Source organism: Ruditapes philippinarum, unplaced genomic scaffold (assembly GCF_026571515.1).
Source record: "Ruditapes philippinarum isolate M1 unplaced genomic scaffold, ASM2657151v2 ctg5495_1_1_1_1, whole genome shotgun sequence".
NCBI classification, from domain to species: Eukaryota; Metazoa; Mollusca; class Bivalvia; order Venerida; family Veneridae; genus Ruditapes; species Ruditapes philippinarum.
In genome coordinates this window covers 1-58,442 of record NW_026855602.1, presented here as the reverse complement: position 1 = coordinate 58,442, position 58,442 = coordinate 1, and the positions used below count along the sequence as shown (strand labels likewise).

At 33.5% G+C, this 58,442-nt stretch overlaps 3 protein-coding genes across 3 annotated transcripts; all 3 read left to right on the top strand.

Annotated features, from left to right (window-relative positions):
• Positions 1 to 13,253: 13,253 nt before the first annotated feature.
• On the top strand, positions 13,254 to 25,919 carry LOC132743842 (uncharacterized). The gene is made up of 4 exons (XM_060732415.1): positions 13,254 to 13,840; positions 14,599 to 14,664; positions 24,653 to 24,703; positions 25,451 to 25,919. Exons 1-4 carry the CDS (start codon positions 13,264 to 13,266, stop codon positions 25,591 to 25,593), a joined length of 837 nt encoding a protein of 278 aa, XP_060588398.1. The 5' UTR covers positions 13,254 to 13,263; the 3' UTR covers positions 25,594 to 25,919.
• Positions 25,920 to 26,019: 100 nt separating this feature from the next.
• Positions 26,020 to 50,556, top strand: LOC132743841 (uncharacterized). Its single transcript, XM_060732414.1, has 10 exons — positions 26,020 to 26,068; positions 26,364 to 26,444; positions 33,160 to 33,225; positions 33,650 to 33,709; positions 44,067 to 44,129; positions 45,446 to 45,508; positions 46,108 to 46,692; positions 47,003 to 47,215; positions 47,920 to 47,978; positions 48,389 to 50,556. Exons 1-9 carry the CDS (start codon positions 26,038 to 26,040, stop codon positions 47,958 to 47,960), a joined length of 1,203 nt encoding a protein of 400 aa, XP_060588397.1. The 5' UTR covers positions 26,020 to 26,037; the 3' UTR covers positions 47,961 to 47,978; positions 48,389 to 50,556.
• Positions 50,557 to 52,503: 1,947 nt separating this feature from the next.
• Positions 52,504 to 55,054, top strand: LOC132743843 (uncharacterized). The gene is made up of 2 exons (XM_060732416.1): positions 52,504 to 52,603; positions 54,471 to 55,054. Exons 1-2 carry the CDS (start codon positions 52,549 to 52,551, stop codon positions 55,052 to 55,054), a joined length of 639 nt encoding a protein of 212 aa, XP_060588399.1. The 5' UTR covers positions 52,504 to 52,548.
• Positions 55,055 to 58,442: the final 3,388 nt, after the last annotated feature.

The following is a 58,442-nucleotide window of genomic DNA, read 5'->3' as shown; positions in this document are numbered from 1 at the left end:
GAACGGGAAAACCAGGAATTTAAAAACTAAAGGCTATTTTGTTGAAAAAAGAAAAAGTATAAATAACATTTATAACAAAAAAAAGAAAAGAACTTTAAATGTAAATTTTAATTTGCCATTGAAAATAGGTTAAAAATATAAACTACTACAATCCTTTTTGCAAAGTTTTTTACTATGGATTTCAATAGAATAAGAATAAGTTTGGCAATCAAAAATTGCTTGAAGTTTAAGTCTGCAACCAAAATGTGCTTGAACAAGATTTTTTTTGTGTATTGAACGTCATACTTCGGACTTGCGAACTAAACAATTATGAACTGCATTTGACAGAAAAGAAGAACATATATTGTTATTGTTAAATGCAGTTCTAAACTTACAAATTCGAATAAATAAGGAGAAAAACCGACGAGAACAGTCACGTTGTCAAATTTCAAAAAATAATCTAACTTTAAATCAGTTCTATATCTTCAAATAACCTTCGTCAAAACAGAATCGTATGGATGCTGAAACCTTTAAACGAGTTGTGGTATATATATTGCATTATGGAATAGACATACTAATGAACATCAAATAACAAAGAAACCCCCACTTTTGCCTGCGCAAAAATTCGTCTCACCCGCTTTTAAAAAAATCACGGCGGTGTTTGCCATTTTGTCAAAAGTTTTGCAACCAATTTCGCTCGCATTGAACCAAGTGTTGCAACCACTTCACGTCCTTGCCCCCTTGGTTTATGTTTCCGGACAAAAGAAAGCAATTTGGAAAAAGTAACAAAGGGCAATAACTCTGTAATTAGTCCTCAAGATGGAGTTATGGTTATTTGTGCATGCATTCCCCTTCCTTTATTGTGCTTGGCCATTGTATTGAAGGTTGTTTTGGGGAATTCCCAAAAACCCCAGTAGTTTTAAAGTCCATGCCTCTGGACAAGGGGAAAAAAAACAAAGGGCCAGTAATCTGTAATAAGTCAAAATGGAGTTATGGTTCTTGTGCACTGCACTTCCTCTCAATGTGCTGGCACCATTGTATGAAGTTTATAATGAATTGCAACAATTAGTTTTTCAAGTTATTGGTCTGGACAAAAGAAAGCAATGGAAAAGTAATAAAGGGCAATAACTCTGTAATTACTTTAGATAGAGTTATGGTTCTTATGCACTGCACTTCCTCTCAATGTGCTTGACCATTGATATGTAGTATATATTGAATTCCAACCATTAGTTTTCAAGTTATGGTCCGCGGACAAAAAAAAAGAAGGCAATGGAAAAACAACAAAGGGCAATAACTCTGTAATTACTTTAGATAGAGTTATGGTTCTTGTGCACTGCACTTCCCCTTATTGTGTTTGACAATTGTATTGAAGTTGTTTTGAATTCCAACCAGTAGTTTTCAAGTTATGCCACAGACAAGGAAAAGTAACAAAGGGCAATAACTCTGTAATTAGTCAAGATAGAGTTATATGTTTCTTACGCACTGCACTTCCTCTCCAATGTGCCTTGACCAATTGTATGTAGTTATATTGAATTCCAATCATTAGTCTTCAAAGTTATGGTCCGGACAAGGAAAATGTAACGGACAAAAAAAAAGCAAATGGAAAAAAGCAAACAAAGGGCAAATAACTCTGTAATTACTTTAGATAGAGTTATGGTTCTTGCTGCATCTGCACTTCCCCTTATTGTGTTTGACAATTGTATTTGAAGTTTGTTTTGAATTCCAACCAGTAGTTTTCAAGTTATGCCCCGGACAAGGAAAAGGTAAACAAAGGGCAATAACTCTGTAATTAGTCAAGATAGAGTTTTATGGTTCTTGTGCACTGCACTTTCCTCTCAAATGTGCTTGACCATTGTATGTAGTTATATTGAAAATTCCAACCCATTAGTTTTCAAGTTATGCTCCGGACAAGGAAAAATGCAAACAGACGTCTGGGCGGACCGACCGACCGCCCGACCAACGAACCGACCGAACCAAACCGGGTTGATTCCTATATTTACCCCCCCAAAAAAACTTCGTTTTTTGGGGTATAACTAGCTATGGCCCGTTAGATCTCAAAGTTATGGTTTAAAATGGCATGTGTGCCAAAACACCAACATGGCACTTAATCGAAGTCCCACAAAGTGTTTCTCAAGTTTCTCAATATCTTAACTGGATTCTTTTAATTTACTTTTTTCTTTCACCTTCACCACTTGAAGGCATTGCACTTGGGGCATTTGACTTTCAAAAGCAAGTCCATTTTCATCTTTTTTTCAGCCTCCTGAGCAGATTATCAGCCTCTTTCACAAGAACAAACCATAAAATAGCTCAGGAGCAATGGATGCTTTAAACTCCTTTTAGCTTCTTTCTTAATAAGGGTTAGTTACTTGTTTAAGACAAAAATAGGCAGAAGCATAATCATTTTTATTAAGAGTAAAGAATATGAAAAAAAAACAGAAGCTTCATAATTTCAAAAATAAACAAAGATAACCCAAATAATTTGGGAAGAAACTGCCTTAGCTTTTACTTGATTTTGCCTTTTTGCTGTTTGACAAAAAAAAAAATTTCTAACAAAATTCCCTGACTTTTGCAATGATTTTTCAAATTTCCCTGACCAATTTCAAAATTTCCCTGACTTTCCCCTGACCGTTTTGGGAACCCCTGAATTAAGAGTGGGCAATTACATAAAAACTGGAAATCAAACTATGACTTAGTCTTGATAATTATTCTTGCAGGACAATCAAGTTTTTGCTTGTTACCTCACCTGTCCACCCGTCTGTCCATAAACTTTTTAACTTTAAACAACATCTCCTCTTAAACCTCTAAAGCCAATTCCATCTAAACTTTTCACAGGAATGTTCCTTTGGTAGTCAACTTTAAAAATTGTTCAAAGAATTTTAATTATAAGCAGAAACTCTGGTTGTCATGGCACCAAGGAACCCCAAGAGCCACCAGCAGGCGGGGGCAACGCTCGACTTTAATTTTTTACCCTTTCTCAAAGAAATGTTTGAACAAAATCCTTTTATATATACTATAATTATATAATATATATATAAACAGAAACACGCAATTCTGATAAATAGAAACACGCACATACGTGGTGTTGACACGTGGAGTATGTGACATGTGGTATCACATTCTCACGTGGTTGGGCGGTACATGTGAAGTCGATGGTGGTGACATGGTGTGTCATGCTGTGGTGGACACGTGGGTGTGGTCATGTTTGGTTGTCACATGGTTGGTGTCATGTTTGTGATGAACATGTGGAGTCACGTTGGGTTCCGTGTCACATTGTGGTGTTCATGTTGTGGGTGACATGTGGAGTCACTGGTGGAGTCACGTGGTGAGTCATGTGGTGGTGACATGTGGTGGAGTCAAGCGTGGTGGTGACATGTGGTGAAAAGTCATTGTGCTTGGTTTGGTGTCAAAGTGCTGGGTGGTGTCACATTTGGTGGTTACATGTGGTTTGGTGACAAAGTCTTGTCCTTAAGTATGTTTTGTTATAATATGAAGTTGATCCCTTCAATAATAGCCAAAGTTACAGCCAGTTACAGCAAAAAAAACAATGAAAAATGGTCAAGGTCATTAATGAGGGAAGGTTCAAGGTCTGTCTGGTTATTTTTAAGCGTTATCCTAGAAGATTATTATGTTCAAGTTTGAAGACAATCCAATCAAAAATAACAAAGTTACAGCCAATAATAGCCAAAAAAAATAAAATTCAATAATTTGACCTTCAAAGTCAAGGTCATTTATGAGTGAAGGTCAAGGTCTGTCAAATTATTTTTAAGGGATTATCCTTGAAGATTATTATGTTTCAAGTTTGAAGACAATCCCATTCAGAAATAACAAAGTTACAGTCAATAACAGCATGAACAAGCAAAATTTGGGACTTTTAACCTTGAAGGTCAAAGTCATTTATGGGATGAAGGTCAAAGGTTCAGTGTGGTCTACTGCAAGGTCTTGTCCCAAGGGTTTTTGTGGCCAAGTATGAAGACAATACACCAAGAAATAAGACTATAGCAATACCCTTCTACTTTTTTTTTCAAAAAAAAAAAAAAAAGTCAAGATAAAAACTGCTCTTTTAAAAATTGAATTTAGATATAGATATGTTTTGTTTTTTTTTTAATTATTTTTGCTATGGCAATTAAAATTCACCATTATTTTTTTAAGTATTTAAACATGTTAGTCATGATTATATATTTTCAAATGTAATGGCAATATTTTTACTCCTGATAAAGTTTTAGTCAAATTAAAAAGTAACTCACCGGTTAATTACACTTCCTATGTTGTCATCTGTCACAAAAATCCACAAGTGACTGCCTTTCCTGCCGTTTTCCTCACAACACTTCCACAGTCTATACAATTATCAGTCATTTTCAATAACCAACAAATAACTTAAGGACCGATTTGATACTAGTTTTTGGGGGCCAATTTGACTAGTTTTGAGCCGATTTGAACTAGTTTTGGGGCCGATTTGACTTTTAAAATTGTTTTGTGTTGCATATTTGACTAATTTTGCAGGCCGATTTGACTGATTTTGGAGCCGATTTGACTTGGGGCTGATCTGACTTTGGGTCGATTTAACTAGTTGCATGAGATAGATACAATGTAGTATAGTTACTGCCCCGCGGGTACCGCGGCGTGCTTGCCCATTTTCCGATCGTAATCAGGAAAAAAATTTGTTTTCCTTTACACATTGGGAATGCCACCAAATACTGTTGCCACCCATTTTTAAAGTGAAAGTGGGGAAGTGCTGCTTTATGTGAATTGGATTTGAATTTTTTTCCCTTTCAAATTAAAAACTGTCATTGTAAAGGAAAAACCAAAGCTGCCGGGGTTTTTAAAACTTTTTTTTTACCCCCTATTTAAAAGTTAAACTTATTTAAAATTTTATGTTCCCCACAAGTGAAGGGGCGTCTGCTGAAAAATGTAGTGAAAATTTTATTCTGTTACAAAAATTTTTACTGAATTAAAAAAAGGGCCCTCAATTAACATACCTTGGGGACCATAATTTTCTCTCCGTTTAAGCTCCCCTTCAAAAAATGGGCTGATGACCCTAGATGTTTTTAATTTAAAAATTTTTGGGGTTATTTTTTTATCCCAAGACAGTGTATTTTAATTCAAAAATGCGACAACCCCAAAAACCCAAATTTAAAAAAAGTTAAAAAACAAGTTCCCTTTTTTTTTTGCACAAAATTTTCTGGAAAAAAATTAAAAAATTTTGGGACCAAAAGGGGACCATCCTATGTACAATAATATAATAGTATACCTGATCTGCAGATATCTCTTATTTTCATTTAAAATACATTAGATCACAGGAAACCTGAAATTATGTCCAAAACAAAAAAATAACGATTTAAAAAAAATCCCATATATATACTATAAAAATTATAGTAGATCTATATATATGGGACTTTTTTTAAATCGTTATTTTTTTGTTTTGGATATAATTTCAGGTTCCTGTGATTAGATGGTCTTGATAACATGCAAGTAATCAGAACAAAAGTAATGTTTTTTGGTTTTTTTTAAGTTGGCCGAGTTGACCCGTGCCGAGCTGGTATACAGGCATAGGGCCGAGTTGTCTCAACCCTGTAGATCTAGTCAAGAGGGGGCTCTGTAGGCTACGTCAACCCATTTATATCAAATAAGAAAAAAACGATCTTTTTAAAAGAATAAAATGGGGAGAAACTGTCTGCAAAATATCGCACAAATACAGACAGTCTCTACAGTGCCAGTGGGGACACAGGCACTAGACACAATAATTATTATTTTACACATATACGCTCATTATACTATATATAAAGAATATTCTTTATATATAGTATTATGAGTGTATATGGGTAAAATAATGTATTCTTTATATATTATATAGTATAATGAGCGTATATGTGTAAAATAATTGTGTCTAGTGCCTGTGAGTGGGGAGGTCATGAGGGGTACCTGTGTGTCCAGTAAGGCTCCCACGTTTACAATTTTTTGTAACGTTTACACGATTGCTAAGAACCGAAACGATGCCGTTTAAACCGTGGTACCTCTATGTACTATACACACCATGTATTATTTAAGTCGCTAAATGATGTCTTTCTTTCTATTTTTTATACAAATAAAGAATGTGCAGGGCTCATCACTATATAGTCAGCACACATTTTTTGCATTGTAACCCCATGTTTTACCAAAAATGTATTATGTCACGAGCAATTTTGCACCGTAATGCTGTATGGAGGGTTGTAAACACATATTTTCCGTTTGTTTACTTAGGAATAAACCACTAGAATTGATAAAATCCATGATTAGTAGTTGATTACAGGCAATGATTAAGAAATTTTGTAAGACAATATGGTCATTTCGATTAAACGGTAAACAATATCGTAAACGTTTATGAATGAAAATCGAAACGAACCCGTTTAAACGTGTAATCGTGGGGGCCTTAGTGTCCAGTAACACTTTCCGCGTATTTGTTCCGTTCGCTTTTCAGTATAATTTCTAACAAAATTGACAATAATAGAATGAAACATACAGGGTATCTTAAGCTTATTTACGGGTCTTTACTTACACGAAAAGAGAGTTGGTTTGTTTCTCGTGTTGAAAGATGATGTCTCCCAATCTTTGAAGGGAGTTTGAACCAGAAAAATGGTATTTTTTCTGGACAATTTCCCGCGCCTCCGTTTTGGAAGCCTCCATCTTGTTTTTCTGTGATGTCATAAGCATGTGACTTCGAAACTCCGCCTCCTCCAGGAAAGGGATGTCATAAAGTGTTTACCATCGATGTTGCGCAGTGTACTGTTTACCAGCCCGCATAGCTCAATCGGTAAGAGCGCGAGACTTGTAATCTCGACATTGTGGGTTCGATTCCCGGGCTGGCCAACTAAAATTACTAATCAGTCTTTCGGATGAGACTTTAAATCGAGGTCCCGTGTATGGGTGCTTAAACACTTGGCACGCTAAAGAACCAGGAGAAGCTTCTGGAATTGGGGCATCTTTCTGTATCTGCACTATCCTCCAAAAATCTAAAATGACTAATACTCTTCTGGGGGACTCGCCCATATGGGCAACCGGTGGCGAGTATAAATAAACGCAAATACACACACACACACACACACAGTGTACTGTCACTCCTCAAAGCTTGATATAAATAACAAATACGTGTCTTAAACAAACTATTCCCTTTCTATTGATTACTTTCGTTACGTTACGCTAACGTCATTTTGCGGTGCAGGGGTATTTCGACGTTTCATTTGAAACAGCAATGATTTTTTTAATGTTGTCTTACTGAATCTGAATCTGAATCTGAATGTGTACACTGCAGAACCTTCCGGTATGTACGCAGCGGGAGAGAGGAGCTAAGTATTTTAGTAGCATTGTTGGAGAGCTGTTTTAAAGCTCTGTACTGTCTCTGCGCACACAACGCACTGTCTAAGTTATTCCAATCACTAATAGTCTTAGGAAAGAATGAATGTTCAAATTGGTCACTTTTTGAGATAATAGGTTTATAGCACTTATGATGGTTCTATAGCTTGTTTTTTCTACAATGTTTTTTTAGTTATGTAATTGTCTAGTTTCTTAGGTTTAATTAGGCGTTTTACCACGAATAGGGGTCAGATAGGTATCGGTGGGCATGGCTGCGCACCAGCCCCTCAGCCACCTTGAAGAAGAATGTCAATCGTGCCATTTTCCTTTCTGTCTTGTAATGGAGATAGCTCAAGTTGCCTCAACATCCTGGTAACGCAGCCTTGATCTCTTGATTTGTAATCCCCAGAAATAAATCTAGCAGCCTTCCGTTGGATCGACTCAAGCTTGTCTATATCTTTTCTGTAGGAATGGGTCCCATACAATTGAGCTGTATTCAAGAGTGGATCTAACAAGGGATAAGTAGGCTGTTTTCCTGCAGAGCAGTGGGCAGTGTTTGAGGAATCCGAGTGTAGAGCTGGCTTTGTTGGTAATCTTCGTGATGTTTGGGGGTTTCCAAATTTTAGATTGTCTGTAAAAGTGACACCCAAGGTATTGATTTTCATCAACTTGTTGTAGGATATGATTGTCTAGTTGGTAAAAAGTTAGTGGATCTGTTGTTGATACTATAACATAACATTTTTTGGCATTGAATTTCATACCCCAAGTAGATGCCCAAGTTTCCAGTGATTTCAGGTCTGTTTGTAGTTTGAGATGTTCTTTTCTGGTTTTAATTTGCCGGTAAAGGAGACAGTCATCGGCGAAGAGACGGACAGTTGATTTAACGCAGTCTGGTATTCTTACTCGGTAGGGGAAGGGTAATAAATTAATATTTGACCACTAGAGTATTAACGAACAACAGTGGACGGACGACAGACTTTGCCTTGTATTGAATCCCTTTTAAATTTTAGTTTTATTTTCCTTTTTTTGGTGTGCATTTTACGAGTTAGTGATTGTTGAAAAAGTTTAATTGGGCTATTCCATAAAGGTTTTGGATTTCGTTAAAGCTAAATAAAAATATTTCCCTGTAATCGTATAATTTTTATGTGTTCGATAAAAATTATGCCCTTGTCCATCCATTCACAGAAAACAAATGGCTTATTATTTTGTTTTATATTTGTATTGTTCCATATTATTTCTTTACCAACAACAGTTATTTTTTATTGAAGTTTGTATACGACCAAGCACTGAGTACGTCTTTAAAAAAATTAGATCTAATATCAAAATTTTCTTTTATGTTTAGATTTCATTTTAAAATATAAATTGTTTCCCATATCTATTTTACATATTTTCATATACATAAACTTTAACCCAGATATAGTCACTGCAATTTAATGTGTTTAACCCAAGCATTTAAAGTTTCAATGTCTAACATTTTAAGCCCCCCCCCCCTTCCCCCATGACGGTTATCTTAAATAATCTTATCTCTTGATATATTGTCTTGTTTGTTGTCCCACAGGAAGTTAAACATAAGTTTTGTTTTATTTATTTATGATATCTATGTCTGGATTATGTAAAAAAAAAAGAAGATAAATAAGTTTGGGCACGGCATAACACAATGCTAATACAATATTTCTTAAAACCCTGGCTAGCTATTATATTATCATAAATTTTAACAGTTTAGTGTACTAGTTTGTAAAATGACCATTATCATCGGACATAAAATAGTTTGAAAAATCGCTTCCTCTTTAGAAGATTGACTCCGACCATATAGACCCATCTGTTGAAAATCATTGTCTTAAACTTTCGTTAATCAGTTCCCACTCCAACATACTGATTTTCTTTCCAAAGCAGTTCGAATGGCCCAGGATTTGTCACATTATGCTTATGAAATCATTTCTATGACGCTTGTTAGAGATTCTGTTATTCTAACCGTTTCTACAAAGTTTAACAGACCTTTAATTAAATTTAACTAACCGTTAAAAATGACCCTTATTTGATCAAAATTTAACGATTGATCATTTCTCAACGACTTTTTGGTCAAAAGCTAAAGTTGAATTGCTGGCAGGCACAATTCTCAACGTTGAAAAATGACAAAGGATCAGTTCTCAATATTGACAAATGACCCATATGGGGTAAATTTTTAACGGAGGACAAAATGTTATATTACACCGGAATAATTACTGTCCTGGTATGATTATTTAGACTTAACGGTATATAGTGTTCTAAATATATCAACACCCTTAAAGGGATTGTTTGATAACACAAACCCAAAGAATAAGAATAGAAGAAGGGTTTTCATAAAATGAAATATGAGAATTCTATTGGCAATTCTAAAATAAAATGTAAAGGATAGATCTTGTTATTCCAAGATACATACATGTAGTTCTAAACTAAAATGTAAAGGATAGTTTTTTTTTTGCCATCATAAAAAAAGGTAAAGGCAAAGGTTATTTTCAAAATACAATGTAAAGGATAGGTATTTAAAACTTTAAGTTAACTTGCTCAGTTATTTACAATATTTCCTCTCACAAAACATTTGTACTGCGTTCAGAAATCATTACATTTTCTAGTGAGCAGTTTACTTATTATGCTGCTGACCGTTCCAAGGCGGCACCCTCTGCGTTCCTCAGATGGATGTCTATGTTGTTTCATACTGTTTTGGTGACATTTTTTCTTGTGTCCTTTGTGTTTTCTTGTCTACGGTAAATATCTTCCACTTTGCCCCTAGTTTTTATTTCTTTGATTAACCCCCCACCCATTCCTCCGGTCTCCTGTCCCCTTCCCCTGTGCCTTTTGACTTTGTGGGTCTATTTTTCAATCATTTATTTGTTTTCTTTGAATTCCTTATCATTTGCAAATTATTTATCATTTCAGTGATTAACCTGTCCGTGCCCTGTTTTGTGCCCTGTCCTGTTTGAGTTTGGGGTCCGCCTGGGCTCCCTGCCACTGGTTCTTGTTTCTGGGTCGTATGGGGATTGCGTTCATTGAACGCCGCCTTTCCTTAATGATCTTGTTTATCATATTTTACGCAAAAAATTACTGAGTTTATTTAACACAAGATCTGATTTTTACATTTTGTCCAAAATAACGAGAAAAATGTCAGTCTTTATCTGGTACTTTATGATATTCAATAAGTGTCTCATATATAATGATAATTGGATGTGTTCAATTGATATAATGTTTATAATTTTCATATATTTTATGCATGTAAATTCAAGTATTCCCTATCGACTGCGTAGATAACATTGTCAGAAATTTAGTTCACTTACCAAAACAAGACAGGTTTGTTTAGAAACACATACATCTTAAAGTGTTCCATTTTTCAAGATCAATAACCCTACAAAAAATTTTATGTCATTATTTTGCAAGCTATGCTAACATTTCTATATGACTTTGCATGGAAAACTTAGAATTAGCATATTATGCTAGTTAACCAGTTTTTCTTCCGTCGATTATCTTTTTTAAACGGTGTTTCTTGTTATTTTATCAAACTATTACAAACATACTAAGATACGAAATGTTGATATTTGAATATTTGAACCAATATACAACACATGCATATAAGCCTGTGTACAGAAGTCTATTTCATGCAATTTTAAGTATTTGAAACAAAACCGGTCAAAGGTGAAAAAGAGATATTAAACACTCAAATGTAATAATACCTAATCGTGATTCGAACATGTAAATGAATAAATACAACACTGACATGGACGCCTTCTGCGGTATCACGGCACATGACAATATGCTTGTTTAGGCTGAAAACAAAGGCTCAATTTATCATCCTAGGGCGGTACATGTACCATAAAAAAGAGCATAATGTAGAATGTTTATATTTCAAACGGCAGAAATACATTACGTCTCTTGAGCTATCAAAGTTTCTAGTGTAAATCTCTTGCATATCTTAAGAAAATTTCTTAAAATAATTTTACACGATTAATTTAGTTTTGCAATATTTATGAATCTTAATTAACAGCTGATTATGAAGTTGGTTGGCAGAAAAGAGTATTCAATATCCAATGCCGCCTATGAACATGGTCAATCAAATCAAGTTCTCACTATAATTTTAGTAGCATAATTATTATACGTTTAAGGTCTCTTCTTTTTATACGTACGAAGACCTTCGGGACATATTGTATGTCGTTGTTTGTTAGTCCGTCAGTTTGTCCGTTTGTCCATAGATTATTGGTTTTTATTTTATATTTGTCATGTACGTTTATCAAAACTTAAAGTTCCATTTTCACTGCAAGCAACTCACACTTAATTGAGTTATGTCTCTCTTTAAGCATCTTTTAAGTGCAATTATTGGTTTTAACAGAATTGATGTTTGATTTTTATTGCAATGAACTTGTTACTTGATGAGTTATGACCCTTTTTACAACAAATGTTCTGTGAATTTTTTGTTTTCTACACAATAACTTTAATAAAAGGATTTCAACGAATGTGTTTATATTTGGCATGCAACCTTGATTTAATTGAATTATCTTTATCAAAATGAAATCAGGTCAAAATATTCAATTATCTTCTATTACTAATATGTTAACTTGTTACTAGAAAGCATGGACTGTATAATTTTTTCAAGTACTGCCACTTTCCGTTCGGCCAACACATTTTTCGACAATAACTAACAGAGAAGTTATCAAATTAATTTTTCTCTTACAATTCTGCTTTTATCATCATTTCAGCTTGTATATGTAACAGCTTTTTGAAATTTTACCGGAATCATTATTATGTATCATTGACTCATTTTTCTGTTGTGCAACGTTTCAATCGGTTAACAATATATAACCTGTAACACATATAATACGTCACACAATGGTAATGGTATTTTGGAGAAATTTGGAATAATTCAACTTCAAATAAATAGTAATAAACAATTTTAACCTTTTTATATGGCCATTTTTGAATTTTGATATCTATTTCCAGTAGTAAAGCTGTCACAATCGGGGCATAGATGTTCATCTCAATTTGCATAACAGAAAAAAAATATTTCTTGTGAAACTTTTAGGCCCTAAGGGTCTGCATGATCCACTGCTAGTGACAGCTTACTGAACAATTATCAGAGAGAATGTTATTCTGTGGTTACGTTACTGTAACTTTACTGACTTATTAAGTTTCAATTAATAATTGCACAGTAAAAAGGCAATGTTTTTGTAGCCCAGTTTACAATGTAAATTATTTTTTCATGATAGTGAACAGTGGCCAAACATAATATCCATTTCTGCAGACTGAAAAAAATCTGATTCTGTATAGCAAATTTTTGCGATTTGTAGCTGGGAAATTAAGGAGAAGTGGAAAACGTAAATTTTACATATTTTGAACTAAAGCCCGTCTCAAACAGAGCACGGTTGGGCACACGGTACATGTTGTCAAGGTAAACACTAGATGTGTTAACAGTTCGGTAATATGACAAATAAGGTTAAAAGTAAAGAATTGCTATAATGGATGATTGAAAAGTGGTTGTGATTGAAAACTGGCAGTTTTAGTTATCTTTCTATTTGGTACATTCTTATCCATGTCCATAATGCGTCCTTGTAAATTTGTCATAAGGTGTATTTTGCCTCGTCTCAGCGGTGCTCTTGTTTCATTTATTGCTCAATTCTTTTTCAAGTCACTAGATCGGGCAAATTTACATAGGTATATAATGATAAATTATAGTTTTAAAAATGGTATGATTCGATATTTGCTTGTTTCTTTTATCAAAACTGTCTTATAAGGAAATTGTATAGTTCGTTATAATTTACACTTAAGTATTTTCGGTATGTAATAACTCTAGGTCAAAATCAGGATTAAGATAGGCATTGTGTAATAGACAAAAAGAACGGTATACTGAAAGAAAGTTTTAATTGATATCCTTCTCTTAACTTGTTTAATTTACTAATAACACTAAAAGTATCTGTCCACAGGTAATGGTCACAAATGGCAACTGAAGATAACGTCAGATTTGTAAGATATCTATTTGAATTGGGCGTTGGCGGGAGACAGGCACTTAGAGAAATCATTATCAGAGAAGTCAGCAGCCGAAGTCAGCCATTAGAAAATCTCCTTTCAGAAAATAGACACCGATTTAAGTCTGATGAGCTCCTTACACAGTTGTTTCAAGCAGATGGTAAAATAAACACCAACATTGAACAATGGGATATACGACTACTTTACAATGTTATAAAATCGTTGTTTTGGTCGTCTATTTCGTCAAGAGAAAGAGGTGCGATAAAAACATTGAATTCTCATAGAAAGGATGTACAAAGAAATCCCGATGGCACAAGTGTGATGGAAGTAGAGTACAGAACCATCCGTGATGATTTAAGGACAGCAATTTTTGATATTGCCGAAGCCATGGACGGAACAAGAAGACAACAATTGCGTGCCATTGTCAGTAGATCTGGAGCAGCAGACCTTGACATACAGTTTGCTTTAAGACAAATTTGCGAGCTTAACGAGTTTGCTGATGACTTATTGCAATCTTTGGAACAAAGGTTTCGAGAGACAAATAGAGGTAAGATGAAAAATAAAGCTATAACTGGAACAATTATCTCAAAGACAATGAAAAATTAATCTACATTTTGTTAGTATATGTAAATGAAAAGTAAGAAAGTTATATAAACACCCTTGGCAAATTGTTAGTAAATGGTTATCTAACCACTTTTCATTGTTGATTATGACGCTTTGAAAGATTTACGACATTAAGAAGACCGACGAAGGATAGGAATATATTTAGCTGAAAAAAAAACTATAAAATTGTATTAGCCACTCCGCATATGCTATGATTCATCAATGTAAAAGCGATGAGAAAGTTTTTATACTCCTAGAATCAAACTCAGTCCGTTTTTAAAGGGAAAGCGCATAATTCTTAGTAATTAATTTATATATATATAACGGATTTCATTTAAACGAAAGAAATGAAACATGTATAACCAGATTTCTCGGATGACAAAGGTTCGATCATATCTTGTCACTTCTTTTGTTAAAACCAGAAATAAGTAGTATTTTGATACGTTCGCTACACGGGAATAAAAAAACTATTGCAAATTCCAGGTTAATTTCATGAACATGTTTCTGCAGATATTTGCCAACTTTATCAGTAAAACGCATAGCTTGACAAAACGTTGCTATATAAGGGTATTGGATTCCAAGTTTTCAAGAGGTTCACTTTGATGTAGGTCTAGACCAACACCGTTTTCAAAATTGATCACTCCGTTTTTTTCAGGAATAATTGTACTACTTGTGAAAATTATTTTCATTTTCTTTTACTAGGAGTCGATCGGCGTAGAGTAAATACATCTTTCCGAGCAGTGGGAGCAATTTCGAAGAATGTTGAAGGTAATTAGAAATAAGTCTAAATTATTGTAAAGTGGCACCGGCTTAATATTTAAACATGAAATGGAAAAATTTTGAATTTAGAAACATCCACAGATGTGTTCATACGGCGGTTATCACGTAACCTTCAATTGACACTACCGTGCCATTCAATAATCAAAGTGCTGAAGGCACTGCAGTTGTGACGTACTTAAAGGATCAAAATTACTTTTTTTTTACTATTTCGGGGACAGATAATTCGATAAGTGAAGGGTGTTGCCGGTTGATAAATGTAAAGTGCACAATTCAGTAAATGAACAGTAGTTGATACAATTATTCTATGACACACTGTTCAAATATAATATTTAGGTTACATGTATGTGTAGGTCCATCACAAAGCGTTATTGGCCCTTTTTGACAAGGGCAACAAGTGAAATAAGACACCGAAAGTGTTGTTTTTTAGTAAGGATGAAGCATTTGTAAGACATAGAAATTAAATACAGTATTACCTCCTTCAAAAAGTAATCCTCCTTTATAACTGAAGAACCATAATAGATATACAGTTGCTGTTTTCAAAGCACCACCATCAAGTTGTTATCTTGTAAGTAAAAATGCTACGACGGATGGACGGAAAGACGCCAGGGGTATAACATAATATAAGCACATTTTTTATGGCATATAATTAATGTATTCAATATAAGTGATCATCCTATGAAGTTTGACAGTTGTAAAACTGTATACAATATTAAGGTCATTTAATATTGACCTTTGATCTTGTGACCCCAATATAGATATGGATCTTTTATTCTATATACAGGGCTGGGAATCAAAACTGCGTCGTATCCTACAAAATGTAAACAAACGCCGCCATCTTGGAACGAAAAACGTATGTTTTTGTTTATAACTCTTTTTGTTGGAAATGACTGAAAACAAGATATATGTATTAACACGCTACACTACTTTCCGCATCGTTCGGTATATGTTGCTTGCACAACAATTTTGACAAATATCTTGTTTTCAGTCATTTCCAACAAAAAGAGTTATAAACAAAAACATACATTTTTCGCTCCAAGATGGCGGCGTTTGTTTACATTTTGTAGGATACGACGCAGTTTTGATTCCCAGCCCTGATATAGGCAATCATCCATTCAAGTTTGAACACTGTCCTGATATAGGCAATCATCCATTCAAGTTTGAACACTGTAAGCCTAAAGGAACATTAGCTATAGGTTGATTAACACTTAAATTATTGAGCGGAAACTGTTTTCAGTTTTAAGGTAATATTTACCTCGACCTTTGACCTTCTGACCCTAAAATCAATAGAGCTCTTCTACCCAATATGGACAATCATCCTATGAAGTTTGAATAGTGTGGTCCATATGGAACTAAAGTTATGCTCCGGAAAACTGTTTCCAGTTTAAAGGTGATAGTAACCTTGATCTTTGACCTTGTGACCCCAATATGGACAATCATCCTATGAAGTTTGAATACTGTGGGCCAAATGGAACTTAAGTTATGCTCCGGAAACCATTTTTAGTTTTAAGGTAACAGTGACCTTGACCTTTGACCTTATGACCAAAAACTCAATTGGGGTCTTCTACCCAATATGGACAATCATCCTATGAAGTTTGAATAATGATGGGCCAAATGGAACTTAAGTTATGCTCCGGAAACCATTTTAAGTTTTAGGGTTATGGTGACCTTGACCTTTGATCTTATGACTCCAAAATCCATAGGGGAGTTTTCTACCCAATATTGACAATCATCCTATGAAGTTTGAATACTGTGGGCCAAATGGAACTTAAGTTCTGCTCCGGAAACCATTTTCAGTTTTAGGGTAAAAGTGACCTTGACCTTTGATCTTGTAACCCCAAAATCAATAGGGGTATTTTACCCAATATGGACAATCATCCTACGAAGTTTGAATACTGTGGGCCAAATGGAACTTAAGTTATGCTCCGGAAACCATTTTTAGTTTTAAGGTAACAGTGACCTTGACCTTTGACCTTATGACCAAAAACTCAATTGGGGTCTTCTACCCAATATGGACAATCATCCTATGAAGTTTGAATAATGATGGGCCAAATGGAACTTAAGTTATGCTCCGGAAACCATTTTAAGTTTTAGGGTTATGGTGACCTTGACCTTTGATCTTATGACTCCAAAATCCATAGGGGAGTTTTCTACCCAATATTGACAATCATCCTATGAAGTTTGAATACTGTGGGCCAAATGGAACTTAAGTTCTGCTCCGGAAACCATTTTCAGTTTTAGGGTAAAAGTGACCTTGACCTTTGATCTTGTAACCCCAAAATCAATAGGGGTATTTTACCCAATATGGAAAATCATGAAGTTTGAATACTGTGGGCCGAATGGAACTAAAGTCATGCTCCGGAAACCTAATTGCTAACGGACTTACGGACGCCAGGGGGTATAAAATAATATGCCCGAAATTCTTTGGGGCATATAATTAAGGGAGATAAAGCTATGAAAAAATGATCAATTGTGATATAAATATATTAAATTTTCTGTATCAGTATCAAGAAAACACTCAAATGGTCAATATTTTTGCATCACATTATATGAATGTGGCCATGTCATTAGAACTTATGATGGCTTTTGTTCACTGCACTTCTCATGCTACTCTCTTTCACTGTATGAAGTTTCAATCAAATTCCTTCAATAATTTAATCCTCTCTCTGAACAAGTATCATGAAAAAACATAAACGGAGATAACTCAAAAATTAAGCAATGTAGAATTTTGGTTACTATTTGACACAGCACTTCTGCTCACTAGTCTCTACAACTGTATTTAGTTTGAGTGAGATATCATTGAAAAGATTTACTCCAGACAACCAACATTTTAAATGTTTATGTATTATAAAAGATGATTATTGTAAAATTAAGCTAGGATTTAAAAATACACTTCCTTTCACTTGAATGTTTTCGCTGTGTAAAATTTAAATCAAATTCCATCATTTCTTTTCCAGTATTTCTCTGGACAAGCATAATTAAGCACATGTATTATAAAGGGAGATAATTAAAAAATAGGAATGCAGTTATGGTTCTTTGACACATTGGCAAATTCGAGTCCGTACAACTGGGTGTAGTTTAAGTGATAGTTTGGAATAAGCATTTTAAACTTATGGGAGATAATTAAAACATGAAGCAAGGTAGAGTTATCTTTCTTAAACACTGCACTTCCTCTCAAAAGTCTATCACTTTGTAAAGTTTACATAAAATCCCTTCAATACGTATTTAGTTATATTCATATTCTGGACAAGAGTGTGAAGGACGGATGTCTTCCTAAGTTCACAATGTGGGTTTTTTCTTTCATCATCTAAAATCTCAAAAACACCATAAGAATCATATTTTCCTCCCATGAGCAACATTGTCCCCACAAGTACAAGTCTGTATGGAATGAACGCGAATATTTATCCATAATATTACTTGAGTCCATACAGACAGAGGGTTAAGACCGCAACTGTATTCTCTCCCTTTTCGGAGCATAAATTATAGTAAGATGCTAAATGGCTCTATATCAGATACCAGTATGATGAACCATGCTTTTGTACCTTTTGAGTAATATAAGAATTCAGATTTCATTGACATACAGAAAGGGGTCAGCATTTAGTCCCCTCTTGGTGAAAACAGAAGAGAACTCATACATGTAACAACAATTAATTATAGTTTCAATTCTTAGGTCTTTTACTTTTCATTAAACCAGGCAAGCTAAGATACATATTGTTATAACTTATGTACAATTAGATGAAGTGCAATAATTTGCAAAAAAAATGCATGCTTATCTTATTTGTCTCTTCTTACATTTATAATGCAGAGCACTAGATTTGTGTGTCTGTCATACAAAATGACTTTCAATAACACTATTTGAATATATTTGATATACAATTACTCATTAGTTTACAATTACAATACTCATAGTAATACTAAATTCCTTTTTTGTGATAATTATTCTATCACATATGTTCAGACAGTATACAATTTATTTGTTTAGACCACATACAATTTAAAGGTATAATTATTTATTTGCTTCAAATAAATGTAAATAATGGTAAGTTTAATAACCAATATGAATGTTTCAAAGATTATCCCTTCAAACTTTAAAACAGCCTGTCAATTAAACATATCTTTGCAATTGAGGCACACTAAGCAGAAAAAAGGTCAATCAAAGGGTAGGGAAACATTTATATCATTTGGTGGAGAAACAATTACTTCACAGCTGGGCTGTAAAAAGTCTCCCCATACATTTAATCAATGATGTTATATTTTCGATCCTTGAAGATCGTTCAGCACGACATTATTGTTGTGCTTGTGGTATTTTTAGTTTCAACTTTTCGGCATTTTCTAGTTGGGTGGTTCCAATATTCCTACTTGAATAATTTGAATCACCCTTAGGATATGTTGCCTGCTTTTTAATTTTGTATTTTGACGTCTTATCTGTGATACGCAGGCTTCATAACCTCTGAGCCCCTTTCAAAATTCCATTTTATTTAGTTCCGCCCATTGTTTTCTCGTTTAGGGCACACGCTTTTTATTACTTGGGGACCATACGCCGCTTTTCATGGAATGGCACGGAAGTGTCACATTGAAGGTTCCATGATAACCGCCGTATGAACACATCTGCGGTTGTTTCTAAATTCAAAATTTTACTATTTCATGTTTAAATGTTGAATTCTGCTTAAGCCGGTGCTAGGGGGCGTGGACGGTAACTTGCACTTTCCAGTACCGTCCATGAACAGGCTCAATCAAACCGAGCCTGCAACATTTTCAATTTTGCCGTGTTGGGCTTTCTTTAGGGATTCTGATTTCATCTATTTTTTGCTATTGAATATTTTCATTTGTTTCAATCTTGAATGATCAAAATGTAAACAATGTTCATAAGGATGAACTGTATTTTAAATTTTGCATACATATTGGGGTCTTGTTCAAGGCAATAAAACTGTATTGTAAATTTTGCAGTTCCTTGTAATGTCCTATAGGATTGATTTGTACCACCTTAAAGCACCATACTATGATATTTCATGTGAGTGATCATTTTCAGTATTCTTTATGCCAATTGACAGAAATATTTAAAGTATGTTCTTAACTAACACTATAATAAACTGTGAGCATGCACTGACACTCTTTTTTGTTTTAGGCGGTACTATATATGAACAAGTCTTTGACTATTTCAGTATGAAGATTTGAAATGCAAACTAAACAAATTCAGTTAGACATTTTGGGAAAATTTCCTAGCACAGGTTCGGAAATTTTGCATCCAAAATATTCAGTACCATGTACAAAGTTGTTAATCGTTCAAAGAATGAAAAATACATAAAAACATCATCTGTCTGGTACCATACTGGATTGAAATGGAATGAAGAAAAATTGTCAGCTTTGATAACGGGAATTTGACTCGATTATGATTTTGTTCTAAACTTGGAAAAAATAAGCATATTTGGCATTATTTGCCACTGGGAATGGGTTTTGTAATCTGGCCCGTGGTGACTCTAGTAAAAAGGCATATGATTTCATGAATAACTTTTGGAAAACAGTTTGATTTGTGAAATATACATCAAATATTATACCTGTTGTTTGTGATAATCTTCCTGTCTTTCTTTAATCTTATATTTTTTCTAGCTTCATGTACCAGCCTTTCCAAGTGATTATTGGGATAAATACTCTTTTATTTCCCTGAAAATATCAATTTAGAGATTTCAACTTCAAAATTATTTAATACTACTCTCTTAGTGTGTGTATATACAATGCATAATATATATGGTTACACCATAATATGATTGTGTACAGCATGAAAGGACATAAAATTTGAAAATTTATGATAATAATATTTCTTCATATTACTCCACAATATTACCACTTAAAATAGAAAATGTTCTTATCATTTTATTATGCCCCCGCCATGTAATGGCCGGGGCATATAGTGTTACCCTGTTCCGTCCTTCCGTCCTTCCGTCATTCCGTCCTTCCGTCATTCCGTCATTCCGTCATTCTGTCATTCCGTCATCATCAGTTTCCGTTCATTATCTTAGTAACGGTTGCACATATTCAACTCAAATTTGACATATAGATATGTCATGAGAAAATACAGGTCAAGTTCGAATTTGGTCATGGTTCGATGATTTTTGGCAGAGTTATGCCCCTTTTACTTTGAAAATAATATGAAATTTTCAGTTTCCGTTCATTATCTCCCCAACGGTACAACACATTCAACTCAAATTTGACATATGGATATGTCATGAGAAAATACAGGTCAAGTTCGAATTTGGTCATGGTTCGACGATTTTTGGCAGAGTTATGCCCCTTTTACTTTGAAAATAATATGAAATTTTCAGTTTCCGTTCATTATCTCCCCAACGGTACAACACATTCAACTCAAATTTGACATATGGATATGTCATGAGAAAATACAGGTCAAGTTGGAATTTGGTCATGGTTCGATGATTTTTGGCAGAGTTATGCCCCTTTTACTTTGAAAATAATATGAAATTTTCAGTTTCCGTTCATTATCTCCCCAACGGTACAACACATTCAACTCAAATTTGACATATGGATATGTCATGAGAAAATACAGGTCAAGTTTGAATTTGGTCATGGTTCGATGATTTTTAGCAGAGTTATGCTCCTTTTACTTTGAAAATAATATGAAATTTTCAGTTTCCGTTCATTATCTCCCCAACCGTACAACACATTCAACTCAAATTTGACATATGGATATGTCATGAGAAAATACAGGGCAAGTTCGAATTTGGTCATGATTCGATGATTTTTGGCAGAGTTATGCCCCTTTTACTTTGAAAATAATACGAAATTTTCAGTTTCCGTTCATTATCTTCCCAACGGTACAACACATTCAACTCAAATTTGACATATGGATATGTCATGAGAAAATACAGGTCAAGTTTGAATTTGGTCATGGTTCGATGATTTTTGGCAGAGTTATGCTCCTTTTACTTTGAAAATAATATGAAATTTTCAGTTTCTGTTTATTATCTCCCCAACGGTACAACACATTCAACTCAAATTTGACATATGGATATTTTTTTGGAATGCCAAGGTCAAGTTCGAATTTGGTCATGGTTCAATAATTTTTGGCAGAGTAATGCCCTTTTCACTTTGAAAAAAATATGAAATTTACAGTTTCTGTTCATTATCTACCCAACAGTGTTACATATTCAACTCAAATTTGACATATGGATATGTCAAAGGAATTGGCAGGTCAAGTTGGAATTTGGTCATGGTTCGATGATTTTTGGCAGAGTTATGTCCCTTTCACTTTGAAAATAATATAGATACATCTTAGGAATAGGCAGTTTAAGTTTGAATTTGGTCGTGGTTCAATGATTGTGGACAAACTTATCTTTCTTGAATATTGGAAAAAAATTTGAACTTTCAGTTTCAGCACTCATACTTTTGTGGAAATGTATGTAGCCATTATTTTGGCTACAAATATGAAATATGCTATTTTCAAAAGGTTAAGACTGAATAATTTCAGTGCCTTGAACATTGTATGGAAATGGTTTGTGTTAACATTGAAAAGTTTTAAGGGCTTTGAACTTTAAATGAAAACAATAATTTGTGCAAACAAATTTGGAACTAAATATTATAACATCTGAAATTTTGGCTGCATGCGGGGGCATCCGTGGCATGATGACACATTTCTAGTTATGATATTTATTTGCTACATGTAGATTTGTGAATAAAATGTGAATCTCAGTATTATAAAAAAAATGTTAAATGTCTAATTAACACTGATTAAATTACTTAACCATGTAGTGAGAACAGGTATAGATCATTTCCAACAGCCTTGCTGTTGTGTTGACTTTTTCGCAACATGGTCTTGTGTCTGCCTTATAATCAAGAGGTCTGGGGTTCAAATCGCTTTCAGTGCCTGAAGATTTTTCAGGTTAACAATTATCATGGTGGCAGTGATTTTTTTTCAATTTTCAAAACAACCTGTGGCTTTCTGAAAAGGCAAATATAGCTTGATAAATCAGAAAAGGGGAAAATCAAATTCCAACCACTGAGAATGGAATTTACCCATACATTTGCAAAAATCAATTCTAATTCAATTTAAAGGGATTCCACTGAGGTATTTTGACATGATGGGACTGAAAATATTTTTTGCAGATAAATGTACCATTCAAGATGTAAGTTTAGACCACTAATCTTTGTTTTCACTCAAATTGGGCTAAAAAGCATAAAATACATTCAATTTATTTCAAAGTATATTTCTTAACTATCTTTGCATATATTTTTGTTTAAAGTGCCCCATCTCATTTATGTAAAAAATTCAAATGTTATGTTTTTAGGCTTTTAAACCTCAGTAAGTTCCTTAAACATGCATGGTAATAGCAGAGACTATCTATAGGGACAGCTTTCTGTCTTCTAGCTGATATAAGTCAGCTGATGTTAAGTCATCGTTCTGGTGAAGAATGTGCACAGGGGTTTTAGGGGAAAATATTATCATTTTCAGGGAAAAATATATACCTTTTTTGGGCTAGGTTAAACAGCTTTTATGCGGCTGTGAAAGGGGGACACTAGGTGTTGAGGGTTAAATAAAAAATGACAATAATGCTCGTTTGTCATTTGTTGGTATGAAGAATCAATTAGCAATCAATAAGAGTTTAGTCAGAAATAATAGGTCAGTGCTTCTTCCTCTAATGTCTCAATTACACAAGACCTGCAGTATTTGCAGGGGCTAAACTTAACAGCTAAATGGCTCATATTGAGGGTTAAATCATTTTTTTTCTATTTTTTTTCTAATCTTTCATAGAATCCCTTTATTCATTGAATAACTTCATGTGTAAACATGAAAGATGAAAATAAAATTACCATTTGGTAGAGACGTTACGGCCGTGACAAGACCAACAAATTGTAGGCGTATATGCCGGTTTTCCCTGTAAAGGCAGACATCTGTGTAATATCAATTTGTAAAATCTGTCGCTTTGCAGTCCAAAAATTGATACTAGGCTACAGTAGGGTCGAAATGTCTTGGTGACGATAGACTCGAGATCTCTCAAATTACTTCGAAATTATTGACGAAAGTGTAAGGTTCGGTAACGAATGACATCAATTAATAAACAAATTATTATTATTTATCAATTTCATAACATATTTTGCTTTACAACTTACCTTATGGGCTAAACAGGCTGATATGCTTGTCAAGTAGGTGATAAAGTAAACCGGAAGTTGTCGGATTCATAGGCGAAAAATATTTCAGAGACATAGATTATCTACATCTCTGGCTATTTCTATTTCAATATTCACTTTACAATTATAAACTATAAAATTTATTCGATCAAAATTGTCTTTTTCAAACATTTCTGGAATATTATACAAAAAATGAGATGATAAGGTACGGATGAGTAAGCCGCCAATCGCTTATCTCCATTCATGAATACTAATGAATGAATCCATTCATAGAATTACTCGACCTACATTTCTAATACCGTAATTCAAGCTAAATTTTACATGATTTTCAAAAATAAATTTCTTATCTCCTCTTCCTATTCGCAATAAATCAAAGTTTTCAGAAAAACATAGCACTTTTTTTCACTCGCGACGGTTATGCGTCGGTCATGGTCGGATGATCACTATGAATTCTACTTCCTTGAAAAATGTAAGAATACAATATAGCATATATAGTGGTGATGAAACGTCATTGCAGTGGGCGTTGCCCTGTATGATTGGACATTTCGGGTTTGTAAGTACACAAGTTGGGACTACGTCCCAACTAAAAGTGGCGTATGATCTCCAAGTAATAGAAAGCGAGTGCCCTAAACGTGCGGAACTTAACAAAATGGGGTCAAAGGTTATGAAGTTATTTTGATGTCACCATTCTCTTTTGTAATCGTTATAATAACTAAGTCATTTTGATCTGAATTTGTGTTGAATGCATATAAGAAGAAATGTACATTTGAAATGAAACTAGGAATAGACTTTTTCAACTTTTGAAAGTTAATAAAATTAACTTTATCTTTTCTCTTTACAGTAGAGGAGAATTCAGATGTACAGAACCAAGAAAATGATACTTATATGACAGGTCAGACTTAATATAATTTTTCAGATATTTACTTTCTGTTACATAGTTGCAGAAAGAAATTTAGATTTTTAGAGGATAAGGTTAAATCGACTTAATCAATATCCGTTGTATAAATAAGTGCGGAAGCTCATCAGGGCCTACAGTTGATGAGATGTTTTGCGCTAAGTCGAATTATTTTTATTCGCATTGATAACATGATTACGGAAGCTTAGCAGGGCCTACAGTTTATGAGATGTGATGAGCTAACTGATTTTTTCTCGATATGCTTGAAGCTTCGTGATTTCACGACTTGCTGAAGTATTTAGGAAGTACAGGATTACTTGCAATCTAGGGAGATGCCATAGATATATAACATGTCTTTTACCTGGCACCCGCAAAGACGTCACTCGCATTGATAAATAGCTCACGTAATTCGACAAAAAAATTCGGGCAATGATTAAAAACTTCTACGCATTACGTATAAATCAGAACGTCTTCGTGGAATGTTTAACGTATTACGTATTTATAATAACGTCTTCATGGAATGTTTTTGGTCAAAACGAGAAGAAACAAGTTGACATGACGTGAAAATGTTTAGATAAGTGGAGGCCCTAATAAGCTGCCGTACTACAGCATTCGGTTATAATGTGCATACATATAAATTTACTGACTTAATGACACGTACTTTAATGCGTACATATCTAAGAAATGATATAATACATTTTATTAACAAAAATGATCTTTTTAATGTCTTCACTTTTATTTTAGACATTCATGGTTCTGCATTGGAAATACAAGAAACAAATAATAACGCAGGGTTTCACCAGGTTCATTCAGATTTCTCTATAGGTATTTCCATTGTTATTTTTCTCTTATATTTAAAAGGACTTGACAAATGTTTTTTGGCATGATTACACCGGGAAATGCATCACACAAAAATCGACTTCCAATTCAATTCAGCCTTGACTCAATTTCTTTATTATTGTTTGCATATTTTTAGATGTGATTGCTGCAGTTGCTTTATTAAAGATACTTAAATATTGTATCAATTCCAGGCTTCTGAACATCAGTGGAGCCCATTTAATACATTTTTGCACTGCTCACTATTTAAACAGTAATAACATGTTTCATATAAATTTATGTCTTTGTTTAAAAGTTTTCCGTGTATTTCTTCAGACCGGTATGTTGTATCATTTTACAAGGAATTGATTCATGTTTTCAAAAGGGGAATAAAAATTTTACTGTAACAACAAATATATTTTTATGTTGTTTTTAAATACTAGTACTGATTTTAATTTTTCATAATCACTTGTTGTGAAAAAATGCTTTCAATAAAAGTGTATTTTTATACTGTTATGGGACAGGTGTCACGCCTAGGATTAGAAGGTAGGTATCTGAGGAGGCATGCAATACATTGAAGATCATTGCAATTTAGAAACCCCTAAGATCCATTTCGCTTCAAAAAAAACTTTTCTCACAAAAGCTTCATTATTTGCTTTCCTGTTTCCTAAATTTTCCTCGCTTGGCAATATAGCTTTAATTTTTTATTTATTGTTGAATCTATATTATTATATGTAATCGGTCTAAATTCCAAAAGTACGTGCAATTGATTTGATATATCTAATGAATATAAAAAGTATAATTTCGAGCAACTTTTGCTTCTTATTCTATCTCTTGTTAGGTACAACTTTTCTACGGAATAATGATGTTGACCAGGGAGACGAAACTAGTCTGAAATCACTTGTTGAAACCAGGGATACCGGTATGAGTTGACTCGAGGAGTGAAAGTGGGGGGGGGGGCACTATGGACTGAAACATATCGGCTGGAAACTTATGGGCTGAAACTTATGGGCTGGAAACTTATGGGCCGGGCACTATGGGCTGGATAGGAGAAACTTATGGGCTGGTTAGGGAAACTTATGGGCCTGTGATGGGAAACTTATGGGCCTGTGTTGCGAAACTTATGGGCCTTTAAAAAATGGAAAGGGTACACTTAAACTCTCTTACATGTTTATCATATAATGCGAGTATTGTGTTCTAAAAATAGCCATTTTTTTAGCCTGTGCTGTCATGTATATATTGATCGGTGTGTACTACACTTCAAATAAACAAAATTTAAATTCCAGGAATCGTGTACAGTATACATGAGTTGTACTTTCAATATCAATACAGTATATAAATTAATTGGGTTGACAATATATGAAAGATATATTCTTTCGGGAAGAATTGTGTTGGTTCTAAAAAGAACCTTTTTTATTTTTTCTATTTTATTATTTTTTTTTATTTTTTTATTTACAACAGTACATCAGTTCTTCACTGGCTATATATATATCTTCGCTGCTCACTGTTGCTCAGTGTGCTCACTGGTTCGCTGCTCAGTACTATGTGGTTCAGTACTGGTCTGTTCAGTTTGCCGTTGTTGCTGATGGTGACCTAAAGGGATAACAATCTCATAGTACATGTAGTAGGGCATGAATCGTAGCTGTCGCTTCCTTCTTTCATTTTGTCTATCATTCTGTTTGAGTCTTTCCTCTCTCAACTCTCTTTCGGACTTTTCTCTATATGACTGAGCATATTGTTGCATGGTCTCTGTATTTCTACAACGGTACATCATTCTTTCCATCTCTTGTTCCACCAGTGTATGAACTTCAGCATACAGTTGTAGACTTTTGAGTCAAGAGCTTTAATCTCCGCAATGTTTTCTTCAACCATCTTAATGTTACCCATTGTGTGTGGTAAGGTGTGTGCCATGTTGACAAATGATGAACATTGATGGTAGTCCGCTCTTTATATAGGCACGGGATCGGATTGACCTCATTTCACATTAACTATGATATCAAAATTATGATATCATGATAACCAATTATGACAAAGATGGCATGGTGTTATGGACCAATCAAATGAGAGCTATGATAGATCATTACGTGAATTTTAATGTTTTAATGTGAAAAAAACTCAGACATGCCTTACCCAGATCTTGAGTCGAGAATGGATAGGGTCATGACCCTTTATAGTAGACTGGGCAAGACAGTGCTGGAGTTACAGCAAGAGGTGGAGCGGTTGCAGAGGGTGGAGATGGAGAGAAGGCGAGAGGAAGAAGACAGAAGAAGAGAACAAGAGGAGAGAAGGAAAATGGAGGTGACGCCGGAGCGGGAGCCTGAACCCCAGACTCCCCGTCAGTCAGTTCATGATTGAGATGATGTCATCATTATAGACGGGGAGGACTGGAGCTCCGGAAGACGATGAGCCGGAGTTTCACCTCAAGCTTGGCCCAAGTTAAAATAAGTGGGCCAAGCTCCAGTACTGCCCTGAGAGTGAGTGCCAGGATATGGCATTTGCCTACAAACGGCCCTTTTCAGGGCCACCCAACTATTTTCGAGAAGAAATACCTCAACATATTGTCAAACAAACATGTAAGTCATGATATAGTCTAAGCCCCTGTATTAATTTATAAAACTAGATCAAGAGTCAATATATAGAGTCCCGTTTTTCATATATAGATCTTAATTCATATTAGATCTAAAAATTTGTTAAGTATAAAATTTTATAATAATTCATATCTATTTCCAAAAATAAAAATATTTCATGTACAGAAATAGTTGCTGTAAGTTTTATCCAATCAGATTGCATTTTTAATATTTTACATTTTGAATGTAGGTCAATCCGATTTTTGATTTTTTAGATACGTGATATTTACTTTTTGTTTTTGAATGTAGGTCAAAGAAAGAAAGAATGCAAAATTCAAGACACAAAGTAAAGTGTATGATGTGACATTTGACAGCTATGATCGGCCGTTTGAATTTACGCATGATTTATTCAACAGCTTAGTGGAGGAGATGAAAAAACAGTGCCGTGCTAAAGCTCGAGACAAAGTACGGATATCGATTTCACATCCCGATTTACAATTCGGGATTCATATTCCGTTTGATGATGTGAATCACGTGACAGGGGAAACGCTGCTCAACGAAATTGAACGTGTTATGCAGAGTAACGACAGCTTTAACGTTCATGATGGAGAAATGCATGCTGAAATAACACATATTTCTATGCCTGAAGGCTCTGGACGACGGCGAAATATGCATTTCGGATCACATATAAGTATTGAAAATATGACTAAAGTGAAAAGAAGTATCATTCAAATCAAAAATTCAAAAGACTGTATGTGTTTAGCACGTGCTATTGTAGTAGGCATATGTCACGCTCAGAAAAAAGATACCGCTGAATGGAAGAAAAAATGGGAAAGTATACGAAAATCGGATAAAACATTACAAGAGGCAGAAGCTAAAGCTTTATTGGATCAAGCTGGCATACGATACGATCAACCATGTGGGATCGAGGAATATCAGCAGATACAAGCTATACTGTATCCAGAATACGTGATTAAAATACGAGCACAGCACGCAAATTGCGAGATGTTATTTACACCGCCGCAGATGACAGAGCACAGTACAGCCATTTACATTTATTTTCATCAAGAACATTTTGATACGATAAAGTCTATCACGGGATTCTTAGGCCGATGCTATTATTGTCATTATTGTGATATAGCCTACAAATGTAAAGAACAGCATCAATGTAAACATTTATGCCAGTGTTATTCTACGACGAAATGTAAATTTGTACGAAACAGACAGTGCATGGATTGTTTGCGGTTTTTCACTAGTGATGAATGCTTTCAGAAACATAAACAAGTAAAAGGTAAACATAAGAAGAATATATGTCAATCGGTATGGGTGTGTAAACAATGCAATCAAATGGTCGTAGGCACAAGAAAATCGCATCTGTGTCCAGGGACTAAAAAGTGTTACTACTGTAAACAAGTGGTGAATGCTGATCATGAGTGCTACATTCCAAAGTATGAATCTCCAGAAAAAGAGAAGCAACCAGAGGTGCCTTTCATCTTTTACGATTTTGAATGCCGATTTGACAGTGGTGAACATATTCCTAATTTCTGTGTGGCACAGAGGGCTTGTCATGAATGCATAAGAGAAGCAGTCACTGAACCGTGTATACAATGTGATCAAGTGCCGGGGCAACGAGAGGTCATTTTTCGTGGGGATCAAACCTTACAAGACTTTTGTACGTGGCTCTTTCAACCGATACACCAAGGCGCTACAGCGATTGCTCATAATGCTCAAGGATATGATGCACAATTTATATTGAGGTATTTAGTGACACACGGTACAGTCAAGCCGAAACTGATCATGAACGGTAGTAAAATCATCATGCTGGAAGCACATCAAGTACGACTCATTGACTCTATGAGTTTAATCCCCATGCCGCTAGTCGCTTTTCCAAAAACATATGGTTTGACTGAAATGGCAAAAGGATGGTTTCTGTTTTGGGCCAATATGCACGATTTCCAGACATACACGGCTCCTTATTTACCACTAGAGTACTATTAACTTGGAAGTATGAAACCCGAATCGAGAGACAAGTTTCTAGCCTGGTATAATGAGAAAGTCGAGAACAAATTCATGTTCGATTTTCAAAAAGCGATGGAGACGTACTGTAAGTCGGACGTAGATATCTTAAGAAAATGTTGTGGCGAGTTTCGATACCAGTTACTGGCCAGTGATGACATTGATTCATTCATAGAAGCATGTACCTTGGCACAAGCATGCAACAAAGCTTGGAGTAATGTTATGCGTGTTGTATTCCATTGTGGGTGTTTTCCTCCCCAGAACGCCTCATCACCGAAATTGATGAAGCCATTCAAAAAGCTGTAGGGCAACTTTTACATGACAATGACATGATTTTTCATATTGGTTATTCCATACCCAAGAAACGTGTCATGTTTAACAGCAGCCATGCTGAGATGGGGTTACAGTTTCATCAAAAATTACACATGAAATTAGGAGGTGTGAGTATGATGGGTGATATTTACCCCAACAAGACAAATCCCTTTCCTTATGGTGTCGATTTATGGTGTAGGCACCAATCATTTATTCATTTATTCCAATATGGCCGATTTTACTTTCCTCGGAAACATTGAGGCACCCATACTTCGAGTGGTACCTTTTGAATCGACTGGAAAAAATTCAAATCATACTCATGAAGAATTTTTAAATATGCATTACATCCCCATCTTCAAATCTAATTTTGATGAAATTGAAATCAATATAACGGATGACACAGGCGAAGTCGTTCATTTTGTAGAAGGCAAGTCTATGGTCAAGTTTCATTTTAGAAAGAAAACACATTGATCATGTATCCCGTTTATAGAGGTGTTCCCCGACAATATGGTCATGGTCTAGGGTCTTTGTTTCACTCGGCCATCAAATCTACTGCACCTCTTCTAACACCTCTTCAATCAGATGAGAGCCATAAAAAATGAAGGAGTTAGACAAGGCACAGGCGCTATCACCGATGTACTTTTAACAGGCAAAAGTCCGAAACAGGTTTTGAAGACTCGTGGCATACAAGCTATTGAAAACATTGGAAAAACAGCAGCATTGTAATTGGGCAGATCACTCAACAAGCGTGCCAGAGGAGGAAGACCTCGTCGAGCAACAAAACGTATAAATAAACCGACGCACAAGAAAACACCTCATTTCACAACCAAGCGGCGTCGTCGGAGCAATCCACTTCAGCGAATTATACGAAGCAAACGTCTCAAGACGTCTTCAAGACCGATCGATATCTTTGACTAGAACAACGATGATGCAACACGGATCTTGCGAGTGTAGTAAAACAGAGCTTGGTGTTACTTTTGTGCCACCCACCATGACAGCCATGCAAGATGCACAATGGACAGAACATTATCCTATCCTATCAAACATATGGTTTGACTGAAATGGCAAAAGGATGGTTTCCGTTTTGGGCCAATATGCACGATTTCCAGACATACACGGCTCCTTATTTACCACTAGAGTACTATTAACTGTCAACCTGCCTATCTCACGGATACTAATCTACAGTGGCTGAAAGATATAAAGGAACAATTCAACACATATCACACAGACCTCGATCAGCTTTGGATCAGTGCATGGAAAGAAAAAAAGAAACTCGCTTAGAAAATGGACACTATTGAATTACACATTCTCGATAAATCATTTCGATTATGATCACTTCATGGAGTGGTATGCCCCAAGGATCATTTTCCAGAGCAAAACACATCAAGAGCTTACATTGTCAACACACATAACGCCAATCAGCCTGGAGAACATTAGGTGATGCTCTTCTTTAAAGAAAATAAGGCGATTTATTTTGATTCGTACGGATTACCACCTTTGAAAGAACATATTCAACCCTTCCTGGAAAAGAATTCCAGATCCTATACTTACAATCAGGTCAGATATCAAAGTGGAAATAGTGTCATGTACTGTATATTCGCTTTAGATACTTTAGCTCAAGGAAAGGATCTCGATTCTGTGTTAACAAGGACTTTTCAATATGAACCGAAATATTACAATCAAAATGACAAACAAGTCTGTGAATGGTTCAAACAAGTGTATGGACAGTTGTACATGAAAGCTAGACAATTACCTAAACCTGATGCACAATGCTGTACTAGCTATTACAGTAACATTAATCCAATGCCCATGTTTGACTTGTATGTATTAAACCATGATTATCTGTATTTCTAACGTTGTTTAATATGCTTTTTTTAAATGATCTTGTTTATCTTGTTCAAAATGTTTAATTAAAAAGTTTGTTTAATGAAGAATGTTTGTTCAATAAAAAATGTTTGTTTAATAAAAAATGTGTACACACAACATTGTTGTTATCTATGTATTAGTCAAGGGGGTTTAAGTGTACCCTATCCATTTATTAAAGGCCCATAAGTTTCCCTACACAGACCTTTAAGTTTCCCATCACAGGCCCATAAGTTTCCCTATCCAGCCCATAAGTTTCCCCTGTCCAGCCGATAGTGCCCTTCCCATAAGTTTCCAGCCCATAAGTTTCAGCCCATAAGTTTCCAGCCCATAAGTTTCAGCCCATAGTGCCCCCCTTCACTACTGACTCTTTCTTGATCTTAAAATCAATATACATTTTTTCTCTCTTTTTTATAATTATTCTACACAAGTGATCACTAATTGTGCAAAGCCCCTTTTTCTTGTGTATCATATTTTACATATATTATTATGCAAAACTAATATGACACGATTTTAAAAAATAAAATATTTTTCTACGTATTGTAAATACGAAGCATTTGTTGACCTGAAGCTAAAAGCTAAATGTCATTTATAGACTATGACAGGCAAATAAAAAAACAACATTTAAATATAAAAGTGACACAAATTTGCGATGTAAAATGAAATTATCTTTTTTCCTGATTACCGACGATACTATTCAATAAAATGAAGGTAAATGTACCAAAACTTTTTTCATGTAATAATTTGAAATGGTTCTACACATTCTTTTTTCAATAAAAACTGCCTGTTTCTAAGATATTATTATATATCTAGGGAATGTTATTTATTTGATGATATGAAGGAATTTAAATATGTTATATATTTTTATATTCCATTTAGCTGCAACATCCGGTCAGCTGCTCATGAATTTGAAATTTACAGGAGAAGCAGGCGATAGCAGTGAAGGTGCTTGCTTGAAAACTTATATCAAACTATTAAATAAAAGTTTAAATTCCCTTTTATTTAATTAAATAAGTTATTTTTACCACGTGACCGTACTCATTTTTCAGACTGATGCAAAAGAAAGTTTAAAATTGTCAAAACAAGTTTATTTTCATTCATCTTAATGCATTTACTTGTAATAAAAAGAATCAAACATTCATTTTCGAATAATTTGTCTGCCTTTAAGATAATGTTAAAAACAAGTAAAGCGTCTTTTTGTATTTTTTATACTTTTGATGTAAACATACAAACTGATGCAAATATATGTTTGATATATGTACATGTAGTTTCATAACATATTTTAGTGGGTGAATTGTATCTTTTATTGTTTATTTATTTCATTTTTAAACCATGAAATGGTCAGAAACATTATTTATATTCAATCTAGTTGCGGCATCCGGTCAACTGGCAAGAAGTATTCAAGTAACAGGAGACGTAAATGAAAATGGTGAAATGCCTGTTTGAAATTATATTTTTACCATTTGGCCTTTTTCACTTATTTACCAAACAAAATCAAACAACATATTTAAAATGGCAGTATACTCATGTGTGTGATATTAAGCTGACTTAATAACATTGTTATGGTAATTGATTAATAAGTAATAAAGAAAATTGTTTATAATATAATATAACAAGAGCTGTCCGTAAGACAGCGCGCTCGACTTTTTTATTGCTTGCCAATAAAAAAAGTTTTTGCAGTAAAAGGCAATACAAGAATCTCTGTATTTTTAAAGTGAACTAGTTGTTTGATACCCTTGAATATTACAGCAATGTTTATATGACATAATTTATGGTAAAGTGAACAAGTGGATAGGAATGAATTTTTTTAGATTTTTTAAGTTTTTTAGTGCTTGCCTATAATACAAAACATTGACAGTTAAGGGCCATAATTCAAATAAAATCTTTGACAGAATTACCTTCTCCTGGACATGTTTGGGAATCATGATTGTAAACAAGTATTCCAACTTTCAAATTAATATCTCAAACAGTTCAGTCAAAAAGTGGACTGGTACTAAAAACTTAACCAAGATTCTAAGTCGATAAAAGGCCTTAATTTTTAAAACAAATCCTTGACAGAGTTACCTTCTCTTGCGTACAGATGGGGGTAATGATGTGAAATAGCATTAAAAGTTTCAAAGCAATATCTCAAAGGGTTAAGGCAATAAGTGGATTTTACCCATATTCAATGTATTTTCTAAGTCAAAAAGGGGCATAATTCTGTCAAAAACTTGACAGAGTTATGTCCTCTTGTCTGTTGATGAAGGTCGTGATGGTAAACAAGTATGGTCAGTTTCAAAGCAATACCTCCAATGGTTTTGAAATAAAGTGAGGTGGTACAAAAAACTTAACCAAGCTCAATACACTTTCTAAGTCAAAAAAGGGCCATAATTCTGTCAAAAACCTTGACAGAGTTATGTACTCTTGTCTATAGATGGAGGTTATGATGGTGAACAAGTATGGTAAGTTTCAAAGCCATACTTGTAATACTTCTGAAATAAAGTGGGGTGGTACGAAAAACTTAACCAAGGTGTGACGCCAACGCCGACGCCGACGCCGGGGCGAGTAGGATAGCTCCCCTTTTCATAGAAAAGTCGAGCTAAAAACGAGCTTAATTACAAAAAAAAACTGCCAGACTCCTTTTAAGCGATACATTCTGAACAATACTTTTAAGAAGTTAGATAATTGATAATTTCTATACCTCTAGGGGGAGAAACACTGGAATCAGCTTGTCCGTCCGGCCTGCCGTCGTGTTTTCCTTGTCCGCCCAATAACTTAAGATTCCTTTGACCCACATCTTCATATTTGGTATGAAGATCGGTCATGATTAGTAGATGACCCCTATTGATCTTTTTAGGTCAACAGGTCAAAAGTAAAGGTCACAGGGGCCTTGACTATAAAAAGTTTTACCGCCTAATAACTTAAGAATCCTATGACCCACAGTCTTCATATTTGGCACGGAGATAAGTCATGACCATTTAATGACCTCTTGTATTTTGAGGTCATTGATTAAATGTCAAGGTTACAAGGGCCTTGACTAAAGAAAGTTTCTCTGCCGAATAACGTAAATTTCCTTTGACCCACAGTCTTCATATTTGGTATTGTTATTGGTTATGATAAGTAGGTGACCCCTATTGATTTTGAGGTCACCAGGTCAAAGGTCAAGGTGACAGGGGCATTGACTATAAAAAGCTTGTCTGCCCAATAACTTAAGAATCCTGTGACCCACAGTCTTCATATTTGGCATTGAGGTTAGTCAATAATATTTGATGACCCCTATTGATTTTGAGGTCACTGGGTCAAAGGTCAAGGGCACAGGGGCGTTGACTTGAAAAACTTTGTCTGCCCAATAACTTTAGATTGCTTGACCCACACTCTTCATTTTTTTCATGGACGTTGATCATGTCCATAAGATAACCCCTTTTGCTTTTGAGGTGACCGGGTCAAAGGTCAAGGTAACAGGGGCCTTTACTTCAAGAAAGCTTGTCCGCTCAATTGCTTTAGAATGTTTTGGTCAACAGTCTTCATGTTCGGTATTGAGGTAGATTGGTTATGACTAGTAGATGACCCCTATTGTTTTTTAGGTCAACAGATCAAGGTCAAGGTCAAAAGCTTAAACGCCCAATCACTTAAAAATCCTTTCACCCACAGTCTTCATATTTGGCACAGAGATTAGTCAGAACAATAAGTTTTTTTATTTTGGATCACTGAGTCAAAGGTCAAACTCACAGGGGCCTCGACTTCAAAAAGCTTGTGCTCAGTAACCTCAGATTTTTTTGACCCACAGTCTTTATATTTGATATGGAGGTTAGTAATGACCATTAGTTGACCCTCAATTTTTAGGTCACTGGGTCAAAGGTTAATGCCACAGGGGCCTTGACTTCAAAAAGGTCGTCCGCCCTATTGCTTAAGAATGCTTTAGTCAATATACTTCATACATGTATTTGGTATTTAGGTTGATTATGACTTATAGATGACGCCTATTGATTTGAAGGTCTCTATGTCCTATGTCAAAGGTCACCGCCCAATAACTTAAGAATCCTGTGACCCACAGTTTTCATATTTGGCATGGAAGTTGGTTGACCATTAAGTGACCCCTATTGATTTTGAAGTCACTGAGTCATAGGTCAATGTCACGGGGACATTTAGTTCAAAAAGCTTGTCCGCTGAATTGCTTAAGAATGTTTTGATTAACAGTCTTTATATTTGGTATTGAGGTTGGATTTTACTAGTAGATGCCCCTGTTGATTTTAGTTGACTGTGTCAAAGGTCAAGGTCACAGGGGCTTTTACTACAATATGCTTGTCTGCTCAAATGCTTAAGAAAGCCTGTCCACAAGTGTATTGATTTTGACATTTGAAGCATATAATAATGTTCTCATATATTCATCATATAAATACACCCCTGGCAAAGCTTCATGAATGGGGAGGGGTATTCAAGTCATGCAGTGGCAGTTTCAGTTTTGAGGTCAGTAGGTCAAAGGTAAAGGTCACTTTGATCTTTGCCACTAAAAACATGTAGAAAACATAACTTAGCAATGCACTGGCTTACTTCTTTCAGATTTGGCAGGGGGTTGTCCTTGAGCTCTAAATGAGAACTGTTGATTCTAACAAAGTGGTATGCGGGGTATTCACACCATGACAGTGGCAGTTCTACTGTTGATGGTAATAATTGGTAATTGGTAATAAAGGTGAAAATAGTTATGGCAAAAATGTCAAAATATTTTGATTTTTTGATGCTCATAGTCCATCTGCACTTGGATGGGCATAATGAAAATTTAAGCTCAATCGATCCTATAGTTATAAGCATCGGAAGGTAGTTCTAGATTAGACTGTAAGATATATGACATATTTGGAAATCATAGTATTACTATTAAAGTTTCCTACATGTAGTTGATTTTATTACTATTTTTATAATAATTATTATTAGTAGTAAATTGCTTTTATGATACATTGAATTGTAAACAAGGTTTTTATAATGCTTCCAGATACCTTGATGATATTTTTAATTTAGATAATTCTTATTTTGATCAAATGGTGTCTGACATTTATCCCCATGAACTACAACTTAATAAAACGAACTCTTGAAATTTAGCACAACATTTTTGGATCTTACTATCAACAACAATTCTATTCACACGAAAATCTATGATAAAAGAGAAGACTTTGACTTTTGTATAGTTAATAATCCACATTTAGATGGAGACATACCCCATGCAACATCTTACGGGGTATATGTTTCTTAGTTAATTAGATTCGCCAGAGCTTGTAGCAACGTAAAGGATTTCAACAAGCGGAATAATTTCATAACCAGCAAGCTTCTAAAACAGGGCTACCGCTATCATAAATTACGGAAATAATTTTACAATCGTAATTTTGATTAAATTCCAAAATTCAATAGTGATTAAAAAACTCTTTTGCGACAAGGGATTAGCCTGCCTGGTTTTTATGGCGATATGATTTACAAACTTCGTAAGATTTTGGGTCATGGTAATTTTTCTGCTGTTTTTACTAAAATCATTAAACGTTTTATTAAAAGAGGTTATGACCCTACTATTTAAAGACATACTGCATGCTTAGTGCTCAACCCTTATACAGTTGGACACTAGGCTTTAATTCCTCTTTTGATTACATCTGACGGACCAAGTTGGAGACTCTATGATTGACAGTTCTTAAAGCCCTTTTGGACTGAATTATCTTAATGTTCGTCTTCTGCCTTGCTTCGTCGGGCCCTTGTAGGTGATTTTCTTGTTACTCTGTCTTCCTTTAGGACATTGAGTACTTTTGATATGGTCATTGGGTTTACTTTTATATGTTTCTACATGATCATTTTGGTGTTTTACTTATTTAACCTTTTGTAACCATAATAACTGTTAGAATTTCACTTGGGATTTATTTTATTTAGACTGTCACTATGGAACGCCTGGACTGTCTTATGTTAAGAATGAATGATATACCTGGTTAAATGTCTTTCTGTTGAGTCCGAGATACAAAATGCTGGTCGGAAATCCTAATGTGCTCAGTTATTGAAGTCCTATGTTGTGTGCTGACTGTATTTTATTCAGTCAAGTCAATGTATTGTCGGGTGTATAAGTCATTATGTTCAGTTCTTAAAACAAACAGGCATGTAGTAACACAATTATGTTGAGTTAAAAAGATATGTTGTAGGGTGTTGCAGTTATTATGTTCGGTTATAATAATATGCTGTTTGGTGCTCTTCTCATCATGTTCAACCATGAAAATAAACAGTTGAGTGGTACTATCATTTTGTTTGGCTTAGGCAGTGTATTACAATGTATTGGGTGATACTTTTATTATTTTCAGTTGCAATGACATGCTGTTGGGTGCTTTATTCCCTCTGTTCAGTCGTGAAATAGAACTGTTAAATGATACAATCATTATCTTAAATGGTACTATCATTATCTTGTGTGCTGATATCATCTTCTTCAGTCAGGTCAATGTATTATTCGGTGCAAAGGTCGTTATGTTCAGTTGTTTTTTGGTACTATCATTATGTTCAGTTCAGATGATATACTGTTCGGTGCAGAGGTCATTATGTTCAATAGTGAACACAAACTGTTGTGTGATACCACCATTATGTTGGGTTCATTCGGATATTTTCGGGCAACAAGATGGGAGCGACTAATTTCCATAGGTCACGTCGAGGCTAATGACCACTAAATTGCCAAAACAATTTTCTTCCGGGGGCTTATTAACGTTATTTTCATAAATTGGACTTTTAAATACCCAATGGGTATTTTATTTAGTTAATTCATGACTATGCTTTACTGTTACAGTCATAATGGGTACAGTATATAAAACTTAAAATATGGGTAAGGGTAGCATGTTAAAGTCACACATGACCACCGTAAATAAAACTTAAAATGTATCTGTTTGGTAACCTATAAGAGTCACAAATGGACACATCAAACGAAATTTAAAATATAAAACATCATATACAAGTAAGGGAACCCTATTTGAGTCACACATGGCCACAGTATATGGACCATATAAGTAAGGGTAGCCTATTAAAGTCACATATGGCCACAGCATATGCAACTTAAAATCTATGTGTTGGTAACCCATTTAAGTCACACATAACCACAATAAATGGAACATGATATTTAAGTAAGGGAAACCTATTTGCGTCACACATGGCCACAGTATATGGAACATTAAATATAAGTAAGGGTAGCGCAATAGAGTCACACATACCCCCATTATGAAGAACATTCTATATAAGTAAGGGAAACCTAATTGAGTCACACTAGGCCAAAATATACGGAACATTATGTTTAAGTAAGGGAAATCTATTTGAGTCACACATGACTAAAGTATATGGAACATTAATTATATATAAGTAAGATAAGCAAGGGTAGCCTAATAAAATTAGACTCAAATACATTTCCCTGAGTTAAACAGTATGTCTAATATCTTGTGGCCATGTGTGACTCAATTAGGTTTAACTTACTTATATAGAATTTTCTTTATATTTTGGCCATGTTTGACTATATTAGGCTACCCTTACTTATATATAATGTTCCATTTACTGTGGTCATGTGTGTCTCAAATGGGGTTTCCATACTTATATTTAACGTTCCATAAACTGTTGCCATGTGTGACTCAAATAGGTTTGCCTTACTTGTATATTATGTTTCATATTTGAAATTTCGTTTGATGTGTCCACTTGTGAGTCTAAAAAGTTACCAACACATATATTTTAAGTTTTATTTACGGTGGTCATGTGTGACTTGAACAGGCTACCCTTACCCATATTTTAAGTTTTATATACTGTACCCATTATGACTGTAACAGTATAGTATAGTCATAAATTAACTTGATAAAATACCCATTGGGTATTAAATATGCCATACGATCTGTCCAATTTATGGAAATAACGTTTTTAAGCTCCCGATGGTATTTACGGGGAAGAAAATTGTTTTGGCAATTTAGTGGTCATTAGCCTCGACGTGACCTATGGAAATTAGTTGCTCCCGCCCGCCATCTTGTTTGACGCGAAGATATCCGAATGAACCCAACATAATTGTATGACCACTCAGCGCATTGTCAAATGACTTGTGCACCGAACAGTATATCATCTGAACTGAACATAATGACGGTATCACACCACAGTTTGTGTTCACTACTGAACATAATGACCTCTGCACCAAACAGGATATCATCTGAACTGAACATAATGACGGTATCACACAACAGTTTGTGTTCACTACTGAACATAATGACCTCTGCACCGAACAGTATATCATCTGAACTGAACATAATGACGGTATCACACAACAGTTTGTGTTCACTACTGAACATAATGACATCTGCACCAAACAGGATATCATCTGAACTGAACATAATGACATCTGCACTGAACAGTACATCATCTGAACTGAACATAATGACTTCTGCACCGAACAGTATATCATCTGAACTGAACATAATGACGGTATCACACAACAGTTTGTGTTCACTACTGAACATAATGACTTCTGCACCGAACAGTATATCATCTGAACTGAACATAATGACTTCTGCACCGAACAGTATATCATCTGAACTGAACATAATGACGGTATCACACAACAGTTTGTGTTCACTACTGAACATAATGACCTCTGCACCAAACAGGATATCATCTGAACTGAACATAATGACTTCTGCACCGAACAGTACATCATCTGAACTGAACATAATGACGGTATCACACAACAGTTTGTGTTCACTACTGAACATAATGACCTCTGCACCGAACAGTATATCATCTGAACTGAACATAATGACATCTGCACCGAACAGTACATCATCTGAACTGAACATAATGACTTCTGCACCGAACAGTATATCATCTGAACTGAACGAACTGAACATTATGACGGTATCACACAACATTTTGTGTTCTCTACTGAACATAATGACCTCTGCACCGAACAGTACATCATCTGAACTGAACATAATGATAGTACTATTCAACAGTTCTATTTCACAACTGAACAGAAGGAATTAAGCACCCAACAGCATGTCATTGCAACTGAAAATAATAAAATTATCACCCAATAATACACTGCCGCGGCCAAACGAAATAATAGTACCACTCAACTGTTTATTTTCATGGTTGAACATGATGAGAAGAGCTATTTTAACCGAACATAATAACTGTCACACCCTACAACATATCTTCTTAACTCAACATAATTGTGTTACCACATGCCTTTTTGTTTTAAGAACTGAACAGAACGACTTATGCACCCGACAATACATTGACTTGACTGAATAAAATGTAATCAGCACACAACATTACATTTCAATAACTGAGCGCATTTGGATTTCCACCCAGTATATTGGGATTTTGACCCAGCATATTGTATCTCGGAGACAATAGAATGACATTTAACCATGTATATCAGTCATTCTACACATAAGACAGTCCAGGCGTTCCATATGTCTCGTTTATAGGAAAATGTAAGGGCTATGAGTGAGGTTTGTTGCACTATTAACCGGTTTAAACTCCCCAGCAGTACTTGTGCTGCTGACCGTTCCAAGGCGGTGCCCCTCTGTGTTCCTCAGATGTATGTCTATGTTGTTTCATACTGTTTTGATGACAGTTTCCTTGTGTCCCTTGTTGTTTTCTCATCTAGCTGATTTTAAATGCGATATGATTGATATTGAAAGTGTGGCCTGGCTGATGCACTCAATGCTATCTATTTGTAGTCCGGCGCTGTATAAACCTTTATATCGTGTTTAAACATTCAAAATTCGTTTATCACATAAACCGCGGCGCAGGAGTGTAATAAAGCCATTTTGATAACAAGAGCTGTCGGTAGAACAGCACGCTCGACTATTCTTAGTGCTTGATAATAAAGGAGCCTTGATAATGTAAAAAAATTTTAAGTTCACAAAAGGGCTAATTTTTTAATAAATTCATGTTATAGGCCTTAGAGAGAGTCTAATTATACAGTATTGGCTTGACTATTCGGAAGGTAATGTCACAAGGGTGTTTTATTTAGTATAATAATACTAATTACCTATGAATACATAAATTTGACAGAAAAGGTACAAAGGCTTGTTATTAAGATGTTTTATCAAGTAAATCACTGATTTATTATTATGAATGCATAAAAGTGTCCCAAAAAAGGCACAAACCCTTCAGTAGTTATTGAGATAACAGCTTACAAGCAAAACCCTACCATGAATTTCTAAAGTTGAAAAAGGGGAGAAAAATCAGCCTAAATGCAAGATAGAATTATGGATTTTTGTCAGTGACCTACAATTATGACCCTAAATGCATATGTGAAGTTTTAAATAAATATCTTTAATAGTTATTGAGATATGTAAAACTTGCATGTAAACATTAACCAAGAGACTAAGTGGAAAAGGGGATATGAATCAGCCTTTATGCAAGATAGAGTTATGGAACTTGGTCAGTGACATACAATTATGACCCACCAATTATGACCCTAAGTGCATGTGTAAAGTTTCAAGTAAATATCTTTGAAGACCTTTAACTTTTAACCAAAATTTCTAAGTTTCAAAGGGGCAAATAATTCTGCAAATATTGCAGGCAGTTTTGCAATTTTGCAAACTGATGAACATTGTTACTATAAAAAAGTATTTTAAATTTCAATTGAATATCTCAAGCAATAATTGAGATATTTGACTTTACAAAACAACTTTAACCAAAATTTCTAAGTTCCAAAGGGGCATAATTATGTCAATATTGTAGGCAGAGTTATCCAACTTGTCAATCTGATGAACCTTGTTACTATAAATAAGTATTGTAAGTTTCAATTGAATATCTCAAGCAATAATTGAGATATTTGACTTTACAAAAAAACTTTAACCAAAATTTCTAAGTTAAAAAGGGGCATAATTCTGTCAATATTGTAGGCAGAGTTATCCAACTTGTCAATCTGATGTACCTTGTTACTATAAATAAGTATTGTAAGTTTCAATTGAATATCTCAAGCAATAATTGAGATATTTGACTTTACAAAAAACTTTAACAAAAATTTCTAAGTTAAAAAGGGGCATAATTCTGTCAATATTGTAGGCAGAGTTATCCAACTTGTCAATCTGATGTACATTGTTACTATAAATAAGTATTGTAAGTTTCAATTGAATATCTCAAGTAAAAATTGAGATATTTGACTTTACAAAACACTTTAACCAACGCGGACGCTGACGCCGACGCCGGGGCGACTACAATAGCTCTCATATTCTTCGAATAGTCGAGCTAAAAACGATATTACACTAGTGTAATAACACTTTGACACGACGTCATTTCCGCTATATAGAAACATTTTATAATACTGCACGTTTTTAACGTCTTTTTTCATTGGATAATCTTGACGTTAATACAGTTTTATATACACGGCTGCTGTCGATCCATGAAGAAATCTTACTTTTTCCTCTAACGGCTCGTGTTATATTTACAAATAGCCGTTTATATAGGGCCATGTAACCTGTCAACGATCTTTATAAGTAGTAGCGTTAAAGCGCGCTGTTAGCATTACACTATGGGCGCGTCATTGAAAAATAACTCATTTTAACAATTAACAGTTCTTATTTTATATATGTGATAAACAGAATATTATATTCGTGTAGATTCAATATTAAATTTATTGAACTCGTTGAATAAAACAATATTTTGCTCGCCAGAGGCTCACATAATATGATTTTATTCAACTCGTTCAATAAATTTAATATTAAACTACACTCATTGAATATCCTCTATTTCTTTTGTTGCTGGTGGTTATTATTTTGTGTGTGTTTTTTTCTTCAATTTATCATTTTCATTTTTAGAAGCTGCAGCGTTAACAAACAGACATTATCCAGAAAACAGAGAAGGGATTAATCAAATTTTAGGTTAGAAGTATTTTACTCATTTACTTTTTTTACTAAAATTCCTTTAATTAACAACTCGTGTCATACATACTGTATACATGTTTGTATTTGTTTTTAACTTATTTTTCAATTTAACATACAATATAAGTTTGTTTCTTTTAAAATATTTTCATGAAGATGCTTTATGCAATGATTTTAATACAGTCGAACTTCGTTCGCTCGAACTCGGAGGGCCTGTGCAAATATGTTCGAGAGATCGGTAGTTCGAGCCAACCGAGGTTGAACTATTATTAAGTTGATCATATGCCTAAGAGGTTTTTTAGCTTACACCGGTCGAATGATAAATACGTCAATATAATTGCTTTTTAAAACATCTGTTTGTGGAATATGTTATATTCAGAATTATTATTCCAGTATTTTCAATTAAGTATTAATGGTACACTGTGGTAATTTATATTCATGCATATTGGAATTGGTTGTGTTTGATTGGGCAATCAGACCAAACTTGTTGAACAATGTTCAAAATATATTTGTATTTTTATTAAGAGATGAATTTAATTTTAAAAAATGAATTTATAAGATAATGAAATAAAAAAAATTATAGCAGCATTTTTTTTGTAGTCATTTACTTAAATATACACATGTACAAGTATTTCTATAAATAGATAGCATTGTAACAATTCACGTTACATGAACCACGGTTGTTATAAAAGCTGTCTGCATAAAAGCCAATCTTTATTGACTTTTGCATATTTCACTTATTTCACAAGTTATTTTATTTTATCGTTACCATAAACGGCAAATCAACAAAATTATCATAAACAAATCGGTTACAACACCCCTTATTTTGTATCAATTAGCCTTAATTACCTTTGTCACAATCACGAGGTGTTAAAAACATGTGTCGCCGACTGTCATTTATTTAGGACATGTCGACCTTTGATCCTTGCAAGTCTAATGCAGATTTATTAGAAATAATTGCAACTGGTGTCATCTTTTTCTGTTCCTTATTCGACTTCAACAGTTTTTCCAAATAGTTGTATGCATATGCTTTATGCAATGATTCAAATGATTGATCCTTGCAATACTTATGCAGACTTATCAGAAATAACTGCAATTGCGTTCTGTCTGCATATCTTCTTCTGTTCCTTACTCGGAGTTGAATAAGGAATGAGGAACTGATTCCTTATTCCTTATTCGACTTGGGCATGTTTTTTTTTCAAAATATTTTATGCAGATTCTTTATGTAATGATTTTAATGAGGTATAACGGGTTCCTTATTGTATCTAAAAAAAATTCTTTTTGCTGAATAAGCTTAACTTTTATTCTGTTTACAGATTTGCTCAAAGAACTCATAAGACTTCGGAATAACACTGATGAAAATTCAGATCCTTGGCAAAGTTAGTACTTATATTTTTGACTTTATGCTGAAATTGTAATACTATTTTTTTACTTATCAATACATACAGTAATAACTCAGCAATTCTACCTTTTTTATTAACTTCTGTCGTATGAATCTTACCTGAATGTAAAGAAAAGATATTCCACTTTTAACTTTCTTGAAAGGGTAATTTGGTAAAGAAATAAATCTTAATAAGGAACGAAAACATTTTATGAAATATGGACTACGGGCATAAACGAAATCATACGAGCTACATTCTGGTCACTACCGGTGAAGAATAATCAATGAATGTAATCAGCATGAAGGTGTGTTACTTTAAAGCCTAAATTGCAAAATGCATATATTAATACGAAAAATGAGTTTTTCTTCTCCGATCGTGAAACTTTTCAAGTAAAATTTCTGATTAGAAACTTAAAAACATACTTTCTTATTTGGGAAATATTCCCTACAACATATATATTTTGATTAATTCATATAAATGAATATCGCTGCAAATCTTAAAAAGACTGAAAAGCTGTATTCATGATTCACTGTTAACTGCGAACAATATGTTCCAACATATAGAAAGCTGGGTAATGTTGTTGTTGTTTTTCTCAGGCATAGATACAAAGATCCATGTCGAAAGTGACAATGCAAGTCACACTGATGCAGCAGAGACTAGTTTAATACGGACAGTCAACAATGTCATTGCTAGTGTTGATCTGCAAGCAGCTTTACAAGCAGAAGAAAGAGCAGAAACTCCATTACAGCTACAATATACCCAAACTGACGGGAAAACTACAAGATTGAATCAAAACAATATGCAAGAAGCCACAAACGAATCGCTTGGATATCACCGTGAACCACAATCTGACACAGATTCCATTGTACAGCGTGTACTGCGTCGTGTGGACTTAGGAGATGGGTCGCGTGAATTAATAGAAGGTATTTTGCAGCTCTGTATTGAAATACAGCAAAATGGAAATGTCTTCATAATGAGCGCTGGAGAAGGCTGTGTGGTATTTGTGGTGAAATGTAGGACGTATAGTGGAGTCTACAATTTTCTCAGATACTTCAATAGTCCTCGCTTTCAAATTGCGTTGGACAGGATTTCAGGGGTTCTGCAGAGAGATTTAGGGATAGACGTAATGCTGGCCCCATTCATATCAGATGAAAGCTTAAGAAATCTTAAATCTTATATAGGTATTCTTCATCTGTTCTTAATGTATATTCCTGTACCTCTAGAAGCTTTTTTTTATAGCAGGACTTAACTATAACAGTGGACTTTATGTCTGATTCGTAAAATACATTTTTGGCATATATTCTAATCTTAATAACAGAAAAAATACTTGTTTTGATAATTTTATTTTTACTTTTAAAACTAAAAAATGATAGCTGTTGGAGAAACGGTAACAATAATCAAAAATGATTGTTTTGTTAACTGTTCTTTAAAAATAACTTGATAAAGGTATTTATCGTATACTTTATTGAAATAAGTATGTCTATATTATAGATGGGGAATTCGTGCGCTTGCCGAGGGAAAGGTCGTTTGCTTTGAAAGTTGGATATTCGTGTATAACCGACCTATCTCGCTTAAAACGGTACCTGCAATCAGACAAGGCAAAAGAGACATTGAAGAAAATATCTGTCGCTTTAACAAAGTTAAATGCAGGACAAACGAATCTGGCCACATCTATCGACGCTGTTCAGATGATGGAAGCTTTGAGTAAGTATCAGATTTTTCTTTAATTTCTTTTCCTTGCACATGTATGTCTAACTTGACAAACGTTATGAATTTTTTTTTTTTGTCTTTTCATATCTTTTACTGGTAGTTCTGAAGTTTTCTTGTTTACCGTTAACTTTCTAAATAAAAATGGTACTGGGTTGTGAATAATCATTTAATATTGACATTGTAGAAAGCAGTTTCAAAACGTTCAACAAAGAAACAACTAAGCATCCCAATTTTCAAACAAATGACTTTCCTTAACTATTTCTTATATTAAAGACAATTCCCCATATATATTCCAAATATTCATCACATATTTTATATTAAAGGCCAATTATTTCCCAAAAAATGCTTTTATTTTTATTTCATTTTTTTTATTATTATGTCTAGTGTCCTTAGTAGTCCATAGTTTTCAAAACGTTACTAATTGACCGATTACGAGGACTTTTTATTTTGGAAATAAATACAATTACAATGATGAGGTATGGTGTATGGAACTCAAAATACTACTTTGTTTACATTTTGCTATATTTTTTGACAAATAATGCTAAATTCAGCCATAATTTTTCAGGTGATAAATATCAAACATGCTCTAAGCTCATTATCTAAATATTATACAACTCATGTTTGCCATTTTGAAAGGAGGAAAAGATCAGTTTCAGATTTATTTTTTTTTATTTAAACTTTTTCACTTTATTTTCCAGAAAACAGAAATGACAGGTTGCTGTACTCGATAAAGATTTAAGACACGGGAATGCAAGATGTGCGTTTTTAAAATTAAATTTACATTAATTTAACAACTAGTATACAAACCATCTTATTACTACGTCATGTACAAATGTGGACATTGAGCTTTCTCCAATAATGTTTAAGTAAATTGCTACAACTCAATTCAGGAAGAATTTTCTTATCGCTACTACTACTTACTAAAGGCTATCATCATTGATGACGTTGAATAAACATGTATTGAAATCTTTGAATATAAAACATACATATTTTTACAATACATTTAAAGGAGTAAAACTTTAAAAGATTAATTGTTAAATATATATCTTGTATCTGTTTGAAAATATTGACAACGTAACGACTTCATGTGAATGATAATATTATAATTCTTATTTACTGGTATTATTACATTTGTTATAAATCATAATTAATAATTGTATATTGCAGAATGATGACTAACACGGACCAGATATTACACATTTCTTGACAACAACGAAATAAAGTGAATAAGAAACAGTCTACAAAATATACAGGCTGATTGTTTAAAGACAGTTTGCAGTAAAAAGTTAACATTTTGCTCAAAGTAAATTGTTAATTCTACCCAAACAATTCGGCGAATGCTTGAACCATTTAATGTTTCTTTTGTGTGTGTTTTTTTTTTTTTTTTTTTTTTTTTTTTTTTTTTTTTTTTTTTTTTTTTTTTTGAAAATTACCATATATTATATATTGAATCATTGCTTGGAGTCGGGAGTTTTTTCTTTACGAATTGAAATATATCATCGTTTTTATTGTTTATCTACCTTATCGTTTGTGTATAATTCATACTCACGCCCACCCATGGCTCAATTTTCTGAATGTTTTTTAAGCGAGGACCATGTTTTTATTTGTCATAAGGCATTTGTAAGATGCTTCTTTTTTCTGTAGATATTGTACTTATTCATTTATTTAAAGCACACTGTATAAATATTGCACTTATGCATTATATCAAGTTAATGAATGAATATATATCTCAAACTATTTATAGTGAAAAAACACTATGTGAGCAAACCAGGTAAAACAAATCAGGTATCGGAAAGTCATGCAATTATTTTTTAGTTTCTGTTATATCTCATAAAGAAAATCATCTACACCTTTTTTACAGGGATATTCAGGCAAAATAATGACAAAAATATTGAAATGATCTTATGTACTAAAAGAATGCTAAAATGACATTTTTAAAGTCTTAGCATGAATTTCTGAATAAATTCCATATATTTTGGGTTTGAAGAGTAAATATATTTACATATGTTAAACGGAATTTATACGCAAACATAAACACCGAGTAGTTTTAAAACAAGTTATGTGAACAAACCCTGGAAGCTACAATACCATATGTTTTCAATATTTTATGATTCAAACAAGTCTAAGTCATAAACGGTCCCATAGTTCAATGTGACATATATTGTGAAATCTAACCGCTCTAACCTGACCCACGTGGGTCAAGTAAGGTTACCTCCATTTTTTTCTTTATAAAGAGAAAAGTTGTGTTCCTTTGACTGCCTGTTGTATCTATTTTGAGGACATTTACAGAATAATGAATGAAACATTCAAAACTAAGACATGACAATTTTGCCTGTGTCTCCTTTTAAAAGTTAAAGTAATTCAGTGCTAAAATTGCATTTTAGTGTTTTTGACAATGTGGATAATATTTTTGCCGTCACCCCATGACTCCGTCATTTTCTTACTTTATCTCTGTGATATGTCAATTCAATGCTTTTTTATTTATAATAACAGATTTTTGAACAAATCAGGTAAAACAATTCAGGTCTTAGAGAGTGGTGCAAATATGTTTTCAAGTTTTTTATATCTCATGATGAAAATCATGTACACCTCTTTTACCTCAGGTTTTTCACTTTCTGTAATACAGTACAAAACATACATTTCAGTTTCCTTCACAATATGAATAAGACGGAAATAGTTGGCCGTCAACCTATGACTCAATCATGTACTTATTTTATCCCTGTCAATAAAATGCTTATTTAAATCATTTGTTTGACTAAGTCAGGAGTGCATTTTGAAATCTGATCTAGAATTTGTTTATACTATTGATGATGACAAAATGTTATGTGAACAAATCAGGGTAAAACAAATAACCCTTAGGGTATGTCTGCCCTTTAACTTTGTATTTGACGTCTCATCTGTGATATATTTTCCTTTCAAATGTTAATCATCATGTTTTTATACATACATGTATTTGATTTTCCTAGGATATTCTTTTGGTTGTGGGTCTACAATATAATAAATATTTCTAAATCGGCAAAAGTTGTCTTTTATTTTCAATGACCTTAAATGTGTTTTAAGTCATAGTATTATTACAAAAATCATATGAGCCTTAAGCTCCGGAGTACATATAATCGCCCTCCGTCTAAGCATCATATGTATTAGGAGTGAAAAGGTTACCTGAAATATTTTAATACATTTATATTCAAATGCATAGCTATTCCGTTGAACTTTCGTAAAAAGCACTTTGTCGCCTCGATTCGGATGAAAAACTGCTCATTATTCTATTTTATCATCAATATCAATTAATATGTCGGAAACGATTAAAAGTAAGCAGATTAAATTAATAAGATTCATTACATATACATCTTACTGATTCATTTTGCAGATGAACATCATTGTATAAATTTTTATTTAGTGAGTCTAAATAATGTAATATTACTGATTTTACTTCAGAAGTTGACACTTGAGTTTGTAAAATTATACAAGTTTCAAGTTTATTTCAAAGTACATTTGGACAATATGTCCATGCATACACAGTACATATAACAAAGCATACAATACAATCAAATGGTCAATGTTACACTTTATAAAACATATATCATTAAGTTACACAGTATTTTAGCAATCAGAAAACGTAAACTATAGATAGAATATACTATCAACATGTCTCAATTCATATACTTGTAAATAAATACTAAGGAAAGATACCATCCTATTAATAAGGAAGTAAATCACAAAACAAAACGAAAATAAGTGTATGTAAGATACAGTTATACAGCGTTACATATAGCACTTAAAAGCTGATAAAGGGTAATAACAGAATAATATTTCGTCTATAATTATCTAAGGCCTATCACAATTCAAAAACCGTCCCGTACGTAGACTTCATAAACACTTATATCTCCTATCAAAATTCCAGTGTTGATTAGTTTCGCCCGTTGTTTTCTCGTTTAGGGCACAAGCATAAATAATAACTATCTCAATGAACATTCTCTTATTTTTAAAAACCAATCGGGTTTCCTTCTAGGACATTCCACTTTTTATCAATTAAAAGACATTTATAACCACATGTGTAAGTCTTTTGATTCCAGGGAATCGACATGTGTAAAATTTCGTGATATTTCAAATGGTTTTGATAGAATTCAGCATAAAAGTTTAATTTTCAAAAAAAGACAATATGGAGTAGAAGGTAATTTAATAAATTGATTTGGAAAAATTATCTAAAAATAGGAATCAAAAGGTTCTCGTTAATACTTCCTTTTCTTTATCTAGGTATATATACGATGGAGTTCCCCCAAGACTCGGTCCGTGGACCTCCTTTTTTCTTTTAATATACTTAAACGATATAGCGGATTCTCTCTTAAGTGTAACATTACTTTTTGCAGACGACAGTTCTCTAGCAGTGACATCAAACAATGTAAATACAATCGAAGAAACTATCAATCAATCTAAATTGACCTGATTCATACTCTTAATTTTGTAGACTGACATAAACATTTAGGTGTCACATTTGGCCATGGCGGTAACTGGTATAAATATAACGTAAATATCCCAGATATTCCCACCAACCGCCCAAAATGTTTCTCTACATCTATACTCTGCGTAATGATGCTAATTATGCTTCTATAGCAAGAAGAACAGAAATTTATGCTTAGTCTGTCATTCAATCCTCTATACAATTTTGGAACGAATTACCAACAAATATAAGAGAATCAAAAACATTGTCTATATTTAAAAATAAAGCATTAAATGCAGCCCCGGTTATGTCGCAATATTATATCAAAGGTGGTCGTGTATCTGCTGTCTACCATGCTCGTATTAGGAATAACTGTAGTAATCTGAATTTTGAATTATTTACAAATAATCTCATTCATAATTCAGATGGTGGTTTCGTGTGACACAAAAATTTTATACAACACAGCAACTCTCTCTCTCTCTCTCTCTCTCTCTCCCTCTCTCTCTCTCTCTCTCTCTCTCTCTCTCTCTCTCTCTCCAATCTTTTTGCTTGTCTTTACACTTTTAAAATGAAAATGTGTAGTTACGTAATGCATATTTACTATTAATATAACACTGTCTTTACTTTATGGAAATTTATAGGGAAGGGCCCATGATAGTGTTGCAATACCTTTTTTATTGTTTCAACATATACTAGTAATATCGTGCATGGGATATGGTTTTCTTTTCAAATCTCAATTTAATTTATATTTTTTCACATTTAATTAATTATTCAGTTATGAATTTCAAATGTAATGAATATCATTTTACATGTATACAGATAACAACAGATGTGTTATAAATATATATGTATGAGTGATCATGTAAAACATATCACTTAGCATTTCAGAATGAGCTCCAAAGCATGTGTTTTTATTTTCATTGTCTTCAACATATTTGTACGTGGTAAGTCTTTGTTCATAGTTTGCAAGTTTTCATAGAATTCTTGTTTCTAATATTGTTCTTAATTAGCGTACATTGTATCTTACATACTAATGAGATGTTGTTTTTGTTGTTGTTATTTATAATATTTTATCAAGTAAAGTCAAAATAATAATATTATATCAATAATTATAGATATATCATCAAGCCTATACAGAATATCAGCTGTAAAAAAAACTATAAATGCGTATAGGCAGTCGTAAAAGTTTAAAATTGATTTTTTTCTTTTTGATATTTTACGTTGAACATTTTTATTTATAAGTGAGCATCATCTCATACAAACATTCATTTTTTAGTTCGACTTTTCGCAGAATATACGAGCTAATGCAGTCATCCATGGCATCGGCGTCACTGTGGATAAGCTTTTACATATAAGCTGGTATCTCCATAACTACTGAAGGGAAATGATTGATCTTCACACATTGTTTCCCTGTGATTATCTAACATGATTGGCACAAGTTCCATAACTCTGATTTGCTTTTTTGCATATATATGCCCATTTTTTCCACTTAGAAATTCTTGGTTACGTTTTGCGTGTAAGCTTGTATTTCCACAACTACAGAAGGGAATGGATTTAAACTTCATATGCTTCTTCTTTGTAATTATCTAACATGATTGGTAACTCCAATTTGCTTTTTTGCATAATTATTTCCCCTTTTCAACTTAGAAATGCTTGGTTAAGTATTTGCGTGTAAGCTGGTATCTCCATAACTACTGAAGGGTTTGTGCCTTTTGTGATAATTTTATGCATTCATAATAATCAATCAATAATTTACTCGAAAAAACATCTTAAAGCTGCGTGCCTCTGGATAAGACAAAATATTTCAATAAAATCAAACCTGAGAAAAATTTACTAACATTTTAGGAAAAGTAAACAGATTTAATATTTAAATAATAATTTACATGTGTTTTTTGCGATTTTTAGTATTTATCACCATAATTCTACTGCGTTACTAACGCAGTAAAGGCTATTTTTGACAGTTTAACCACATTTTGGTAATTTGCATGGGTTATGAGTGATGTTTGTAATGTGTAAATTACTTCCGTTTGATTTCTTCACAATATTTAACTGTTAAATACATTTTCAAATATTTCATGAAAATTTGCATGAATCTGGAGGCATGCTGCTTTAATAACAAGCCTTTGTACTTTTTTCTGGACAATTTAATGTATTCATATGGGTAAGCATTATTATACTCAATGAAACACTTTGTGACAAGTCTTTCAACTTGCTTGTCGAGCGTCGCTGGCCACCGACAACTTTTCTTTATATAATTATATTTTAACGATCTTTTGATGGAAAAATTTAAATATATGTATAACAGAAATATCGTAGTGTGGTTGCCATAGAATACTTTTGTAAATATGATTCATCGGCCTTTCAATGCATTCGAAGTTGATCTCTTAATGTGTCTCAGAAAGAAAAAAGAGAAACGCCTGTGTTATTTTCGACCCCCCCCCCCCAAAAAAAAAAAAAAAAATAATAATAATAATAATAAATTAATAAAAAATATGAAAACATATTAGAGAAATAAAAAGTGTGTTTAGTGTTCAAATAATTCCTGTACCTCCAATTTGTAATTTCACTTAGGAATTTTCTATTGTATTGTTTAATGTACTAGACTTTAATAAATATAATTTTTTTAACAAATTCGATATTCGATATGATATAGCGTACACAAACATTTCTCTTACGTTCCATTCATATGATAAAGATAAGTATTCGATTTATAAATAGTTTTTGGAGTCATGTGATTACACATGAATTTTATTACAGAATATAATTATGTCAGTAGAATATAATTAATGAATCGAATTATTACTTGTTTAGATTATAAAAGTGGAATAGAAGCTCATGAGATTATACCATCATATGGTGGAACGTCTGAACCAATAAAAGCTTATGACGCTAGACTCTCAGACAAGATAGAGGATGGCTTTAGGGGTTTACGTGGTAGAAGAACTGCAGATGGTGTAGATGCGTATTTATTTAACTTATGGACCACAAGTATAACTCCTACAGAATCTCTCTTTGACATTGAACCAAGTATGAATTTGGGGGAAAGAGATACTCCTTATGAACTATACAACGAAAGGCGTGATGTTCCAGCCGAACAATACAACAACAAGAAGAGAGACCAAACAACCAAAATAGGGATGGTACACATAAACTGTACAACGGTTAAAGAGATGATCCACAAGGACCCTACAACGGGAAAAGAGATAGTCCACCTGGACCCTACAACGGGAAGAGAAATGGTACACCTGGACCCTACAACGGGAAGAGAGATGGTCCACCTGGACCCTACAACGGGAAGAGAGATGGTCCACTTGGACCCTACAACGGGAAGAGAGATGGTTCAGCTGCACCCTACAACGGGTAGAGATATGGTCCACTTGGACCCTGTCGTATAGCTGGTTGCACAGGCTAATGAGTCATACACGCTATATTAAAAAAGAATGACAAGTCAACATGTATATACACATTTGTAGTTACACCTGAAAATAGCGATACTGATGATGCTTCAGAAATACCAGAATCAGTATTACCCCAAGTTGCTAAGAATGTTAGAAAAGAAAGGTCAAATTCTGATAGTGAAGATGATATTCCATTAGCCGAATTACAGAAACATCTTCGACAACAACAACAAATTTCAAATAATGAAAATGCTCAAAGTAATGCACATTCAGAAGAAATGCAATCGCAGACTGATTCAGAATTATCAGACTCAAATTCCATACAAGTAAATAGCAATCCTCAGTCACAAGCAGCATATAATGCTATTCAGTCAGATTCAATGGCTGATGATAACGATTCAGATAATGAAATGTTTATAAACTCTATTTCTACTAAAAAGAAAAGTATTGTAAAACCTCGATATAAAGTATCTGGTAAAGTAAACACAAAGGTACATAGTAATAATAAACGCTTGAAACCGAATGTTAAAATGTTTTTACAAGGATTAGCCAGTATGCTATAGAACGTTATATTCCGTGTTATATGCTATACTAATTTTCGGTAAATTGACCTCAGGCATTGTAAATAGTTATTATAGAAAAAAAAATATATATGTTACAAGAAACGATAATAAAACAAAACAGAAAATTACATTATTTAACCATATATCTTTATATTTTTGGTGGTTGTATTCATTTATATTAATTTTCAAGTTGTTTTTATTAGAACTATATATCTTAGATTTTTTTTTATTATTGCTTAAAATGATCGTTATTCGCTATATGTTTATTAATAGATCGGTTAATTAAAATGCATTTCAAAGTAAATGACAGCACTTAATCATGAGTTTCAAATTGATTATTTACTTTATTTCATATTAGAATAACATGTGTATACATACATGTTTCAACTGTCAACGCACAATCATTAAATAAAGTTTAAATTGGGATAAGTCTTATTGTCGAAATAAAACTAAAGTTAATAGCTTAGTTAAAAAGTAACAAAATATGTCTAGAAAAGTAAAAAAAATTTAAATATCAAGTATTACATAAATAAGATACTTACACTAGAGAACATCTTTCATTGGAATTCTTATCCTATGCATTTTATGACAGTTGTCTTGTTGTTCATATATCTGAAACAAAATTATGTTTATTGTATATAATATCTATTAACCGATCTGACAACGGACGAAAATGCAAAATATTGGTCTAACGATCACTTGTCGTCCAGCCAAGACAGAGAGGTGCGAGCGAATTCGCCGGTACAGTCAAACACCGCCTGACTAGAAATATTACAGTCAGCCTCTACGATGTCAAACTATGTACAACAAAAACCATGCAGATATAACCATAAACACCTTCTTCGATGTAAAACCATGCAGATATAACCATAAACACCTTCTTCGATGTAAAATTATATGAAATAAGCGTCTACGATGTTTAAAATATATAACTATGCTGACACAGCCGTCAACAACAACAACAACAACAACAAAATTGTGGAATCAAATAAACTTTTGTTCCTGTCTTCAACCAGAGAAGCCGAAAACTTCCGTTTATCAATAGAATGTGTTTTTCTATGTGTTATATAAACTTAAAAACAAAAACCCAGAGAAATACTGATGACAACAGAGATATCCAAAATAAATATCACATAAACATTTGCGAGGATCGTGCAACAGCAAACTGTTAATTTAATTATCTTTTACTCCAAAAAACATTGCTACATTAATGAAGAATTATAGATCTATCATCACTTTGTTGTATTGTTCAATACAAGACATTCTTTTTACAACGACGAAACAAGAACAGCGTTTACAGATGTGCCAATAAATATTCGAATATAACTTTATCAACGTGTGTATAAAGTCTACGTTTACACATATCAAATACATATATATTAATTTAAAAGAATCTTCAAGAACATCAAACATTTATGAACAATTATGAGTGTCAATTTAAAATTATACTTTAAAAAGCTACATACCAACGATTTGAAATTCCCGACACGTCAAACGACCAAGCCATACTGATGTCAGCAAGTACCTGTTACAAAAATATACCCGTCACAGGAAGTGTTCAATGCGCATGCACAATACACGTTTTACAGGAAATGAAACACCTGGACATTTTATCAATTTAATTTATCAATTGTTTATAATATTTTTTTAACTTTTTCGTATATAAATATCTTTTTTACTCTTATCATACACATAATTCTGTTAAATTTTATACCTTAAAGTTTTTCTAATTAATATTCTTAAAATAATTTGTTCTTTGAAAATTGTTAACTTATTTGTTTGTTTTTTATGTTTTCTTGATCTCTAGAAATTAACTTTTTTTTCTTTTTTTTTATGATGAAATAAAGGAAATTTAATATTTATTGAAAAACTTATAAAGCTATAATATTTACCTTATATCACTTTAACATATTATTTTTGTATTTTTTTTTCCATAAAGATTAATCGAACATTTAACCATAATTATTATTTTACTTATTCAAAACTTTTAAAACTAATATCAAAAGTAAACTTACCTGTGCTGCATTGTATCTATCCATTTCTCTATTAAAATGAATTCAAACATGAAAAGGTTACACACGTTATTCAATTGACCAATCAGAGATTATATGACATAAGGTGATTTTTTCTCTTTTAAAAATAAAGTAATAAAAAGTCATTAGATAACATTTCTGACCGGACATCTTTGACCGGATATTACCTTCGGCGATTTTTCTTTGAGAATAAAGTAACAAAAGGTTGATGTAAAACATCCTTACCTTAGGGGTAAAACAGATGTCAAGTTGATTTTAGATTTTTTTTAATTTGTTAGAACGAGTTTGAAATGTTTGATATTAAATAATACCTTGTTTAATACTTTTTTTTAATTTTTTTTATATATAAGTAAAGGAGGAATTGTCGTATAGCTGGTTGCACAGGCTAATGAGTCATACACGCTATATTCAAAAAGAATGACAAGTCAACATGTATATACATATATTGGGGTTTTTATTTCATAATGTGCACTATGGAACATGACATGATTTATGAGTATTATAGTTCAGGATGCATGCGGACTAGCTTATGTCAAAATGATTTATATATGTGACTCTAAAGCGTGTGTATTTATATACATTATAAAATGTCCTTAGGACAGGTTGATATTATATATACTATTGTCAAATGTCAAAGAGGGGAGTTCGTCTTTGGTATTCCACTCGTTCACATGTGTGTTTGTATTTGTATATTAAAAGTATGTAACATTTGTGAGTTCTTCCTCCGTTATGCGACAATATATTGTGTTGGTATTGTCATATATTGAAAAGTTTAATATATTTTGTTAG

Bases quoted from the DNA above. Each gene is read 5' to 3' on its own strand.
- LOC132743841 (XM_060732414.1), top strand. From the start codon at position 26,038: ATGGGACAGGTGTCACGCCTAGGATTAGAAG. The intron at 33,226-33,649 runs GTGCTTGCTTGA...TATTCAATCTAG, and splicing joins AGCAGGCGATAGCAGTGAAG to TTGCGGCATCCGGTCAACTG. The intron at 45,509-46,107 runs GTTAGTACTTAT...TGTTTTTCTCAG, and splicing joins AAATTCAGATCCTTGGCAAA to GCATAGATACAAAGATCCAT.
- LOC132743843 (XM_060732416.1), top strand. From the start codon at position 52,549: ATGAGCTCCAAAGCATGTGTTTTTATTTTCATTGTCTTCAACATATTT. The intron at 52,604-54,470 runs GTAAGTCTTTGT...TTACTTGTTTAG, and splicing joins CTTCAACATATTTGTACGTG to ATTATAAAAGTGGAATAGAA.
- LOC132743842 (XM_060732415.1), top strand. From the start codon at position 13,264: ATGGCAACTGAAGATAACGTCAGATTTGTAAGATATCTATTTGAATTG. The intron at 13,841-14,598 runs GTAAGATGAAAA...TTCTTTTACTAG, and splicing joins GTTTCGAGAGACAAATAGAG to GAGTCGATCGGCGTAGAGTA. The intron at 24,704-25,450 runs GTCAGACTTAAT...CTTTTATTTTAG, and splicing joins AAATGATACTTATATGACAG to ACATTCATGGTTCTGCATTG.